This window comes from Kogia breviceps, chromosome 4 (assembly GCF_026419965.1).
Source record: "Kogia breviceps isolate mKogBre1 chromosome 4, mKogBre1 haplotype 1, whole genome shotgun sequence".
Classification (NCBI taxonomy): Eukaryota; Metazoa; Chordata; class Mammalia; order Artiodactyla; family Physeteridae; genus Kogia; species Kogia breviceps.
In genome coordinates this window covers 176,105,395-176,177,483 of record NC_081313.1, presented here as the reverse complement: position 1 = coordinate 176,177,483, position 72,089 = coordinate 176,105,395, and the positions used below count along the sequence as shown (strand labels likewise).

The window sequence follows — 72,089 nt, the reverse complement described above, 5'->3', positions numbered from 1 at the left end:
ATGGAAGGAGTTTGGGGAAACAAATCATGTGGGGAGGTCAGAGCTCTGGGGGAGGGTGGAACTTGGGGTATGGACTTTGAACCCTGGGGATCCTTTAGTGTGCTGTTGTAGGGGAGACCCTTGAGGGTCAGAGTTTGGATCTTGGCGGTGGTGCGGGGATGCAGCACTTGTGGGGGCATGTTCAGAACATCGGGGTGTCGGAGAACTTTGGATAATCAGCCCCGGGAAACCAAAGAGTGGGTGGATTTGGGGTGCTGAGAACCAGGGATATCTTTGGAGTGGGCTTGGGAAGGAGATCCCCACCTGAGTGTGGTGGGAGACTAGGATTGTGGGAGATGAGTTTGACAGAGTTAGCACATGGTGGTGTGTGTGTGTGTGTGTGTGTGTGTGTGTGTGTGTGTGTGTAGGGGGGTTGATCGTGCGGGACGGAGGGTCAGGGAGTCGGAACTGGGGTGTCTCAGGGGATGGCTCCTGGGAGGTGAGTCAAGGCAGGGCAGAACCAGGGAGGTCTTGGGAGGTAGCCCAGCAGGGCGGGTGGGTCTGTGGGGTCAGAGCCAGGCGCATCTGGGTGGGTCCAGCAGCGGACTGGGCCCGGCCCTGGGGGAAGGCAGGACGGAGCCGGCTGGGTAGCGGAAACTTTAGTGCCCATAACCCGCCCCAGCCCCGCAGCGCCCACACCCACCCCTGCCCGGGTCAGCAGCATTTGCGGTACACGACGTGGGGCCCCTGCTCCTCGTACTGCTTCCGCAGGACCCAGCAGAACTTGAAGGCGCGCAGCGAGGCGAGGATGGAGCCTCCGATCCACACGGAGAAATTCCTGGTGGGCTGGGCCGCCACCACCACGTGGGCCTCTGGCGGCAGACCGCGCAGCAGCTCGGCGCGGAAGCGACCCTCAAACCCGGGGAAGAGCGAAGAGCCCCCGCACAGCAGCACGTTCTGGGCCACATCGGTCCGCCACTCCAGCGGCACCTTGTGAAGACTCTGTTTCGCCATAGTGGGGACGCCCACGGGCGACAGCCCTGGGATCTCGGGGGGACTGAACAGCAGCTCAGGGCACCGGAAGAGCTCTTTGCCCAGCGTGACCACCCGCCCGTCAGGCAGCTTCAAGGTCTGGCCGCATTCCGCCTCGGGCCGGGCCTGGGCCTTCAGGAAGTCGGAGGCCACATAGCAGTAGCGGCGCTTGATGTTCTCCACCGCGTCCAGGTCCTGCTGCCCCAGGGCCAAGCCGGAGCCGAGCAGCATCTCCGCCAGGAAGGCGGTCAGGTGGGTGCCCGCCAGGTCCAGGCGCTCCGTGGCGTGAGGCAGGTTGTAGCCCTGGAAGACGGGCACCGTGTAGGTGACCCCATGGCCCGTGTCCACCACCAGCCCGCTGACCCGCCCGTGCGCGTAGGCGGACAGCACTGACTGGGAGGCCACGTACATGGCGGGGGAGCTCAGCGACTCGAAACCCACCTCCACCAGCTTCTCGCGGTTGGTGGTGGGGCTGAAGGGCGGATCGGAGAACAGCAGCGGGTGGTCCTGGGGGTTCACGCGGAGGTCGTGTTCCAGCATGTGGCGCCAGATCAGCTCGGCTGCGTCCCAGTCCACCACGATGCCGTTGCGCACGGGCTGCACCAGCAGCAGCTCGGGGCGAGTGCGGGCGGCTTCGCCGATGAACGTCTCCAGCACCGGCGGCCCCGTGGTGGTCGGCTTCTTGGGCTGGCAGCCGACGACGGTGGCCACGGTGTAGGTGGGCCGGGCCTGCCCCGCGAAGCCCACCTTACAGGTGCCTGTGCCCATGTCGATGACCACCGCCCGGGTCTTCGGGGGCAACCTGTCGCCCACCATGCTGGGGGGGTCCTGCGGCATGGTATTGTTCGCCAGGATTGAGCAGGGGTTCAGGCTAGGCTTGGGGGCCTCTGGGGGAGGTCTGGGGCCCCGGCGGGGTGCCCCGATTTGGATCCATGGCTGTAAGTGGTCGCGTGGGTTGCTTGGCAAGGCAGACCGCTTTCCTCTGGGGTGAGGGGGGTGTGGAGAGAAAAGGCTGAGGCCAGGCCTGCGGCGAGCACAGGCGGAGAGAGGGAGAGGGGGCGGGGCCGCTGGTCTATGACATCATTTTGCCCCTCACAATGCAGGAGGGGGGTGGTGGGGTGTAAGGGTGGGCCCTTCCTTGCTCCAGAAAGCTCCCAGCGTATTTAATCTGGGTTCCGCTCCGCCGCCCTCCCACCCCCAGTGCCAAATCTGGAGAAGGAGCTGGATAGAAGGCTCCCAAAGAGGGACCTCTGACCCAGTTCCCTGATCCAGAACCCAGGAAGACCCAGGATTCCTTCTCTTGGTGCCTTGTCTCAAAGTTATCTATAGTGTGGTATCTGAGAGCTGGTCACAGGCCTCCTTAGAATATTAAAATATTAATCCTTCAAATATTAATTAGAAAGTGGTTGGCTTTAGAGTGGCTTTCTGGTTTCCCGGAGGAAACAGAAGCCAGCCCAGGGTGGGGGGCAAGGAGAAGCACAGACACCCCTATACTAGATTCTTGGACACTTCTGCTCTTCCAGCTTCCCGGAACAGCCTTCCCATTCCATTCCTGCAGGGGCAGGAATTTGCTCTTCACATATCAGCAGGACACCACTGCCTCCTGCGTCTTCCTTGATTTCTCCTCCCTCTCTCTACTACCTGGTGTCGGTAGGAGGTGTCTGCCTTCACTCCAGGGACTTTATCTGCTTCCTCTTGGGGGAAGGGGGGTGTCCATGGGATACAAAAGGGGGATTTCAGGGTAATTAAAAGGGGGATGCATTTGAGAGGGAGACACTGTTTTGACAAAGGACAGCAGGCTCCGCAACGGATCAGGAGTTGCTTCCAAAACTGTTTTTGTGGTGATAGGTATGACCTGTTAGTTAAAACAAATAAACAAATAAAAATCTGTGTGTGTGTGTGTTTGTGTGGAGTGCTAGAAATTACCAAGACTAGTGCAGAATGAGTCACAGGGATATCCAAGTGAGAGAGGCTTTACTTCCTAGTTGTGTTGAGATTTACTATCCTGACCAAAGAGTGATGTTGAGTTTTTATTAAAGTAATGATTTTTTTGTGTGCTCTAATACATGTTTTTGGAAATGTTCATTTACTCAGCTATTTATTGAGGGTCCAGGCATTGCCCCCGCTTCCAGGTTTTTTGAGATGTAATTGACATATAACACTGTGTAAGTTTAAGGTGTACAGTGTGATGATTTGATACACTTATATATTGCAAAATGATTACCACTGTAGCATTAGTTAACACCTCCATTACCTCACATAATAACCATTTCTTTTTTTTTGGTGGTGAAAAAATTGAAGATCTACTCTCTTAGCAACTTTTAAGTATATAATATAGTATTGTTAACTGTAATCACCATGTTGTATATTAGATCTGCAGAAATTATTCATCTTCTAACTTGAAGTTTGTACCTTTTGACCAACATCTTCCCATTCCTCTCACTCTCCAACCCCTGGTTACCACCATTATACTCTCTGTTTCTATGGCTTCAGCTTTTCTAGATTCCACATATAAGTGAGATCATACAGTATTTGTCTGTCTCTGCCTTATTTCACTGAGCGTAATGCCCTCAAAGTCCATCTACGTTGTCACAAGTGGCGTTATTTCCTTCTTTTTTTACAGCTGAATAATATTCATCTATCAATCTCTCTGTATATCTACATATCACATCTTCTTTATCCATTCATCTGTTGATGGACACCTAGGTTTGTTTCCATACCTTGGCTATTGTGAATAGTGCTGCAATGAATATGGGTGTGCAGATATATCTTCTAAATCCTGTTTCTCTTTATTGAGGTATAGTTGATTTGTAATATATTAGTTTCAGGTGTACAACATAGTGATTCAAAATTTTTATAGATTATACTCCATTTATAGTTATTATAAAATATTGGCTATATTCCCTATGCTGCACAAAATATCCTTGTAGCTTATCTATTTTATACATAGCAGTTTGTACCTCTTAATCCTCTGCCCCTATCTTGTTCCTCTGCACTTTCCTTTCCCCACTGGTAACCACTAGTTTGTTCTCTATGTCTGTGAGTCTGTTTCTTTTTTGTTATATTTACTAGTTTTATTTTTAAGATTCCACATATAAGTGATATCATACAGTATGTGTCTTTGTCTGACTAATTTCACTAAGCATAATACCCTCCAGGTCCATCTACGTTGTATATATATATATATATATATGTGCATGCCATGTCTTCTTTACCCATTCGTCTGTTGATGGAAGCTTAGGTGGCTTCCAAACTTTGGCAATTGTAAATAATGCTGCTATGAACATTGGGGTGCATGTATCTTTTCAAATTATTGTTTTTGTTTTCTTTGGATATATACTCAGGAGTGGGATTACTGGATGGTATGGTAGTTCTACTTTTAATTTTTTGAGGAATCTCCATACTGTCTTCCATCATGGCTAGACAAATTTACATTCCCACCAACAGAACAAGGATTCTTTTTCCTCCACATCCTCAACGCTTGTTGTCTCTTTTAAAAAAATCAATTAATTTTTGGCTGCATTGGGTCTTCGTTGATGCATGCGGGCTTTCTCTAGTTGCGGCTAATGGGGGCTATTCTTCATTGCGGTGTGTGGGCTTCTCATTGCGGTGGCTTCTCTTGTTGAGGAGCATGGACTCCAGGCGCATGGACTTCAGTAGTTGTGGCACGTGGGCTCAGTAGTTGTGGCGCACGGGCTTAGTTGCTCTGTGGCATGTGGGATCTTCCCGGACCAGGGCTCGAACCCGTGTCCCCTGCATCGGCAGGAGGATTCTTAAACACTGAGCCACCAGAGAAGTCCCTGTTACCTCTTTTTGAGGCTAGTCGTTCTAACAGGTATGAGGTGATGTCTCGTGGCTTTGATTTGCATTTCTCTGACAATTAGTAATGTTGAGCACATTTTCATATACCTGTTGGCCACTCGTATATCTTTTTTGGAAAAATGTCTATTCAATTCCTCTGCTTCCATTTTTAAATTGGATTGTTTGGGGTTTTTTTGCGGTACGCGGGCCTCTCACTGTTGTGGCCTCTCCCGTTGCGGAGCACAGGCTCCGGACGCGCAGGCGCAGCGGCCATGGCTCACGGGCCCAGCCACTCCGCGGCACGTGGGATCTTCCCGGACCGGGGCACGAACCCGCGTCCCCTGCATCGGCAGGCGGACTCTCAACCACTGCGCCACCAGGGAAGCCCGGATTGTTTGGTTTTTGTTTTTAAGTTGTATGAGTTCTTTATTTTGGATCCAGCCATTTTTTGGACTGTTCACAACAACCACAGATATACTAAAGGGCAGCCCCTTATTTGTCGTTTTCAAACTTGGTTTTCAGTTTCACGTTTTAAATCTAAAAAGGCAGAAAAACACAGCCTGAGAAGGTGAAGTCACCCCTAATTTCATCACTTAAAACTTATATAAAGGGCTTCCCTGGTGGCGCAGTGGTTGAGAGTCCGCCTGCCGATGCAGGGGACGCGGGTTCGTGCCCCGGTCCGGGAGGATCCCACATGCCGCGGAGCGGCTGGGCCCGTGAGCCATGGCCGCTGCGCCTGCGCGTCCGGAGCCTGTGCTCCACAACGGGAGAGGCCACGACAGTGAGAGGCCCGCGTACCGCAAAAAAAAAAAAAAAAAAAAAAAAAAAAAAAAAAAAAACTTATATAAAGAAAAAAGTTAAGGATTCTGCCTCTGATCTTCCGATACCTCTGCTCAGAGGTGCCCCACAGCCTTTGTTTTCAAGTGTTTTTAAACTAAAGGATAAAAATAGGCATTTTGGCTGGAAGAGTTTTCCCCGCTCATGTTTATAAAAAGAGCCATAGTACTATGTAATCAAGTTTGTTTTCTTTATCCTTCAGAGGGTTTATTGAAATCACACTTTAAAAAATATTTTAAAGAAAAGTTTAACCCAGCAATCCCCCTACTGGGCATATACCCTGAGAAAACCATAATTCAAAAAGAGTCATGTACCACAGTGTTCATTGCAGCTCTATTTACAATAGCCAGGACATGGAAGCAACCTAAGTGTCCATCGACAGATGAATGGATAAAGAAGATGTGGTACATATATACAGTGGAATATTACTCATCCATATAAAGAAAGGAAATTGAGTTGTTTGTAGTATGGTGGATGGGCCTAGAGTCTGTCATACAGAGTGAAGTAAGAAAGAGAAAAACAAATACCGTATGCTAACACATATATATGGAATCTAAAAAAAAAAAAAGGTTCTGAATAACCTAGGGGCAGGACAGGAATAAAGATGCAGACGTAGAGAATGGACTTGAGGACACAGGGAGGGGGAAGGGTAAGCTGGGACGAAGTGAGAGAGAGGCATGGACATATATACACTACGAAATGTAAAACAGACAGCTAGTGGGAAGCAGCTGCATAGCACAGGGAGATCAGCTTGGTGCTTTGTGACCACCTAGAGGGGTGGGATAGGGAGGGTGGGAGGGAGACTCAAGAGGGAGGGGATATGGGGATATATGTAAACATAGAGCTGATTCACTTTGTTATAAAGCAGAAACTAACACACCATTGTAAAGCAGTTATACTCCAATAAAGATGTTTAAAAAAGAAAAGTTTAATAGTGGTAAAATAAACATAACATAATATTTACCACCTTAGGGACTTCCCTGGTGGCGCAGTGGTTAAGAATTCGCCTGCCAATGCAGGGGACACGGGTTCGAGCCCTGCTCTGGGAAGATCCCACATGCCGCGGAGCAACTCAGCCCGTGCGCCATTAACTACTGAGTCTGCGCTCTAGACCCCGCGAGCCACAACTACTGAAGCCCGCTCGCCTAGAGCCCAGGCTCCGCAACAAGAGAAGCCACCGCAATGAGAAGCCCGCGCACCGCAACGAAGAGTAGCCCCTGCTCGCTGCAACTAGAGAAAGCCCCCACGCAGCAATGAAGACCCAATGCATCCAGTAAATAAATAAAATTTTAAAAAATTTACCACTTTAGCCATTTTCTAGTGTACAGTTCAGTAGTGTTAAGTGTGGCGAGCATTGCCCTCTGAGGAAGGCGCCATTAAGACCCTCATAAGCCTCAGGGCCCGACTGTACTCTCCTTGGTATGCATCCTGGACTTTACGGTATGAACGTAAAAAGGGAGATGGCCTTTGGCCAAATCGCTCCAGGGACCTGCTCAGTTACTGGGAGTCCCTGGTTGTTCCCTAAAGCTAGGAAAAGCAACCCTGGAGGGGAAATTGGTGCCTTTGAGGGAGAAGCCGAGAAGCCAATCAACCAGCTGATGCCGATAAGGTGTGACTAAGCCGAGAAGCCAATCAACCAGCTGATGCCGATAAGGTGTGACTAAGCCGAGAAGCCAATCAACCAGCTGATGCCGATAAGATGGTGACTAAGCAAATTCCCTGCTTTAGGGGTATATATACGGCTACGCTTTGTTGTTAAACATGCCTTGCAACCATCAGTTGTTTGTGCCCTTCTGATCCCACACCTTGGTGCGTTCAGTTCCCTACCCCCTCTCGTCGATTGTTGCTGCACTTTGAGGACCCGCGCGGCTGGCGGCAGTTAAGTACATTCACATCCTTATGCATCTCCTAAACTCTTTTCTATCTTGCAAAAGTGACACTCTAAACCCATTAAACAACCACTTGCACTTCCGCCTCCGTGTAGCCCCTGGCACCCACCCTTCTACTTTTTGTCTGTATGAATGTGACTCCTCTAGGGACCTTATAAGCGTGGAATCATACAGTATTTGTCTTTTTGTGTCTGATTTATTTCACTGAGCATGTTTTCAAGGTTCATCTATGTTGTAGTGTGTTGTCAGAATTTCCTTCCCTTTAAAGGCTGATGAATATTTTATTATATGTATATACTTCGTTTTGTTTTTCCATTCATCCATCAATGGACACTTGGGTTGCTTCCACCTCTGGGATATCATGCATAATGCTGCTATGAACGTGGCTTATGAGTCTGTGATGCCAAATCTCGGCTCCCTGTGCACCGATGCCGAATAAAAATACTGAGACAGAGATTTGGAAGATAAGAAATAGAGAGGCTTTTTATTTTCTTTGCCAGGCAAAGGGAAGACACAGTAGGCTAGCGCCTCAAGAACTGTGTCCCCCTGTCCTGGGGAAGTACGGGGGATTTTTTTTTTTTTTTTTTTTTTTTCAGTACGCGGGCCTCTCACAGCTGTGGACTCTCGCGATGCGGAGCACAGGCTCCGAACGCGCAGGCGCAGCGGCCATGGCTCACGGGCCCAGCCGCTCCGCGGCACGTGGGATCCTCCCGGACCGGGGCACGAACCCGCGTCCCCTGCATCGGCAGGCGGACTCGCAACCACTGCGCCACCAGGGAAGCCCAACAGGGGATCTTAGAGGTGGAACTCACAGTCCAGGGTAAGTGATAAAGGATAAAAGTGGTGAAGGTCTTGCGTTCTTCTTATTCTTGCAATATTTTAAAACAGTCACTGCTGGTGTCAGGTGGCCTGGTAATGGTGTTCAGCAGCCTGGTAGTTGGGTCCGTTCATCTCTGGGTTATCAGTCTGTGACCTCCTTTCTGAAATGCAAACAGCTACGAGGGGTGATTTGCACCAGAGATTATAGGGAGAGTAAAGAGTAAATACCAGGTGCAGGATATAAATTACCTAAATTACACAGGATTATGGGTGACAGGTTAGCTTCGTGAAGGATAAATCTAACTATAGACACTACAGATTAGTAACAGTTAAAATAAAGCTAGGAGCGATTAACTCTTTCAGGCCAGTTTATGTTTCCTCTCTAGCCTCTTCACTGTTCCCTTAATTTTCCTTGTTCTCAGGAGAGGGAAAACTTCATTTCTATTTTTTTGCTGCAGTTTTAGAGAGACCATCATACTGTTTTCCATAGTGGCTGTTACCGAACTAAACTTGGGTCCACTCGCCCGCAGCCATGACCCAACTGACGTTGTATTGAAGACTTCAGTCACCTACCCTCTCTGATTTTCTAAAAAATAATTCTTCCAGGATAGAATTCTCCTAAACTAATGTTGCCTTGTTTGGCAGTAATGCCTCCTACTGAATTCCGATTGCCTCAGATTGGGTCACTGGGAAGAGTCACTGAGATGGACAGTTGGGTGTAGAAAGTTTATTAGGATGGAATGGGCAGTTCCCCGGCTGTGGATATGTCCTAAGAAGCACACAGCTGTCAGACGTCAGAAGTCAATATTCCCAGCAGCTGGGGAATGGAAACAATAGCCCTAGCAGGAATCTGGATTGAGGCTCACAGCATCCCCTGTACTACCCCTTTCCCTTTCCCTTTTCCTTCTCCTGTCACAGTTCATCATCTCACAACCCAAGGATTTCCCTGGGCGATATTTTAAACTTTCGTGGGATATGTAAACCTAGCTTCTACATTTCCTTTTGAGCAGATGAAGGAAAATGGTATTGGTGAAAATCCAAACTTTTCTCCTCAGAATTAAAAACCCACGCACCTGTGGGCTCCTGTAGAGCTCCAGAACTGTTCCAATCTCGGCTGGAGATGCCAACGCAGTTCCTGTAACGATGGCCACAGATTTTCTCTGTCTCTGGCAGTTGTAGTTAGGGAGAGTCTGATTTCCTCTCCAAGGTCCTCTGGTCACTGGGAAAGGCAGTGTAGAGGCTGAAACCCAAGGACAGATTGAGGAGCAGATGGGGGTCCTTATTGATTTCCTCAATGGCAAAGAGAAATGCCGGGACGTATTGGTAGTTCTTCCAAAGCCACCTAAACGGAGGGCGCAGCATTTGGGAGAATAGCCCGGCCATGTCATTTAGGGGCCACTGTCTCTGATGTACTACTCAACTCCCCAAAATTATTGCCATAAAATGTTTTATTCCATAGTTTGGCTAAATGATAGAGAAAGAGACAAAGAGGGAAGGACACTTGAGATGAAACAGCTAGAAAGGATACATACTGGGCAGGCAGAAGTCCTCACACAAAGGAGAGAAAACAAAGCTGAAATTCCATCACAAAGGTCAGCAGCCCTGCTGTCACCTTTCTCCATGGCAAGGGTACCTGTTGACGTGACCAGAGTTAGCCACAAACATAACTGCTAAGGATAGAGACGCCCCCATGGAAACAAATTGCATGTTGCCTAACCCTCTTCTGAGGACGTGGGCATGGTGGTCAATTTAATGCCTTGGAAGCATAGTCTCCCTTGCAAAGTATGCACAGAGCATTAATGCAGTTTCTGCATGTTACCTGGAGAAGTTAGTAATTAGGATAAAAGAAAAGGGCATTAAGTCCCTCTGAAAGATGATCTCCTTTTCTTTGTTGACTTTCCAGATCTTGGACCAGAATGCCTCATGGCCCATAGGATATAATTACTGGTGTTTACTGGGATATGTTCTGTTCAAGGTAGTAGATCTCAAAGACCCATGGCGTCTCCAGGAGGCTTATGTCACAAAGCTCATGTCCTGTTGGCACAGGACACCCAGACTGAGCCCCTGGCTCCTGATGCTGACTTCAGGCCAAGAGGGTCAACATTTCCGGATGCTTCTGTGCCCTAATCTATGCGTCCTGGCAGGAGGAGGGCGTGGCGTCCCAACAGTCTCACTCATTCTCAGCCGTCCAGGTACTAATCAGGGTGATCAGACTAACGGAATAGACAGGAAAAGTTGTTAAGTTCTCTATTCTCTCAGGAAGGTACTGAGGGAAAAAGGAAAAAGAGTAGACAGACCCTCATTATCCACTCGTCTGCATTTCTGCCATCTCTGTGCACACTTTACATAATTATCAAGGAGATTAAACACCAGCCCCCCCCTCAAACACACACACACACACACACACACACACACACACACACATACACACACACACACATGAACTTGCACGTTAGGTGTCACTTGCTGTTTTGGTCTGAGTGCAAAAGATACCCGCATCTGTCTGGTTCCTGTTCCAAGGAATAAAGGGGGAAAAATACATCCATCACCAGGTCCCCATCTCTATAGACACTTGGCTTCATGTTTCTAAAACATGTCCAATTAGGCATCTCATATGGAATGTGTAAAGCCTGCAGGAGCAGAAAAGACTAATCAGAGACGACAGGGGCTTCCCTGTGGTGCAAGTGGTTGAGAATCCACCTGCCAATGCAGAGGACACGGGTTCCAGCCCTGGTCTGGGAAGATCCCACATGCCACGGAGCAACTAAGCCTGTGTACCACAACTACTGAGACTGCGCTCTACAGCCCGCGAGCCGTAACTACTGAGCCCGCGCGCCTAGAGCTCGTGTTCTGCAACAAGAGAAGCCGCCGCAATGAGAAGCCTGCACGCCTCAGCGATGAGTAACCTGGCTCACCGCAACTAAAGAAAGCCCACGCGCAGCAACAAAGACCCAGTGCAGCCAAAAATGAATAAATAAATAAATTTATGTATATATGAAAAAGAGAGAGAACAACATGGCAGGGTCTGTCCCACAGGGATTAAAAATACCCTGTGTCTAAGTTGAACTGAGGAGAATTTGGAGCTGGAGCACATCTACAGGTTCTGCCCTCTGAAGAGAAAAGTGATCTCTGTGTAGAGCTCAGCAGACTCCCACCGGCCAGTGTAAGCCTTCAGCCTGGAGCCTGTGCCAGGGCACAGCTAGAGCCGAAAAAGGCATGTATAAGGGAGTCGTGGTATCGGGACCTCACCCTTAGCATTCTTGTGATGAGAGCAGCCTGGCTTCCCCTTCTTTTCCCTGCTTTACTTCAGCCCCATCGTGGAGCTCTGGGGATGCCCTGCCTTGGGACTCTGCACCCGTCCCTCTCCATCCTGCTGAAAAACAATGAGGAAAAACATGTCTAGAACTCTCCTCTCCTGGAATCCATGATTTCATCATAGTCCAGGTAGGCTTTGGGGACCACTGTATCCTGGGACAAGAGGGCTCTGCAATCCTGTGCCCAGGGGGGCTTGTGGGTAGTTATGACAGAAGACTGCTCGGAGGGCTCAGGCAGAGTTCGAAAGAGCTGGTGTTGAAATCAACAAAAAAGCCTAGAGACATATCCCATGTGATGCTTTAGCAAAAGGAAAACACCAGCATCAGTTGTTGATGACCACCTGTACCATCAACAGAGGGCACTTCATCACCCTGACCTAACATTGCTTCCAATTCTGCAATAGCATCCTGGAAGCAAAGGGGCTCATGATTTACAGAATAGTAGTCTACAATCCAGAGAGCATTAGGTCATTTCCTCCCCACAATTAAACCACTTATCCCTTAGCCTGATGTTCTGTGCTCTGCCTATTTATAATTCTGGCACCAAACACTCGGCATTAAATGGTTTAATGTGTCATAACTGAAAAGAACTGTGTTCTTCACCCAACATGTTCCTTCTGCTGTCATATCTTTTTTCTACCATGTTTCACCGAAAATGTTCTCAAAAATTTTTTTTCTAAGAACACACTTTCCATCTTCCATTCTCTCATGAACATCTTAGATCAGGCTTGTATTACCCCCTAACCACTGGAGTCCAAAATGCTCTTTTCAAGGTTATCAAGCTTCTCTTGTATTCAGTAGCCTTTGCTGTGTAAGAAACCACTACATGATTTAGTGATTAAAACAGTTATTAACTCAAGTTTCTAGAGTTCAGCAGTGTGATCTGGGCTCAGCTCTGTGGTTCTTCTGTAGGTCTTTTCTCACCCACTCTTGAGTCTGCCACCAGTGGGTGGGTGACCTGGGGCTGCCGGGTCTAGGATGGCATCACTCACAAGTCTGGTGACTCATAGGCTAGCAGCATGGGTGTCTTGGTTTTCTTCCCCGGGTCCTCTACAGCAGGATAGCACAGGCTTGTTCATGTGGCAGTAACATTCGAGAAGACAGGAGAGGAACATGCAAGTTCTCTTGAGAACTGGGCTCAGGAATTGTACAATGTGCCACATTTTGTTGGCCAAGCCAAGACCATCCCAGATTCAAGGGGTTTGGAAGAAGATTCCACCTCTTGATGGAAAGTAGCTCTTTGTAAGGTACCTCAACTCTATGTGTCCAGATCCTCTTACTTGATCACTTAGCATGATTTGACCCCATCAGCCACTGAACCCTCTTCCTCCTTTAATACAGCTTTATTGATGTAGAACTGAAATGTAATAAATTGCATCTCTTTAACGTGTATGCTCTCATATGTTTCATCTGCAAACAGTGACAGATTTACTTCTCCTTTCCAGTTTTGGGTGCCTGTAGTTTCTTTTACTTGTCTGCTTGCTGTGGCTAGGACTTAGAATACTATGTGAAATAGAAGTGGGGAGATGGGCATCCTTGTCTTGTTCCTGATTTTAAGGAAGAGCTTTGAGCTTTTCACCATTGACTATGATGTGAGCTGTGGGTTTGGCATAAATGGTTTTTATTACTTGGAGATATGTTCCCTCTATACGAACTTTGATATTTTATTATTTTTTTATTTAAAAAATTTAAATTGAAGTATAGTTGATTTATAATATTATATTAGTTTTAGGCATACAGCATAGCGATTCAGTATTTTTGCAGGTTATACTCAATTATAAGTTATTAAAAGATAATGGCCATAATTCTCTATGCTATACAATAAATCCTTGTTTCTTATCTATTTTATACATAATAGTTTGGATCTCTTAATCCCAAACTCCTAATTTGCCCTCCCCTTTTCCGTCTCCCCTAGTTTGTTTTCTATATCTGTGAGTCTGTTTTGCATACATACTCATTTGTATTATTTTTTATATTCCACCTCTAAGTGATATCATACAGTATTTGCCTTTCTCTACCTGACGTTTAACTAAGCATAATATTCTATAGGTCCATCCACGTTGCTGCAAATGGCAAATTTCATTGTTTTATATGGCCGAGCAATATTCCATTGTATATATATACCACATCTCCTTTATACATTCTTCTGTAAGTAAGCATTTGGGTTGCTTCCATATCTTGACTGTTGTAAACAGTGTTGCTATGAACACTGGGGTGCATATATCTTTTTGAATTAGTGTTTCATTTTTTTCTGTATATACCCAGGAGTAGAATTGCTGGAACATGTGGTGGTTCTATTTTTAGTTTTCAGTTTTTTTGGAACCTCCATACTGTTTTTCATTGTGGCTGCACCAATTTACATTCCCACTGACAGTGTTCAAAGGTTCTCTTTTCACCACATCCTCTCCAACATTTGTTATTTGTAGATTTTTTGATGATAGATATTTTGACAGGTGTGAGATGATAGCTCATTGTTTTGATTTGCATTTCTCTAATAATTAGTTATATTAAGCATCTTTTCATGTATCTGTTGGCCATCTGTATGTCTCCTTTGGGAAAACGTCTATTCAGGTCTTCTGCTCATTAAAAAAATTTTATTTTTGATATTGAGTTGTAAGAGCTGTTTACATATGTTGGATATTAACCCCTTGTTGGTCATATCATTTGCAAATATTTTCTCCCATCCCGTGGGTTGTCTTTTCATTTTGTTAATGGTTTCCTTTCCTGTGCAAAAGCTTTTAAGTTTAATTAGGTCCCATTTGTTTATTTTTGCTTTTATTTATTTTGCCTTAGGATACTAATCAAAAAAAAATATTGCCATGATTTAGGTCAAGTGTTCTGTCTTTGTTTTCTTCTGGGAGTTTTATGGTTTCAGGTCTTATATTTAGGTCTTTAAAAAATTTTGAGTTTATTTTTGTATATGGTGTGCAGGAGTGTTCTAATCTCATTGTTTTATGTGTAGCTGTCCAGTTTTCCACTAGTTGAAGAGACTGTCTTTTCTCCATTATACATTCTTGCATCCTTTGTCATACATTAATTAACCATAGGTGTATGGGTTTATTTCTGGGCTCTATATTGTGTTCCATTGATCTCTGTGTCTGTTTTTGTGCCAGTGCCATGCTGTCTTGATTGCTGTAGCTTTGTAGTATAGTCTGGAGTTGGGGAAGGTGATACTTGCAGCTTTGTTCTTTTCTCCCAAGATTGCTTTGGCAGTTCAGAGTTTTCTGTGGTTCCATATAAATTTTAGGGTTATTCTAGTTCTCTGAAAAATGTCATGGATATTTTGATCGGGATTGCATTAAATCTGTAGATTGCTTTGGGTCATATGGCCACTTTAACAATATTAATTCTTCCAATCCTAGCGTATGGTATATCTTTCCATTTCTTTATATCATCTTGAATTACCTTCACCAATGTTTTATCATTTCCACAGTATAGGTCTTTCACCTCCTATGTTAAGTTTATTCCTAGGTATTTTATTCTTTTGATACAATTTAAATGGGATTAAATTTTTTTCTTTTTCTCATAGTTCATTATTAGTGTATAGAAATGCCACAAATATCTGTATATTATTCTTGTATCCTGCAACTTTGTTGAATTCATTTGTTACTTCTAATAGTTTTTTTCTGTGTGGAGAGTTTAGGGTTCTCTAAAGTATCATGCCATCTGCAAATGGGCACAGTTTTCCCTCTTCCTTTCCATTTGGATGCCTTTTATTTCTTTTTGTTGTTGGACTGCTATGGTTAGGATTTCCAATACTATGATAAATAGAATTGGTGAAGGTGGGCATCCTTGTCTTTTCCTGAATTTAGAGGAAAGGCTTTCACTTTTTCACTGCTGAGTATGATGTTGGCTGTACGTTTTTCATAAAAGCCTTTATTATGTTGAGATATGTTCCTTCTATACCAACACTGATGAGAATTTTGAATCATGAATGGACATTGAATTTCATCACTTGCTTTTCCTGCATCTATTGGGATACCATGTGATTTTTATCCTTTGTTTTGTTAATGTGGTGTATCATATTGATTGATTTGCAGATATAGAACCATCCTTGCATCCCTGGAGTAAATCCTTCTTTCTTTTTTTTCTTTCTTAAGGACTTCTTTAACAGTAGTTTAAAATTTTAAAAAAATCATTTACTTATTTTTGGTCGCCTTGGGTCTTCGTTGCTGCATGCGGGCTTTCTCTAGTTGCAGCGAGGGGGGTTATTCTTCGTTAAGGTGCGCGGGCTTCTCACTGGGGTGGCTTCTCTTGTTGTGGAGCATGGGCTCTAGGCGCATGGGCTTTAGTAGTTGTGGCTCACAGGCTCTAGAGCGCAGGCTCAGTAGTTGTGGCACATGGGCTTAGTTGCTCAGCAGCATGTGGCACCTTCCCAGACCAGGACTCAAACCCGTGTCCCCTGCATTGGCAGGTGGTTTCTTAACAACTGTGTCAAGAGGGAAGTACAGTAAATCCTTCTTGATCATGGTGTATGATCCTTTTTATATAATGGTGAATTCGGTTTGCTAACATTTTGTTGAGGATTTTTGCATATATATTCATCAGAGTTATTAGTCTGTAATTTTCTTTTTTGTAGTGTCTTTCTGGTTTTGGTATCAGGCTAATGGTGGCCTCATAGAATGAATTTGTGAATGTTCCTCTCATCTTTAATTTTTTGGAATAGTTTAAGAATGATAGCCATTAGCTCTTCTTTATATATTTGGCAGAATTCCCCTGTAAAGCCATTCAGTCCCGGACTTTGTTTGGAGTATTTTGATTACTAATTCAATTTTAGTACTCGTAATTGGTCTGTTCACATTATCTATTTCTTACTGATTCAGTTTTGAATGATTATATATTTATAGAAATTTATTTTTTTCTTCTAGGTTGTTCTTTGTTGGCATATAACTGTTTGTAGTATTCTCTTATGACTTTTTGTATCTCTATGATATCAGTTGTTATTTCTCCTCTTTCATTTCTTTTTTCCCCCGACATTTTCAGCTTTTTAATAGTGGTAGTCTTACTGTTACAAGAAGAATACAAAATATGGCCTTGGGATTGCTTTAGGCTATAGCATCACCACCCGTTTCTAATTTTCTAGTCCTGTGGTTTTGCTGTGATACCCAAAGCATTTTCAGCTTTTCTATGTAATCACTCTTCTGATTTGTGAGGGATTTCTCCATGCACATTCTACAAAGTGCTGATTTTATGGGGATGATAGGATACACGCTGTGGCTTTTAATGTTGGACAGATTTTGTATTATACACTTTGCTCTAAATTAAGCCTCTATCCAACTGAAAAGAATGAGGTTAGAAGCACTGGCGCAATTACCATGGGATGTGTGTGTGTGTGTGTGTGTGTGTGTGTATTGGAGAGAGGGGTGAAGAGATTGAGAGAGAAAGATAGAGTAAGAGAGAGAGAGAGAGAGAGATGAGAGAGAGAGGAATATGAGCAACAGGCTGCCTCAGGCACATGTAATCAAAAGGACTGTAGGGGTAGGGATTCAAGAAGAGGTCCAAAAGGTGCGCATGCGCACTGACCCCGGCGGGCCCTAGCAACCAGAGCAGTGACAAAAAAAAAAAAAAAAAAAGGACTGTAGATAAAAACAAACCCAAGAGGCTGGATTAGAGCTTTCTTTAGTGGACAAGAGGACAAGGCTTAATTGAAAATCTTAACTGGAGGATTAAGTCTCTCTGCTCATCAAGTTCAAACTGCTAGGGTGAAGGAAAGGTCTATGTCAAGCCCTAGCCAAACTAAATCCAACGCAAGCTTTATGGAATGGAGGCATATATGCCCAATTCCTTTTTCTCTTGCAAATACCCTTCACATGGAGGAAAACCTAAGAGCCACCCATCACAGGCACACACAAAAGGCAGGAGAGAGCACTGAGGGAGGGTGTTGGGTTTCAGTTGGAGAAGTTGGAAAGCAGGCAAAAGACTGTAGGACAGGGACTTCCCTTGTGGTGCAGTGGTTAAGAATACGCCTGCCAGTGCAGGGGACATGGGTTCGAGCCCTGGACTGGGAAGATCCCACATGCCACAGAGCAACTAAGTCCATGCACCACAATTACTGAGCCTGCGCTCTAGAGCCCCCGAGCCACAATTACTGAGCCCGCGCGCCTAGAGCCCGTGCTCCGCAACAAGAGAAGCCACCACAAGGAGAAGCCCACGCACTGCAACGAAGAGTAGCCCCCGCTCGCCGCAACTAGAGAAAGCCCTTCCGCAGCAACGAAGACCCAACTCAGCCAAAAAAAAAAAAAAGACAGTAGGACCGTCTCAAACACTGAGAGCATAAGCTACAGCTCTGCAGATGAACAGAGCCACACACACCCCACGGTGTGCGACACCAGGCACCACATTCTCTACGGCTCCAATGTTCCCAAGCCTTCCGGTGACCTCAGCCTTAGTACAAACCAGAACAAGCTCTCCCCTCAGGACACACCTGACTTCTCTAGCAGCCCCTGATACTCATTCTCCCATAACTGACATACCAAGAGGCAAGGAGACCCACCAGTATTGCACAGTTCCCCACTTCCCCTTCCAGGGTGTCATACCCTCCAATTCCCTTCAGAAGCCCTTCCTGGCCAGGGCTCATCATCCTGCCCCACAGACCTGCTCTCATTTATCATATCTCCTCCCAGGGAGTGACACCTTCCAAGCTAGGGACCTGAGAGGCATGTTAGAGGCCACCTTGGTCTAATACAGCCCATATCCAGGTGGTCACATGGTCCTTTTAAGTCTACCCCCTACAACTCTGGAATACCTTCCACTTAGCTCTCTTCCCAACTGTTACAGACCAGGTCCTTCAGGTCTTATGCTTAGGTCACAGTGGGAAGAGCCTTGGACCCTCCTCCAGGCCATGACTACCTTCTAACTTCCAAGGCTTTGTTTGATCAGGGCTCCAGCAGATGAAATGTGGTGAAAAAGAGCTGTGGACGTTGTCTTGTCAGCCAATAAGCCCTAAAGACCCACAATCAACTGGATCAGTGTTTTTTATTGTCTTAACGTGTGCAACTAACTCAACCATGGTGGACAGATATGGCCAAGAGAACAAAGAAATATCAGGTTATTGAAAATGTTCGAAGTTCCATATACAACAGGCAAACCATTGATAGAAAAAGCACAGACTTCATAAATATTCAACTGCTCTGGCATCACCTCATCCCAACAAACACAAGACTTAGCCTTGCTAGGAGCTTCCCATGAACTAGTGCCAGTAATACATGATGAAATGATATTTTAAATGTGCCAGTTTCTAGAAATATAATATCGACCAACTTCGAGCAAAACTGTAAAGCAAGCTTCCTGGACCAGGTCAAAGCTTCCAAATGAGAATGGTAATTTCCAAAAAGATGTTTTCCTGGGCCAGATCTGAGGAAGAAAACATGCAACTTGACAGGCCAGGAAATGACTTAAACATCCTCTGAAGGCAAACGGGAGCAAGTCGATTCAGCTCTGAGGTATAAAAGCCAGCCCCAAGAATGTGATTTTTGTGTGTGTGTGGCACGCGGGCCTCTCACTGTCGTGGTCTCCCCCGTTGCGGAGCACAGGCTCCGGACGCGCAGGCGCAGCGGCCATGGCTCACGGGCCCAGCCGCTCCGCGGCACGTGGGATCCTCCCGGACCGGGGCACGAACCCGCGTCCCCTGCATCCGCAGGCGGGCTCTCAACCACTGCGCCACCAGGGAAGCCCACCAGGTGGAGTCTTGGTGGATGCTGATTTTTTTAACTGTGGTAAAATACACTTCACGCAGAACTCATCATTGGAATCATTTTTAAGTGTAGAGTTCAGTAGTGTTAAGTATATTCGCAGTGCTGTGCAGCCAATCTCTAGAACTCGCAAAACTGAAATTCTATGCCCAGTGAACAACAGCTCTCCATTTCCATCTACCCCCAGATGTTGGCAACCACATTTCTACTTTCTGTCTCTAAATACTTGACTATTCTGTGTAGGTCGTAGAAATGAAGTTATCCGGTATTTGTCATTTTGTGACTAGCCTATTTCATTTAGTATAATGTTCTTAAGGTTCATCCATGTTGTGGCATGTGTCTGAATTTCCTTCTTTGAAAGCCTGAATAATATTCCACTGTGTGGATATACCACATTTGGTTTATCCATTCATTAGGACTTTGGTTTTTACACAGAGCAGGCAATGTGCTAGGTGCTGGGGGTTCGTCAGGATAAAGGTAAACTAGATTGCCCCATTCCCTGACCTCATGGAGATCACCATCTGGAGGCAACAGGGACAAATAATAGATGCTCACATAGAAGGTAAACAGGGCTGTGATGGAACAAGCAAGAGGTATTGGGGAACCAAAACTGGTCCCTGACCTAGCCTGGGAGAGTTCTTGGAGGAGGAGGAGGCATCTAAGTGGAGGCCTGAAAGATGATCAGGAAATTACCTAGATAAGGAGAGAGGGGGAGAAACATCCAGACAGAAGAGGCTGCATGCGCAGAGACCCCAGGCTGAGAATGTATTACCGGGTGGAGAAAGTGAGCATGATTAAAGGAGACTCGAACACAGGAAATGAAGTGTGCAGTGACCACAGAACGAGAGTGTCAAGAGGACTGCATCCCCCAAAAGTCAAGCATTTGCAAGGGTGACCCTGAACAGGGCTTGCGACGGACAGAGCATGGCTATGGGGAGGTACTAGAATTACTCAGCTTCCCTCCTCTCTGTCCCCAACCTGGGAATGGAGTTTGGCAACTCATACTTTCTTATCACCATTGCCCCATCGGGTGGACAGGGAGACATCCTGGTTCTTTATGACTCCCATTTTAGCAAAGAGGAAAACAGAAGTACAGAGAAGGGAAGGGACCCGGTCACACCACAGTGGGTTTGTGGCCAGTGTGGATATTAATATTCCCTTTCCTTTGGCCATTGCAGGGGCCAGTTTATGATTTCTCCCCCTTGTAAACTGCACAACTTACATGCTTCATTGTGTTCACTCATTCAGCATTTACCAAGCATCTACTATAAACCAGGCCTCATGACTAGCACCAGGGACAGATAGGCTACATGTACAAGCTATCTAATGGAAGCTCCTGTGGGGCAAAGACTTTGGTCCAGCAGTATATTCCCTGAATGTAAATGGAACCTGGTACATTGTAAGCTCTCAGTAAGTATTCTTTGGCTGCAGAGACAGATTGAAGGGAGGGTGAAAGGGCAGATGACAGGGTAGATGGATATTTGGGGGCAAAAGTGTGTGAACATAAATGTGATGAGAGTCTCTTGTTGGGGGCATGCTGGGGATGTGGGTAAGGAAGAGTGATTTATAATCCAAAGGTCTTTGTAGTGGAGGTGACAGTTGAGGCTGACCCTAGAAGATGCACAGATGCTCACCTGGTACAGAGGGAATGGCATCCGGAAAGGAGCCCCACACGGACAAAGGCATAGATATCTGCGACTGTTCCTCCACCTCCCCTTAATGTGTGGCTTTTTTGTTTCCAGGTGAACATGGTCCAGAAGAACCTCCCACAAGTACACATCTTTGCATCCATTCCTTGTTTTAGCATCCGTGGATCTTGGGTCAAGCTTTTCTTCTCACTGACAAAGGGAGCTTGCCCCTAACTCAGGCCGGTCTCCTGAGTGGAGCCAAGGTGTCAGGAGAGGAAGAATGCTGAGTCTTCAGTCTCTTTCTGGACCTGCAGCAATGGTATTGGCTTACCAAACTTTATTTTTTACACTTTTCTGGGTTGGAGTGTTACCCACCTGGGTTCTTGGATTCTTCAGAAAGTGGTAAGAGGCCAGATGAGAAATTCAGGCAAGGCTTTATTGGCACCTGTGCTGCAGCACGAAGGAGCATAAACAAGTAACGTTCCCTCGCTCATTCCCTGAGGTGCGGTGAGCTGGTCCTTAAACAGGGTGAGGGTAGGGGCTGCTCCAGGGATCAGGCCTGAAGGATGGCTTGGGTGGCCTGCTCACCCCTTTGGTGACGCCCTGTTCAGGGATCATGTGCAATATTCTGCTTTTGCTCTGGAGACCTCAAAAGTGGCAGTTGGGCTTTTTGGTCTTTCTGTATCTTGTTGTCCATAATTTGCCCCAACTGCCCATGCACCCAGTTATTTTTAGTTCCTTATAGTTTCTTTGTATTTATTCTGTTGCGCCGGAGCCACTTGTCCAGGTGCAAGCACGGCAGCAAAGGGCCCCACGTCAGAGCCCGTCTCAAGATGCACAGGGACCCCCACGGTGCAGGGTCACCCAGCCTCCTCATGGGCAGAGAACACATGGCTGTCACAGACAGATCACCCCAGTGGGCAGTGGCGGGGTCTGAGGAGCAGGGAGAAGGGCAGCGGGAGAACTGGAGCTCACGACCTCTTGCTGGTGGATGCTGCCGGCAGCTCCGGAGCCAGAACTGCACATTGGCTGGGCTCTCCGCCACTTTGCTTTTTCAGCCACGCTGGGTTCCCTAAGCCAGACCTCGGGTCCTTCCGTCCAGCCTCGGCTCTTCCCGCCAATCTTCGGCCTTTCCCACCCACTCGCCTCGGCTCCCTCCGCCTCTCCCCGCCGCTTCTCGGCTCAGTTTGTTGATTCGGCTCCCTCCGCCTGGCTTCGGCTGTCTCCGATCTCACAGCTGTCGCTGGGCTCTTTGTGTTCTTCCCCGACCCGCGCCGGGCTCCGTTGGGCTCAATCTGCCCGGCCAAGTTCTTGTGTCTGTGGGTAGAGGTTGTTCAAATTCACCTCCTTGTTATTGTGGTATCGGAATGCCACTTTCCCCACATCCTGCTCTTACATTAAACTTAAAAAAAGAAAGTGCCTAATCGGATACCTGAAAAAAGGAATCCCTGTGTTTTACTTCGTATTTTTCTTTTGACGTATGGATTTGGGAATTATCTCTGATGTTAGGAGTATTCATTTCCTGTGAACTTTTTGTTCCTAGCATTTGCCCATTTCTCCAATGCATTCTTGGTCTTTTCCTTTAGTTGGTAGGAGTTCCTTAATATTAATAAGTTAGCCTTTGATGTTGCCAGTATTTTAGTGTGTGTGTGTGTGTGCGTGTGTGTGTGTGCGTGCGTGCGTGTGTATGTGTGCTTTGTCTTTGCCTCCAGTTGCCGCGCAGATTTATATAAACGAAATCAAATGTACTGATTTTTGTTTCTTCTTATTATATGTTATACTTTAAAAAGACCATCTCTCCTCTGAGAGTGTATACAAAATATGTATCCTTTGGTTGCTTCAAGGACTTTTATAGCTTCAATTTTTATATTTAAATCTGTGATAATCCCTGTTCCACAGACCAACTAGTGATTCCAAGGTGTTTTCGTTTTTTTAACAATCTATTTTTTCTTTACTGACTTAGCGCACACACACACACACACACACACCCGTTTTACTACGAAAAAATTTTAAGTGTTGAGATTATTTGAAATAGTTTTACAGTGAATATGCACGTTATGGATGGTATTGTGTCCCTTCCCTCCATCTCTCCGACCCGCTCCACCACCCACACATTTATATATTGAAGCCTAATTCCCTAATACCTCATAATGTGGCTGTATTTGGAGCTCAGGCCTTTAAAGAAGTAATTAAGGTGAAAAGAGGCCATTCGAGTCGGCCCTAATCTAATCTCACTGGTGTCCATATAAGGTGATTAGGACATATAGACCTAGAGACACCAGGGGCATGCATGCACAGAGGGTACCCTGTGATAAGGCAGCTAGAGGGTGGTCATCTGTAAGCTAAGGAGAGAGAACTCAGGAGAAAACAACCTTGCTGGTACCTTGATCTTGAACTTCTGGCTTCTAGAACTGTGAGAAAATTAATTTCTGCTGTTTAAGCCACCCAGACTGTGGTACTTTGTTATGGCAGCCCTAATGTCCATCACCTAGATTCCATCAGTAACATTTTGCTGTATTTGCTTTCCCAGTTCCATCCCTCTATCATCCATCAGGTCATATTTTTTTAATGAATTAAAAAAAAATTTTTTTTGGCCCCACCTTGTGGCATGGGGGATCTTAGTTCCCGGACCAGGGATCAAACCCGCATCCCCTGCAGGGGAAGCTCAGAGTCTTAACCACTGGACAGCCAGGGAAGTCCCCAGGTCATCTTTTTTTTTTAAATTTTTTTTTTATGATTTTGAACTAGGTTGCAGACAGCAGTAGATTTCACTCCTAAACGTTCAGCACACATATTAATTAGACTTCAAAATCTGACTGGGGCTGGAAGATCTTCCAACGCGGCTCATGAAATGGCCAGCAATTTGGTACTGACAAGCTGGTTCCTCTCCATGTGGACCTCTCCACGGGGCTGCTCATGGCATGGCAGTATCCTCATGGCATGGCAAATGGCTTCCCTTAGAGAGGGAGCAATCTAAGAGACCAAGGAGGAAGCTTCAGTGTGTTTTATGATGTAGCCTCAGATGTCACAGCTGTTTTTACAGCATTGTATAGATCCCGTGGGTCACATCTAAATGTGGGAGGAGGGCTTCCCTGGTGGCGCAGTGGTTGAGAATCCGCCTGCCGATGCAGGAGACACGGGTTCGTGCCCTGGTCCGGGAAGATCCCACATGCCGCGGAGCAACTAAGCCCGTGAGCCATGGCCGCTAGGCCTGCGCGTCCGGAGCCTGTGCTCCGCAACGGGAGAGGCCACAACAGTGAGAGGCCCGCGTACCGCAAAAAAAAAATAAATAAATAAATGTGGGAGGAGACTGCACAGGGCGTGAAAAACAGGTGTTTAGGATCATTGGTGACCATTTTGGAGGCTAGCCAACACACCCTTTTCTCCAGGCCACATCTCCACATAAAGCCAGAATTTCTTTTATTCTGCTTAAGCTTGCCCCTGAGTAACTGGTTTGATTGTAGCTGTTCAGGGCCTCTGGAATTCATGGCTGGGGTTGGGACAACTTAGAAGGTCTCCTTTCCCCCTTTATTTTACTCCTCTCCCCTCTCCATCCTTCTCTGCCTTACTCCAGCTCCAGCCTTCCTTTCCCACAAGTCCTCTTTGAGCAGTAGAAGATGTTCTGAGGGCCGGCTGGGAATGCAGCAGATCAGAAGGGTCTGCTGGGGCAGGAAAGGTTGGGGGAAGGTTTGTTTCCTTAGCTTCTGTCACCTCCTGTGTAATGGGAGCTTGGAGCATCAGTTGGCTTGTGTGTTCCTTATTCTGAGACTGGGGTCCTCAACATTTCCTAGGGCAGGGGACACTTGCGTTGACTGGGCTCTACCCACTACAGTTGGTGACAGAAATATCTGCATTGCAAGAGGAGGCTGAAGAGTTGCCAGCGGGGGCCCAAAATATGCCTTGTGTTTGGGATAAAGGAGGGGTTACGGAAAGGGCAGGCATCTCTCCTGTTGGGAGGAACTTGAGAGACTTGCATCCTGGGGTATCGTCCTCATTTGTCTCGAGAATGTTGCTTACTGATGCTTCTATCAACTCTTATTTTGAGATAATGAGAAGAGAGGTACGTTTCTGGGGATCTATTTGACATTCCTTTTTTTTTTTTTTTTTTTTTAGCTGCACCACGTGGCATGCAAGATCTTAGTTCCCCAACCAGGTATCGAACCTGTGTCCCCTGCAGTGGAAGAGCGGAGTCTTCACCACTGGACCACCAGGGAAGTCCCGACACTCATGTTGGAGAACCTGGTGAGTTGCCTGTTGAGACTCTGGTCATTACTGTTCTTGGGGGACACAGGGGATACTCTTTGCTGGGGATACTTTGATATCCAGTGTTGGGGAACCAAGGGAGGCAAGCTGCGGTTTGTGTTGGGTGAGAATGTTGTGGCATTTTTTGGGTGTCCTTTCTCCTTGAATGTGGAGGGAGTTGTAAATTGCTCTTTGGGGTTTCCTTCATCTCTAACCCTGAAGACACACGGGGGGGGGGGGGATCGCTTGCTGAACGTTCCACCATGGAACCGTTATGATGTTGGAGTAACTGGGTGGTATGAGGCGAGGGTTCTTGTTTCTCTGGTGCTGGGAGGTTCACTGCTCTCTGCTGCACTCATTTTTCAAGCGTTGGTGTGACAGGGAGGGGTTCACTGGATGGAGATCCCATTGTCTCTAACTTTCGAAGAGAATTGGAGTGACAATTGCATGGGATTCCATTTATCTCTAGTCAGGGGACTGGGGGGTCTTTTACCTTGAATGGAGGGGGTGACTAGAAGAGTCACTTCCTGGGCCTCCCCTTGTCTATATTGTTTGTGTAGTTGGGGTCGGTCTTTGAGCTGGGTTTGAGAAGCGGCTGAGGGACTCACTTATGGGGCTGCTGTCATGTTTAGTATTGGAGTGGGGAGGGGTGCGTGCTCGAGTTCCCATCATGTCTCATTTGGGGATGATGCAGGTCTTGTGTTTGCTTGGACTCCATCATTTGTGTTTGGATGACAGTTGTGTCTGAGGTCCTGATGCCTCGTGAGGCAGGCTGAACACCTGGTCACCACACCTCTCTCAGGATAGAGCTGCTACACCTGTTCATCAGCAAAATTGGGAAAAGAATATCAAGTGACATCTCATTGGATTACCTGGATTCCGAATGTTTTCTTCTTTGCCCTCACTGTATAATAGAAAACCCGCATCTTCTGGGTGACAGGACTAATTACCCATGCCAAAAGCCATGGTGACGTCTTTGTGTGCTGGCCTCATAGCAGCCATGAAGTTCAATGGGGCTCTTACTTTCTCTCCCAGTGGAAGTGTTCGCCTTCGGGGAGCCAGGACCTTTAGGTTATTTTTTGCACTTTCCTCCCAAGAACCCCATATCCATCTCGAAGAACACTTGTGGAGGAGACTATTTTAGACCACAGATGGGAGTACATCAGCACTCTGACAGCACCCAGGATGCTAGAGTAGTTGATGGAATTCCTGGGTAGGGACATGAAGTTTCCACCCAGGTGACTGTTAAGAGTAGATTCTAAGAAGCAAAAGGGGTGAGCAGTTCTGGTTTTCTTCCCCCGCAGAGAACCCACTTACTCTACCTTGCTGCCCCTTAGAAGGTCAGTATGAACTGTATCAATGGGCTTTCTTGCCTTATGGCTTCTGGTGGGGATTAGTCAATGGGGAGCCTGGGCATGAAACAGGAGGATGAAAGAGACTGAAGTCTGGCACTGGCTATTTCTTGCAGAACCTGGGTCTGGACACCACCTCTGTCATCCTCTCAGCTCCTGGAATACAATTCTCTCCTCTCTTATCTCTGGATTTTAATAATCATTCCCTCCCCTTCCCCCTTCAGGCTTAGGGGTGTTAAGAGCACTGCCTTTACCAGCTACTGGATACCAACCGCCTTTTGTGGTCTATTGATACATCCTTCCGACACTACTCTGTAAGTAGCCCTTCTATGAAAACTCTACTTGAATTGCCCTAGTCAGAACGTCTCAGCTGTTTCCTGTTGGGGCTCTAAGAGGCCAACTCATTGAAAGTATAAGGGAAAGTTCTAACAATAACCCATAAAACCCAACAAGCGCAGGATCCACCAAGTCTTTTCCGCCACTCCATCTTCTCCCACTCCCTCACCATCCCCAGCTTGTTCTACTCCATTCACACTGGCCTCCGTGGTGTGGGCCTCGGCATATGCCAAGACCGCTCTTGCCGCACGAATTCATGTGACTCACTGTTCCAACTCATTAAGGTCTCTACTCGAGTGTACCTTAACTAAGAGACTTTTCCTTCTGATTCTACATAAAATAGCAGGATCCCAATTCCCTTTAACTATCTTACACTGCTTTAGTTTTCTACATCACACTTATAACAACATGTTTTCTTGACTTTTCTGTAGGGAAAACCATTAGGATGTATTTTAATGGCAAAACTTGAGTTTCATTCATTGCTATAGACACCAGTGTCTCAAACAGTGCTTGGCATATAGAATACATTCAATAAATAGGCTAGTGGTTAAGAGCACAGACTGTCTGGATTCAAATATGGGCTCCACCATTTATTAGCCAGTGAACTTAGGCAAGTAATGTAAGTGTACCATGACAGTTTTCTCATCTGCAAAATGGGATATTAATAGTACAGCTTTCTTAAGCTTGTACTGAGTACTAATATCCATAAGGCACTTAGAAGAGTGCGTGGTCTTTGGGAAGAGCTATATAAATGTTCAACCATTATTGTATTGAAATACTTTGCTATGAAAAAATACGGCCCCTACATAAAGAAGAACAATTCACAAAACAATACCTAACCATTTATGTACCTATTTACATCAAAATACGTAAAGAAAAAATGACAATTACCAAGAAGAATTTGTCAATCCATAACAACGGTGGAAGACTTTAATTCACATCTATCACTAAATAAGCTTGACAGAAAAAAAAAAAACCCAACCTGAATGTACATACTATATCTGAACATCATAAAGTCCACTTACTTGATAAAAATGTCATTAAATTAGAAAAAGGTATGTAGCAAATATAGTCTAATTTCTACTAGGATAAACTAAATCACTCAGGAGATAATCAGAAATACCTTTATGAATATGCAACGTGTTAATATTTTTAGAGTAAATGATAATAAACATATTAAATATAAAACTATGGAACATAATTTAAGGTTTATCTTAGGGTATACCTATAGATATGTTTATACTTAAGCAAAGACTGAAAATTAAAGAGCTAGTTGCCCCATCCTAAGGATGAGACACTGATAAAGGTAATCCCATGCTCATATTTACACTTTTCATTCCCAGTTTAAAGTATTCTGTGGCCACTCAGAGAAGAGCTGAGGCAATCTCACGTTGAGTGTCTTCTAGGGTTCCCCGCCTGCGTGACTTCTCAGAAGTCAACAGACAGGACTCACCGAAAGATTTCCCAAAATTAATCCACAGGTTTTGCATCCAGGAATTTCATAGTTTTCCTAACGTAAGAGTTATCATTAAAGGCATTCCCTCATTCTTTATACTCACAAGTTTCTCTGCAACAACTTTTCAGTTTAAGGAATGTGGGAAAATGGAAGGTTTTCCGATACTGATGCCATTCACTGGGACACTCTCTCCAGAATAAATCATCATATCTCTTAAAAACTGAGAGAACATTGAAGGCTTTCCCATAGTACTTGCACTCGGAATCTCTTCATCTTCTGTTCAATAATGTAAACTCTTGTGCTATAGGGTTTTCCACATTCCTTATATGAGTGAGTGTTCCTCTGTAGTGATTCCTCATGTGTGTTCTAAGGGATGAGTGTCCCTGAAGACTTACATTGATGATATTCATAGGATTTTCACCTTAGTGTGAATTGTCACATGACTCCCTAGATATCACCACTGTATTCCTCAGATTTATCCCCAATACTTAATCTTTTGTGTACATTAGGGTGAATTTGAGCTGAAAGCTTATCACAAAGAGTGGACTCATGAGGTTTCTTTCACGGGTGAATTAACACGAGAGTTATTAAATATTACTTCATACAGCACAGACTGAAAGAATGAGGGTCCCCTGAAGGCCTTACATCAGTGATTTCATGGAAAACTTCTCAGATGGTTCCCAACAATCTCTGTTTCCTGGTATTCATAATGAGTATAGTCTCTTCCCACATTGTATCAGGACTGGTCTGTGTGACCATTAAAATATGGAAGAAGTGATGATATGTCCTTCTGAGACTAGGTCATAAAAGACAATGTGGTTTCTGCATTAGCTCTTCTTTAAATCAAACGCTTTGGGAGGAACCTGCTTCTACGTCATAAAGATAAATAGCCCTGTGGAGAGTCCTACATGGTGAGAAAATGAAGGTTCCCTGCTAACAACCAGCACTAACTTGCCAGGCCTGTGACTGAGCTATTCCAGAAGTGGACTCCTCAGCCAGCAGTAAAGTAGATGACAGTAGCTCCTGCTGACATCTTGACTACAACCTCATGAGAGATCCTGAGCTAGAACTACACAGTTAAGCTGGTTCTGAATTCCTGACCTATAGATAATGAATGTTTGTTGTTTAAAGCTACTATGTTTTGAAGGGAAGTTTGTTATGCAGCAACAGATAACTCATACATCTAGTGTTGAGTTATCACAAGTTGTCTGAGAGATAAGAAATCAGTGAATGCTTTCCCAGTTATTGTACTCATATCCACCTATTATGGATTCTCTTGTGCACAGAAAGGTAAGAGTTAGTGGTGAAAGATTTCCCACAATGATTACATTCATAGGGTTTTTCTCCAGTGTGAGTTCTTACATGTTTCTTAACAGCTGAGAGATTATTAAAGGCTTTCCCACAGTTACTGCATTCATAGGGTTTCTCACCAGTATGAATTCTCTTGTGCACAGTAAGGGAAAAGCTACTACTAAAGGATTTTCCACACTGATTACACTCATAGGGTTTTTCTCCAGTATGAGTTCTCATATGCTGTGTGAGATATGAGCTCTTCCTAAAGGTTTTCCCACAATCACTGCACTCATAAGGTTTCTCTCCTGTATGAATACTGTTGTGCCCAGTAAGGGAGGACCTCGTGCTGAAGGCCTTGCCACACTGATTACATTCATGGTGATTCTCCCTCGTATGAATCCTCTTGTGGCTTTTGAGGTTACAACTAGTGCGGAAGACATGAAAACACTGGTTACATTCGTAGGGTTTTTCTCCAGTATGGATTCTCACATGCAGTCTGAGGGAGGAAGGATCATTGAAGGCTTTCCCACAGTCATTGCATCCATAGGGCTTCTCCCCATTATGTATTCTCTTATGAATAGTGAGGTAGGATCTACTGCTGAAGGATTTGCCACACTGATTACAGTCATAGGGTTTTTCTCCAGTATGAATTCTTTTGTGCTGAGTAAGGTTAGATTTTGTGCTGAAGACTTTAAAACACTGATTACATTCATTGAGTTTCACTCCCAGATGACTTCTCTCCTGTTAAGAGATGAATGAAAACTATAATTTATAATAGTTTTTAATATTCAATGCTGTTATACAAATTCTCTCTCCCAGGAATTCTGTTACATTATTATAATTGATGTTTTGGTTACCTATTTTATTTTATTTTATTTTTTTAATTAATTAATTTTTTTTTTTTTTTGCAGTACGCTGGCCTCTCACTGTTGTGGCCTCTCCCGTTGCGGAACGCAGGCTCCGGACGTGCAGGCTCTGCAGCCACGGCTCACGGGCCTAGCCGCTCCGCGGCATGTGGGATCTTCCCGGACCGGGGCACGAACCCGTGTCCCCTGCATCGGCAGGCGGACTCTCAACCAGTGCGCCACCAGGGAAACCCTGGTTACCTATTTTAAATGCTTGTCAAACTGGGCTTCTGCCCAGTTTGAGCTCTTAGAAGTTAAAAAACGAGAGACAGATACATTGCCACAAGTCCTTATCATATTCAGAGCATTTTCTGATAAATTTAAGACCACTTTATATTTCAACAATATTTTAATCACATTTAAGGAAATATTTACTTGTGGAAACTCTCAGTAAAGAAACAAGTCTGGAGTTAATTTGTAGTTTTCTCCAAATTCACAACTGATTTACAGTATCTCTCCTGAGACACCATTATCTCATATGTAAATGACATTTCCCTTTAATGACTCCCCTGTTTATTCTGTGGCTTTTCTAACTAAGGGAATTCTCCTACTGTGAAAAAACAGCAATCAACCATGTTAGTCTTACCACTTTTACACCATTAGAATGTTCTTTTCTAAAAACATGCTTCTTAGGAGTTAACCATTTTGCTTTAAGTACTGTCTCCAAATCTGAAACAAATTGAAAAGAAATTTAAGTTGACGGAGAAAAGAAATACAAAAGTACACACGAGTATAGACAGACTGAGGGACTAGGGTTTTTGAGCAAGTGTGCAATGAAAGGGATATGAGTATTCAAACTACAGGTATTAAAAAAGGATTCTAAAAGGATTAGGACTGATCAGAGATTTACAAAGGGAGGAATTATCAGGAAGGTAAAGTAGGAAGGAGTCGGACAAAGAGCTCATATGAGACTTAAATTTAAAAAGGAAAAGAGAAATCTTTATTTTTTCCCCCTCTGAGTCCAAAGTAAAGTATGATATGTTGAACAGAAAGTTAAAGAGGAAAGAAAGAAGGTGCATGAGGAAGCTCATAACAAATGTTCATGGCCATCTCTGTCAGAAAAAAGGACATTTTACAAAGTTCCCTGATTGGCATTTCCGAATGTAATACTCCCATGCCCTGAATCATGGGCGAGAGCTATTCCTCGAAAAGACTACTTCTCATATCTTCCTAGTGCTCACCTGGACAGGTGCCTGGAAGAATTCCTCTTTCCTCTGTCATCACCTTGTCTTCTTGCTCCAATTGAGAGATCAGACTGGGTTTATCAATATGATACCCTATTTGTGGAAAAAAGCCATGTTATAGGGGGGCTGTGCAAGTGACAAGTAACTGCATGAAACTGAAGCCAAGAATTCTGAAGATGGGCAAGTGTGGCTTTGGGAGCAATGAAATAATTACATCTAAATTCTAATGAATATAGTAACTCTCAGGAAACAAAAATACAAGCAACTCATTCAATATCCAGGTGACAGGGCACACATAGGCCCAAAGTCCATGCCCAAGTTTTTAAAACAATTTATTTATTTTGGAGCAGAGAAAGGTTTATTTCAAGGCCATGCAAGGAGACGAGGTGGCTCATGCCCTAAAAAGCCTTGAGCTCCCCGAAAGATTTTGGCAAAGCATTTTTAAAAGCCAGGTGGCAGGGGGCAGGGGGGTTGCAAGGTACATGATCAGATCGTGCACAATTCTGATTGGCTGATGATGAGGGAACAGGGTGGTGTCACAAGGGTTAACTTTATCAGTCCTTAGGCTCCAGGAGGCCTGGGGCTATGTGCTCATGGTCATCAAGTAGTTAACATCTTCCATTTGGTGGTGGTGGTGTGGGGGGGGGGAATCATGCCCAAGTTTAAATACACACTTCAAAAGCTATAAAGCTTTTAAATATGGAGAATATAAAGTCAGGGTAAGGAAATATTCAGTTCATAGGGAAAGAATTAAACAGAAAGCTCTATGAGCATGGGGACCATGTCTGTCTCCATCACTGTACTCGTACACCCCAGTAACAGACCCAGAAACAGACACATGCTTGACATCTTGTGAGAAATGATGACAATGAAAATCATGGAATATGGAACTTTGGAAGTCCCCCTCTCTATAAAAACAGTGAATAAACTGGCAAGAACTGTCAGAACAACTTTATCACAACTCTGAAAAATTATCAAAAGTCTACAGCAACCAGGAAAATGCTTAATCAAAGACAAAAAACAGCTGACATTTTAACTGACCCTTGCCTCATCCTCTATTCCTTGCTTTGGCTGTGACATTGAAGACAACTCCTAGTACTAGAAGGAGTAGGATGGACCTTATTCTCAACAAGCTGTGGTTGTCTGTTTTGACCTTTCTGGTGGCTCCCTGAAGGACTGGCTCAAAGGGCTCGCCTTATCTAACCTCAAACTCTCCGAAGGCTGAGCTGGTTACCCAGTGGGCATGTGCTGAAGACATTAGAAGGCAGTATATTAGCCACTACTGCCTGAGGCAAGTGGAAACAGCAAAGGAAAGCAAAAGGCGAACCAAGAAGCCTGGAGGAAAAGTATAGAATAAAATGTTCTGGGGAATTTTTGAAAAGCTCCCTCATATTCCTTTGAATCTAGAAAGCCATGTGCATACCCAGGCTTGGGCACATGCTCAGAAAAGACATGAGAGGGCACTAAGTCCTCACCTTTGGCAGACCTTCAGGCTCTGCACAAGCAGGAAGTGAAAACTAAGGCAGAGTTATAAACTGCTTGATTTTGAAGGTATGCCCCTGTATAGAGCAACTAGGAGTTTTTTATTTTTTGTTCCAAGTGTGCAAGGAAATCTGATAAATCACTAGCTAACCATTAAGCTAACAGAACAGAGTCTTCAGTGGCCACATACAACAAATACTGACATTACAAAAATGAGTTCAGAAATATCACTAAACTAAACTAAAACAAGCAACAACAACAAACTCTAGGGATGGGGAAAAATGTGATTCCAGAATTACTATGTTGTAATATTCCAAATGTCTAGTTTTCAACAACAAGAAATTATAAGGCAGGCCAATACACAAAAGTATGGCCCATTACAGGAAAAAAACCCCAAAATTTAGTAGAAACTATCCTTTAGGAAGTCCAAACATTGGACTTGCTAGACCGAGAATTTAAATCAACTGTTTTAAATATGCTTAAGGATCTAAAGGAAACCATAAGAACAAATTCTGACCAAGGAGAAAACATCTTAAAGAGACAGAAATTATAAAAAGAAACCAAACAGAAATTATGGAATTGAAAAGTACAATAACTATAATGAAAAATTCAGAAGAGTGGTTCAACAACAGATTTGAGCAAGAAGAAAGAATCAGTAGCCATGAAGATAGGACAACTTAATTACTCAGTTTGAAAAACAGAAGGAAAAAAAAATAAAATATGACCAGCACCTAAAAGACCCATGGGATACTATTAAACCTACCAACATACACATATAGGAGTCCCTTAAATGAAGAAGGGGCAGAAAGACTATTTAAAGAAATAATGGCTAAAAACTTCCCCAAATTTGATGAAAGGCATAAATGTACACAACCAAGAAGCTTAACAAACCCCAAACAGGATAAATTCAAAGAGTCAGAATCCATCCTGAAACACATAATCACACTCTGGAAAGACAAAGACAGAGTATCCTGAAAGCAGCAAGAGAGAGGAGATTCATCATGTGCACAGGATCATCAATGAGAGTAATAGATAATTTTGAATCAGAAACCACAGAGGCAACAGGCATTGGGATAATATACTCAAGCTGCTTTAAGAAAAAAAAAAGTGAACCAAAAATTCTGTCCTTCAAAAATAAAGAAATAAAGACATTCCTATAGGGCTTCCCTGGTGCCGCAGTGGTTGAGAGTCCGCCTGCTGATGCACGGGACGTGGGTTTGTGCCCTGGTCTGGGAGGATCCCGCATGCCACGGAGCGGCTGGGCCCATGAGCCATGGCCGCTGAGCCTGCGCGTCTGGAGCCTGTGCTCTGCAACGGGAGAGGTCACAACAGTGAGAGGCCCATGTACCGCAAAAAAAAAAAAAAAAAAAAAAAAAAGACATTCCTATAAAAATCTGAGTGTTTGTCACTAACATATCTATCCTACAAGAAATGCTAATAGGAGACTTCCAAGCTGAAATGAATGGGCAATGAATACTGACTCAAATCCACACAAAGATATAAAGAACACCAATAAAGAAAAATAAATAGGTAAATATAAAAGTCAAAAACAATTGTTTATTTTTGGTTTGTAATTCATGTATGTTTGGGTATGACTCCTCTTTTTTCCTAATATGATTTAAGAGAGAAATGTCTGAACTAAAAATTATAAATCCATGTTAATGAAACAATGTATAAAGTTATAATTTGTAAAAAAAACAAACAGAAAACAGCATAAGGAGGGACACAGCTATACAGGAGCTAATTTTTTGTATACTGTTCAAATAAGTTGATATGAAATAAAAATAGATTGTTTAAAACTAAAATAATTGCAATCCCTCAGGCAACCACTAAGAAAATAACTAAAAAATATAAACAGAAATGAGAAGAGAATCAAAATGGTCCACTAGAAAATATCTAACACAAAAGTAAACAATAATGGAGGAATTGAGGAATAAAAATGATATAAAGCATGTAGAAAAGAAACAGCAAAATGACACTACTAAGTCCTTTATAAGTAATCCCATTAAATGTAAACAGACTTATCTGTCCAATTAAAAGGCAGATTTTGGCAGAATGGATAGAAAATAATCAATTATACGCTATCTATAAGAGACTCACTTTATATCTAAAGACACTAACAGGTTGAAAGTCAACAAGTGGAAAAAGATATTCCATACAAACCACAGCTAAAAAAAGAGAGAATGTGACTATACTAATATCAGGCAAAATAGACTCTAGGACAAAACTTCTTACAAGACACAACAAAAGATATATAATGATTAAAAGATCAATTAATCAAGAAAATATAATAATTACATATACGTACCTAACATCAAAGGTTTAAAATATACAAATTCAAAACTGACAGAATTGAAGGGAGAAATAGAGTTCTACAATAATAGCTGCAGACTTCAATGCCCACTTTTAATAATGGGTAGAACAACTAGTTAAAAGACCAACAAGGAAACAGAGGACTTAAACAATCCTATAAACTTACTAGACCTAACAGACATAAAGCACTTCACCCAACAACGGAATACACATTCATCTCAAGTGCATGTAAAACATGCTCTAGAATAGAGCACATGTTAGTCCACAAAACGAGTCCAAATAAATTTAAAAACAATAAAATCATACAAAGTATCTACTCTGGCCACAACAGAAACAAATTAAAAATAAGCAAGAGGATATGTACTGAAAAATTTAATATTGTTAAGATGACAATAATAACCAAAATCATCTACAGATTCAATGAAATCGCTATCAAATTTCTAACAGCTTTTCTTACATAAATGGAAAGGTGATCCTAAAATTCATATGGAATTGCAAGGCATCCTGAATAAACAAAGCAGTCTTGAGAAAGAACCAAATAGGAGGACTCACACTTACTGACATCAAAGCAATGGTAATGTGGTACTGGCACAATGCTAAACACAGATTAATGGAAAATAACTGAGAGTACATAAACTTGCATTTTATGGTCAAATAATTTTTGACAATTGTACCAAAACACTTCAATGGGGGAAAGAATAGTCTTTGCTACAAAGATGCTGGGACAACTGGATTAATACATGCAAAAGAATGAAGCTGACAATTTTTCCTGAGCCATATAAACCTTAACTCAAAATAGATAAAAGATTTCATTGAAAAGGTAAAACTATAACATTTTTGGAGGAAAACATAGAAGTAAATTTTCAGAGGACGGCTTAAAGATGGCGGAAGAGTAAGACGCGGAGATCGCCTTCCTCCTCACAGAGACATCAGAAATACATCTACACGTGGAACTTCTCCTATAGAACACCCACCGAACGCTGGCAGAAGACCTCAGACCTCCAAAAAGGCAAGAAACTCCCCACATATCTGGGTAGGGCAAAAGAAAAAAGAATAAACAGGGACAAAAGAATAGGGACGGGACCTACGCCAGTGGGAGGGAGCCGTGAAGGAGGAAAGACTCCCACACACTAGAGGCCCCTTCGCGGGCGGAGACTGCGGGCGCCGGAGGGGGAAGCTCCGGAGCCGTGGAGGACAGCTCAGCCACAGGGGTGCGGAGGGCAAAGCAGAGAGATTCCCGCAGAGGATCGGTGCCGACCGGCACTCACCAGCCCGAGAGGCTTGTCTGCTCGCCCGCCAGGGCGGGCGGGGCCGGGAGCTGAGGCTCAGGCTTCAGTCGGATCCCAGGGAAAGGTCTGGAGTTGGCAGACTGAAGACAGCTTGAAGGGGGCTAGTGCGCCACGGCTGGCCGGGAGGGAGTTCGGGAGAAGTCTGGAGCTGCCGAAGAGGCAAGAGACCTTTTCCTCCCTCTTTGCTGCCTGGGCGCGAGGAGAGGGGATTAAGTGCGCCGCTTAAAGGAGCCCTAGAAGCGGGCGCGGAGCTGCCGAAGAGACAAGACTTTTTCTTGCCTCTTTGCTTCCTCGGGTATGAGGTGAGGGGATTAAGAGCACCGCGTAGAGGAGCTCCAGAAACGGGCGCGAGCCGCGGCTGTCGGCACGGACAGTAGAGACGGGTGTCGGACGCTAAGGTTGCTGCTGCCACCACCAAGAGGCCTGTGTGTGAGCACAGGTCACTCTCCACACCGGCCCTCCCGGGAGCCCGTGCAGTCCGCCACTGCCGGGGTCCCGGGATCCAGGGACAGCTTCCCCGGGAGAACGCACGGCGCGCCTTGGGCCTGTGCAGCCTCACGTCGGCCTCTGCGGCCGCGGACTCGCCCCGCCCCCGTGCCACTCCCTCCCCCCAGCCTGAGTGAGCTGGAGCCCCCGAATCAACTGCTCCTTTAACATCGTCCTGTCTGAGCGAAGGGCAGTCGCCCTCGGACAACCTACACGCAGAGGCGGGACCAAGTCCAAAGCTGAACCCCAGGAGCTGTGCGAACAGAGAGGAGAGGGGGAGGTCTCTCCCAGCAGCCTCAGAAGCGGCGGATTAAAGCTCCACAATCAACTTGAAGTGCCCTGCATCTGTTGAAAACCTGAATAGACAACGAATCATCCCAAGTTGAGGAGGTGGACTTTGGGAGCAAGATATACTATTATTTTCCCCTTTTTTTTCTTTTTGTGAGTGTGTATGTGTGTGCTGCTGTGTGAGATTTTGTCTGTATAGCTTTGCTTGCACCATTTGTCCTAGGGTTAGACCGACCCATTTTTCTGTTTTTTTTTTTTTTAAAGGAAATTTTTCTTCTTAATAATTATTTTTTATTTTAATAACTATACTTTATACTACTCTGTCTTCTCCCTTTATTTCTTCCTTTCTTCCTTTCTTCCCTCCTTCCCTCCTTTCTTCCTTCCTTCCCCCCTTCTTTCCCCCCTTCCTCTCTTCCTTCCTCCCTTTCTTCCTCTGCACCTTCCTTCCTTCCTTTCTTGCTTCCTTCCTTCATTTCTTCCTTCCTTCCTTCCTTCCTTCCCTCCCTCCCTCCTTCCTTCCTTTTCTTTCCTCTCTATTTATTCTACCTTTTATTTTGAGCCGTGTGGATTAAAGGTTCTTGGCGCCCCAGCCAGGCACCAGGGCGGTGTCCCTGAGGTGGGAGAACCAACCTCTAGACACTAGTCCACAAGAGACCTCCGAGCTCCACGTAATATCAGACGGCGAAAATCTCCCAGAGATCTCAACACCAAGACCCAGCTTCACTCAAGGACCAGCAAAGAACAGTGCTGGACACCCTATCCCCAACAAAGAGCAAGACAGGTCTACAGCCCCATCCATTAGCAGAGAGGCTGCCTAAAATCATAATAAGGTTACCAACATCCCCAAACACACCACCAGACGAGGACCTGCCCACCAGAAAGACAAGATCCAGGCTCATCCACCAGAACAGAGGCACTAGTCCCCCCAACCAGGGAATCTACTCAACCCACTGAACCAACCTTAGCCACTGGGGACAGCCACCAAAAACAACAGGAACTACGAACCTGCAGCGTGCAAAAAGGAGACCTCAAACACAGTAAGATAAGCGAAATGAGAAGACAGAAAAACACACAACAGATGAAGGAGCAAGATAAAAACACACCAGACCTAACAGATGAAGAGGTAATAGCCAATCTACCTGAAAGAGAATTTAGAATAATGATGGTGAAGATGATGCAAAATCTTGGAAATAGAATAGACAATTTGCAAGAAACAGTTAACAGGGACCTAGAAGAAATAAAGAGGAAGCAAGAAACGATGAGCAACACAATAAATGAAATTAAAAATACTCTAGATGGGATCAATAGCAGAATAACTGAGGCAGAAGGACGGATAAGTGACCTGGAAGATAAAATAGTGGAAATAACTACTGCAGAGCAGAAGAAAGAAAAAAGAATGAAAAGAACTGAGGACAGTCTCAGAGACCTCTGGGACAACATTAAACGCACCAACATTCGAATTATAGGGGTCCCAGAAGAAGAAGAGAAAAAGAAAGGGACTGAGAAAATATTTGAAGAGATTATAGTTGAAAACTTCCCTAATATAGGAAAGGAAATAGTCAGTCAAGTCCAGGAAGCACAGAGAGTTCCATATAGGATAAACCCAAAGAGAAACATGCCAAGACACATAATAATCAAACTGTCAAAAATTAAATACAAAGAAAACATATTAAAAGCAGCAAGGGAAAAACAACAAATAACACACAAGGGAATCCCCATAAGATTAACATCTGATCTTTCAGCAGAAACTCTACAAGCCAGAAGGGAGTGGCAGGACATATTTAAAGTGATGAAGGAAAAAAACCTACAACCAAGATTACTCTACCCAGCAAGGATCTCATTCAGATTTGATGGAGAAATTAAAACCTTTACAGACAAGCAAAAACTGAGAGAGTTCAGCACCACCAAACCAGCTCTACAACAAATCCTAAAGGAACTTCTCTAGGCAAGAAACACAAGAGAAGGAAAAGACCTACAAGAACAACCCGAAACAATTAAGTAAATGGTAATAGGAACATACATATCGATAATTACCTTAAATGTAAATGGATTAAATGCTCCCACCAAAAGACACAGACTGGCTGAATGGATACAAAAACAAGACCCATATATATGCTGTCTACAAGAGACCCACTTCAGACCTAGGGACACATACAGACTGAAAGTAAGGGGATGGAAAAAGATATTCCATGCAAATGGAAATCAGAAGAAAGCTGGAGTAGCAATTCTCATATGAGACAAAATAGACTTTAAAATAAAGACTATTACAAGAGACAAAGAAGGACACTACATAATGATCAAGGGATCGATCCATGAAGAAGATATAACAATTGTAAATATTTATGCACCCAACATAGGAGCACCTCAATACATAAGGCAAATACTAACAGCCTTAAAAGGGGAAATCGACAGTAACACAATTATAATGGGGGACTTTAACACCCCACTTTCACCAATGGACAGATCATCCAAAATGAAAATAAATAAGGAAACACAAGCTTTAAATGATACATTACACAAGATGGATTTAATTGATATTTATAGGACATTCCATCCAAAAACAACAGAATACACATTTTTCTCAAGTGCTCATGGAACATTCTCCAGGATTGATCATATATTGGGTCACAAATCTAGCCTTGGCAAATTTAAGAAAATTGAAATCGTATCAAGTATCTTTTCCGACCACAACGCTATGAGACTAGATATCAATTATAGGAAAAGATCTGTAAAAAATACAAACACATGGAGGCTAAACAATACACTACTTAATAACGAAGTGATCACTGAAGAAATCAAAGAGGAAATCAAAAAATACTTAGAAACAAATGACAATGGAGACACAACGACCCAAAACCTATGGGATACAGCAAAAGCAGTTCTAAGAGGCAAGTTTATAGCAATACAATCATACCTTAAGAAACAGGAAACATCTCGAATAAACAACCTAACTTTGCACTTAAAGCAATTAGAGAAAGAAGAACAAAAAACCCCCAAATTTAGCAGAAGGAAAGAAATCATAAAGATCAGATCAGAAATAAATGAAAAAGAAGTGAAGGAAACAATAGCAAAGATCAATAAAACTAAAAGCTGGTTCTTTGAGAAGATAAATAAAATTGATAAACCATTAGCCAGACTCATCAAGAATAAAAGGGAGAAGACTCAAATCAATAGAATTAGAAATGAAAAAGGAGATATAACAACTGACACTGCAGAAATACAAAAGATTATTAGAAATTACTACAAGCAACTGTATGCCAAAAAAATGGACAACCTGGAAGAAATGGACAAATTTTTAGAAATGCACAACCTGCCGAGACTGAACCAGGAAGAAATAGAAAATATGAACAGACCAATCACAAGCACTGAAATTGAAACTGTGATTAAAAATCTTCCAGCAAACAAAAGCCCAGGACCAGATGGCTTCACAGGCGAATTCTATCAAACATTTAGAGAAAAGCTAACACCTATCCTTCTCAAACTCTTCCAACAGATAGCAGAGGGAGGAACACTCCCAAACTCATTCTATGAGGCCAACATTACCCTGATACCAAAACCAGACAAAGACGTCACAAAGAAAGAAAACTACAGGCCAATATCACTGATGAACATAGATGCAAAAATCCTCAACAAAATATTAGCAAACAGAATCCAACAGCACATTAAAAGGATCATACACCATGATCAAGTGGGGTTTATCCCAGGAATGCAAGGATTCTTCAATATACGCAAATCAATCAATGTGATACACCATATCAACAAACTGAAGGAGAAAAACCATATGATCATCTCAATAGATGCAGAGAAAGCTTTTGACAAAATTCAACACTCATTTATGATAAAAACCTTGCAGAAAGTAGGCATACAGGGAACTTTCCTCAATATAATAAAGGCCATATATGACAAACCCACAGCTAACATCGTTCTCAATGGTGAAAAACTGAAACCATTTCCACTAAGATCAGGAACAAGACAAGGTTGCCCACTCTCACCACTCTTATTCAACATAGTTTTGGAAGTTCTAGCCACAGCAATCAGAGAAGAAAAAGAAATAAAAGGAATCCAAATAGGAAAAGAAGAAGTAAAGCTGTCACTGTTTGCAGATGACATGATACTATACATAGAGAATCCTAAGGATGCTACCAGAAAACTACTAGAGCTAATCAATGAATTTGGTAAAGTTGCAGGATACAAAATTAATGCACAGAAATCTCTGGCATTCTTATACACTAATGATGAAAAATCTGAGAGTGAAATTAAGAAAACACTCCCATTTACCATTGCAACAAAAAGAATAAAATATCTAGGAATAAACCTACCTAAGGAGACAAAAGACTTGTATGCAGAAAACTATAAGACACTGATGAAAGAAATTAAAGATGATACAAATAGGTGGAGAAATATACCATGTTCTTGGATTGGAAGAATCAACATAGTGAAAATGACTATACTACCCAAAGCAATCTACCGATTCAATGCAATACCTATCAAATTACCACTGGCGTTTTTTACAGAACTAGAACAAAAAATTTCACAATCTGTATGGAAACACAAAAGACCCCGAATAGCCAAAGCAATCTTGAGAACGAGAAATGGAGCTGGAGGAATTAGGCTCCCTGACTTCAGACTCTACTACAAGGCTACAGTAATCAAGACAATATGGTACTGGCACAAAAACAGAAATATAGATCAATGGAACAGGATAGAGAGCCCAGAGATAAACCCACACACATATGGTCACCTTATCTTTGATAAAGGAGGGAAGGATATACAGTGGAGAAAAGACAGCCTCTTCAATAAGTGGTGCTGGGAAAACTGGACAGCTACATGTAAAAGTATGAAATTAGAACAATCCCTAACACCACACACAAAAATAAACTCAAAATGGGTTAAAGACCTAAATGTAAGGCCAGACACTATCAAACTCTTAGAGGAAATCATAGGCAGAACACTATACGACATAAATCACAGCAAGATCCTTTTTGACCCATCTCCTAGAGAAATGGAAATAAAAACACAAATAAACAAATGGGACCTAATGAAACTTAAAAGCTTTTGCACAGCAAAGGATACCATAAACAAGACCAAAAGACAACCCTCAGAATGGGAGAAAATATTTGCAAATGAAGCAACTGACAAAGGATTAATTTCCAAAATTTATAAGCAACTCATGCAGCTCAATAACAAAAAAACAAACAACCCAATCCAAAAATGGGCAGAAGAACTAAATAGACATTTCTCCAAAGAAGATATACAGATTGCTAACAAACACATGAAAGAATGCTCAACCTCATTAATCATTAGGGAAATGCAAATCAAAACTACAATGAGATATCATCTCACACCGGTCAGATTGGCCATCATCAAAAACTCTAGAAACAATAAATGCTGGAGAGGGTGTGGAGAAAAGGGAACCCTCTTGCACTGCTGGTGGGAATGTAAATTGATACAGCCGCTATGGAGAACAGTATGGAGGTTCCTTAAAAAACTACAAATAGAACTACCATACGACCCAGCAATCCCACTACTGGGAATATACCCTGAGAAAACCATAATTCAGAAAGACTCATGTACCAAAATGTTCATTGCAGCTCTATTTACAATAGCCAGGACATGGAAGCAACCTAAGTGTCCATCAACAGATGAATGGATAAAGAAGATGTGGCACATATATACAATGGAATATTACTCAGCCATAAAAAGAAATGAAACTGAGTTATTTATAATGAGGTGGATGGACCTGGAGTCTGTCATACAGAGTGAAGTAAGTCAGAAGGAGAAAAACAAATACCGTATGCTAACACATATATATGGACTCTAAGGGAAAAAAATGTCATGAAGAGATTAGTGGTAGGACGGGAATAAAACACAGACTTACTCGAGCATGGACTTGAGGATATGGGGAGGGGGAGGGGTGGGCTGTGACGAAGTGGGGGAGTGGCAGGGACATATATACACTATCAAATGTAAATTGGATAGCTGGTGGGAAGCTGCTGCATAGCACAGGGAGATCACCTCTGTGCTTTGTGACCGCCTGGGGGGGTGGGATAGGGAGGGTGGGAGAGAGGGTGATGCAAGAGGGAAGAGATGTGGGAGCATGTGTGTATGTATAACTGATTTAGTTTGTTGTAGAGGGAAAACTAACACACTATTGTAAAACAATTATACTCCAATAAAGATGTTAAAAAAAAAAAAAAAAAAAGAAGTAAATTTTCAGGACCTTGGTGGCAATAACTAGGTATGATACCAAATGCACAAGAAAAAAAAGGAAAAAGTACATAAATTGGACTTCATCAAAATTAAAACTTGTGTATCAAAGGATACTATCAAGAAAATGAAAAGATACCATACAATGGAAGAAATCATTTGCAAATAGGATCTAGTATTCAGAATATAATAAATCTCTAAAACCCAAAAACAAAAAAGATAACCCAATTAAAAAATTGGCAAAGAACTGAATAGACATTTCTCCAAAAATGATCTACAAACAGCCAACAATTACATGAAAAAAATGTTCAGTGTCATTAGTAATTAGGGAAATGCAAATCAAAACAACAGTGAGATATCACTTCATACTCAAGAGGATGGCTATATTCAAAAAAGCAAAATGTTGGGGAAGATATGGAGAAACTGGAATGCTCATATATTGGTGCAGCTGCTGTAAAAAACAGGTTGGCAGTTCCTCAAAAAGCTAAACATAGTAATCTATAACCCAGAATTCCACTCCTAGATACATACTGGAGAGAACTGAAAATAGGTGTTTGAACAAAGACTTGTACACAAATATTCAAAGCAGCATTATTTACAATAGCCAGTAAGTGGAAACCACCCAAATGTTTATCAACCAAATGAACAGATAAACAAAATGTGGTATATCCATAAAATAGCATATTATTCAGTCATAAAAAGGAATAAAGAAACTATACATGCTACAATATAGCTAAACCTTTAAACATTAAGTTGCCTGAAAGAAATGAGACATAAGGATCAGACATTTTATGATTCCATTGATATGAACTGCTCTGAATAGGCAAATCCATAGAGATAGAAAGCAAATTAGTGGTTGCCAGTAGATGGGAGTGGGGAAGGTAACAGGTACTGGCCACTTAATGGGTACAGGTTTTAGGGGTAATGCACAACACTGTGAATTTAGGAAAAGCCACTGAACTGCGTACTTTAAAATGATTAAAATGGTGAATTTTATGTTATGTGAATGATACCTCAATTTTTAAAAAGTCTTGTTACCTGAGTCATTAAATAAATGCAGGAATGATGTCAGGCTTACCAAGTGAAGCCAGGTTCCTGCAGTTCTCCAGCATCACATCTCTGTACAGTGTTCGCTGACAAGGGTCCAGCAGTGCCCACTCTTCCTGGGTGAACTCCACAGTCACATCCTCAAAAGTCACGAAGTCCTAAACCACCACAAACATCATGGCTTAGCCAAGGACCAACCCCACCAATGTGGATAGGAAAAGAGCCAAGGATGAGAGAGGAGTAGGAACAGGGAATCCAAAGCAGCAGCTGTATGGGCAGGGTTCTGATCTCTGCTCTCAACTGCTCCTAGGGTCAGCCCTGAACTCTCTTCTCCTGCCTATTCATGCCCATCCCCCTAACACACAGGTGATTTTCTCTTCCAGTGAGACTGTGACATCCTGCAATCGAATTCCCCTCAATCTCAAAGGATGAGCATAGGCCTAGGACATTGCAGAAATCAGAGAAGTACTTGGTAAATGGATAAGTGATGTCCTAACGGCCATCACCAATTGCCTGAGTTTAGGACACAGTCATGTCTTTCCTTTGCTTCCCCTTAAAACTCTCAGCAAAGGGGGAGGAGAGTAGGGAGGGAACGATTGGGAGTTTGGGATTAGCAGAGGCAAACTATTATATATAGGGTGGATAAACAGCAAGGTCCTACTGTATAGTACAGGGAACTATATTCAATATCCTGTGATAAACCATAATGGGAAAAAATATGAAAAAGAATATATATACACATATATATTCTGTCACTTTGCTATATAGAAGAAATTAACATGACATTGAAAATCAACTATACTTCAATAAAATTTTAAAAAACAAAAAACAAAACAAAAAAACTCTCAGCAGAACACGGTGTAGACAGTGACCCTGGAGGAGGCTCCACACTGCAGTAAATGCTGACATATGCTGACACTGTTTGGGTTGCCCCAAACCCTCCATCAGATGCCCAAAGACCTGATTTGGCTCTGATGCTGCAGGTCACTGAAGGATAACAAGTCCAACTTCTGGTCAAAGGAATAATGATTTGGAAACAGGAATATCTGACTCACCTGTAACCAGTTTGTCAGGAAGCCATTAGCCAACCCTTCCTCCTCTGTGCATCCTTTCTGGTGAGAGGCTGGGTATGGGGAAGACTGAGCTGGAGAAGAAGAAACGTCCCAAGAATCCAGGCTTGCCTCCTGTTCTCACACTCACAAATCTGGAGGCTCCCCCACCTACTTGTGATTGACTGTATCCCCAACAGACACAAATGACTATTCCCACACACAGCACATACCGACACCCAAACACCCACAGCCAGCTTCCACAGGAAAACGGAACAGAGCACTGTCTCACCCAGGGCCAGAAAATAGGGCCAAGCTCCCTACCAAGCTGGAGGAAAAGACTACTATTTCCATTTTGCAGATTAAGAAACTGAAGTCCCAAAGGACACCACTGTTATTATTTTTTAAGTTTATAGAAAGCATTAGAAATATAATTCAAAAGCTCCCACACATTCGCCACACAGGTAACATCTCCGGAGACACTCAAACCAGCTAAGTCCCAAATCCCAAGAACCACAGAGTCAGGCACCAATGACCTCCAGGTTCCTGGGGTAACACACCCATCTCAACTTCTCAGTCCCTTCCCTCTACCTGCTCTGTGGTGCAGGGGCCTTTAACACCTGGGCTGTGAGGGCTGACCCCCAAACTCACCACAAGTGGGGGACAGAACCATGGTCGCCATCCTGTGATTCGGACAGTAAGTTTTCCCGAGCAATAGGAAGCAGAAGAACGAGGACGCTCCTCCTCTTATCCCCACAGTGCACTCAGGACAGGGCTCTGGAATAAACGGGAAAATATGAAGTCTTCACAGCCTCTCTTCCTCTCCAGGCTACTGAGGACAAATCTTTCTTAGCCTGTTCACCATTTCCTCCTTCAAAATGCGTCTGCCTCTGCCCACAAAGGTGTCTACTGCTCCATCCACCTTAAAACCTCAGCTTCACTGAGTCTCAGGGCACATTCTTCCCATCCACATGGTTGTCACAAACACATTCCAGCTACAATCCCTCATTCACTGGAGACTCTGGCCCCTGACTCCCAATATTCTTTCAACCTCCCACCCTACCGCACTCGAATGACATCAGAGCCCAGGAGGGTGGCCCTCACAGTACTGTGAGTCTGTCCTCACCCCACCTTGGCCACGCACTTCCCCAGGCACCACCCTAGACTTCGTCATCACTGGACATGATCCTACACCTACAACAATAGTTTAGAAATGTCTCTCTCTGAAGCCAATCTCCCAAACTTTGACCTTGCTCATTCATGTTTTTCTTTCACTACATGTGTTCTTCTCCCACGCAGAGGGCTCAGTCCACACACTCTCCTACCCTCCTGCTAAAGCCACCTCCTCTCCTCATTTTTTACTTTCCCAGCTTGGGTCTCACCATCCTTCATTTCAACAAATTTCCTCACCTCTACCTCCTACCTTCACTCTGGCCCAGCAGAACTCCAACCAGGCATGATTCCAATCATCTGCCTGCTCCATGGCAACATCAGGGCAGACCAACCTGCACAAGAGTGGTCATGTTGCCACCTCTAGAAAAACACGGTCAGCAACGTGAAAAGAGCCCTCAACACTGCAGGGCAATTCTGTAAGTCAATGTAACTTCCTACTCGTGAACCCTTCTCTTATCTCTTTAAATCTCACACAGCCTCACCTTTTCCCTCTATGGTTATCAGCTTCCCGAATAGCCTGAATGATCCAAGCTTCCTGGTATTCACAGCCACACTGAATCAGGGCTGATCTGTGTGACCAACAGAAAATTGTGGAGATGACTTCTGAGGGTAGATCCCTACAAGGCACTGTGGCTACTGCTTAGTCTTCTGAACTGCTTGCTCTAAGGGAAGGCAACTGCCATGTTTCAAAGACACTCAAGCCGCCCTGTGGAGACACCTACTTGGAAAGGAACTGTCCCCTCCAACAGCCAGCACTGATGTGCCAGAATGTGAGGGAACCTCCTTGGAAGTGAACCCTTTGGCACCAGTCAAGCTTTCAGATGACTGCAGTCCCAGCTGATAACCTCCTGCAGCTTCATGAAAGTCCCAAGCCAGAACCTTCCAGCTAAGCTGCTCCTGAATTCCAGAACGACAAAAACTGTGAGAGATGGCAAATGATTACTGTTTTAGTCACTAAGGTTAGGGATGCTCTGTCATGCAGCAATTCATAACAAATACACCCTCACTTTCAGCAGATGGTCCTGCACCTTACTTCTCAAAGTCATCTTCATGAGAAGGAATCTACCTTCGTATCTTGCCACCAAAACTATATTCTGCACCATGGTTTCTTCCCTCTCTTGTTATAAACCAGGACCTGCCTTCTCTATAACACTGGGCTCTGTAGTTCTGTTCTGTGTTCCACTCCATCTGCCTTTTTAGGAGCTGGACACCATCGATTCTCTCTCCTTTATCCTTCCCTTCAAGCTCTCCCACTCTACCAGACTCTCTCACACCATTTAAACTCAATGAAGTGTTTTTGGTAGTGAGACAAATTTATCCTAAGGGCATAGTTTTCTTTCTAGTTACCACCCAGTCTGTCTCCCTCATCATTTTTTTTCTTTTTACTCTCTGTCTCATTTCCTCATGTCCCACCCACTCTGAGACACAGTTTAATTTGGTTTCCACCACTACCAATTCAATCAGTAGAATCACCATTGATCTTATTCACAGACACTGATACCATTTCTTATCTGTCAGATCAACAAAGACACAGGGGACCACATCTTTCATCGGCAAGGCTGTAGAAAAAAGCACTCTCATACACTGTTGGGGTAGAACTCCTGTGGAAGGAAATTTGTTATCCTCAAGCAAAATGCAAAAACATTTACCATTTCCCTGTCAATCACACTACAAAGAATCTATTTGAAAGATACACAAATACTAAAAGACATGAGTGAGGTTATTCACTGTAGCATTATTTATAATATCAAAGGATTGGAAACAACACAAATTGCTATATATGGGAAATTGGTTCAGTAATCTACGGAATATCCACATAATGAAGAAGCATGAAGCCAAGAAAAAGAAAGACACGATCTCTAGGTATTGATGGAGAGTTTTATCTCCAATAAGATTAAATCAAAAACAAATACAACAACAACAAAATCAAGGTACAAAGCAATAGAAATGGAATGTTTCCTTTCTATAAGGGAATGCCTCCTCTCCCTGGAGTTACAGAATACAACGTAACTCCATAAAACTAGCTTCTCAAGGTCTCTATCTGTGTCCTTCCTGCATCCAAAAGATAAAAGCAATAAAGTGAGTGTGTGCAGGGAGGGGAACACTGGACACTATGGTTGAGTGTCCAGGTGAAAAATTGTTGCAGAGAGTCTTTGACTCCTGGGCCTGTGGGGTAGACAGATTAATGCCTCTGCCCCAAAGATGTCCATGCTCTACTCCTCAGAATCTGTGAATAGGTGACCTGACATGGCAAAAGGGATTTTGCAGATGTAAGTAAGGTTAGGATCTGCAGATGGAAAAAATTATTCTGGAATATACATGTTGACCCAATGAAATCACAAGGGTTCTTCTTTATAAGAGGGAGGCAAGAAGGTCAGGGTCAGAGGAGATGTAAGGATGGAAGCAGAGGTCAGAGAAAAAGAGAGAGAGATTTAAAGATGTTCTCACTGGCCTTAAAGATGGAGGAAGGAGCCACAAGCCAAGGAATACAGGTGGTCTCTACAAGGTGGAAAAGGAATACAGCCCTGCCAACCCATTTAGGATTTCTGACCTCCAGAGCAAGAAGATAAATGTGTGTTACTGTAAGCCACTAAGTTTTTTTTTTTTTTTTTTTTTTTTTTGTGTGTGTGGTACATGGGCCTGTCACTGTTGTGGCCTCTCCCATTGAGGAGCTCAGGCTCCGGACGCGCAGGCTCAGCGGCCATGGCTCACGGGCCCAGCTGCTCCGCGGTATGTGGGATCTTCCTGGACCGGGGCACGAACCCGTGTTCCTGCATCGGCAGGAGGATTCTCAACCACTGTGCCACCAGGGAAGCCCAGCCACTAAGTTTATGGTAGTTTGTTACAGCAGCCAAAGGAAACTTGAACAGCCTCTCATAGCAAATCTTCCCTGAGGTCTTAGTGTGAGTCCAGCAGACCCAGATAATTGCTGAAGAACTTCTCCACTCTCTGCAGGTGGAAGAAGTCTACATTCTTCCCACCAGGAACCCAATTTGCCTTTAAGAATAGTTACAGTCATGAGCTGAGGAGTAACAGGAGGGGTGGGATCTAGACACCCCCAAAGCCCCAAGAGGAAAGCAGGCTGGGAAGGTGCCCAGGATGCTCTCAGGTCCTGAGTACCCTCTCCAGGTCTTTTGGCAGCTGAAGTCTACTATTAGGGGAGGAGGGGTCTCTGTTCAGTTTACAGATTCAGTGACTCCTGCACCTGCAGTCAGTGTTTAGAGAGGATCAGAGGATGGGCCACTCTATACCAGTGTTGCTCAACAGAACTTTCAGGTATGATGGAAATGTTCTATACTTCTGCTCTGTCCAACATGGCAGTTCATATTTTCTATTTCTCTGATGAAACAGAAAATCTAAACACACTGCTCACTAGCAAAGAGACTGAATCAGTATTCAAAAACCTCCCAACAAACAAAAGTCCAGGACCAAGCAGCTTCACAGATAAATTTTACCAAACATTCCAAGAAGAACTAATACCAATCCTTCTCAAACTCTTGCCAAAAACAGAAGAGGGGGGAGTTCTTCCAAACACAGTTTACAAGGAAAGTATTACCCTGATACTGAAAACCAGAAAAGGATGCCACAAAAAAAGAAAATTACAGGTCAACATCCCTGATGAATACAGATGCAAAAACCCTCAACAAAATATTAACAAACCAAATTCAACAATAAATTAAATCATACACCACGGTGTAATCATATACCATGACCAAGTGGGATTTATTCCAGGGATACAAGGATGGTTCAAATCAGTCAATGTGATATACCACATAAAGAAAATAAAGAAAAAATATGATCATCTCAATAGATGCAGAAAAAGTATTTGACAAAATTCAACATCCATTTATGATAAAAACTCTCCACAAAGCAGGTATAGAGGAAACACACCTGAACATAATAAAGGCCATATATGATAAGCCCACAGCTAACAATGTACTCAATGGTGAAAAGCTGAAAGTTTTTCCTCTAAGATCAGGAACAAGACAAGGATGCCCACACTCTTGCCACTTTTATTCAACATAGTATTGGAAGTCTTCACTAGAGCAATTAGGCAAGAAAAAGAAATGAAAGCCATCTAAATTGGAAAGGAAAAAGTAAACCTTTTTCACTATTTGCAGATGGCATGATTTTACATATGGAAAACCCTAAAGATTTCATTAAAAAACTGTTAGAACTAGTAAACAAATCCAGTAAAGCTGGAGGGTACAAAATCAATACACAAAAATCTGTTGTTTCTTTGCGCTAATAATGATCTATCAGAAAAATAAATTAAGAAAACAATCCACTCACAATTGCATCAAAAAGAATAAAATACCTAGGAATTTAACCAAGGGTGTGAAAGACCTATATATTGAAAACTACAAGACATGAATGAAAGAAACTGAAGAAGACACAAATAAACGGAAAGATATTCTGTGCTCATGGATTGAGAATTAATGTTGTTAAAATGTCCATACTACTGAAAGCAGTATGTAATCCCTATCAAAATTCCAATGGTACTTCTCACAGAAATAGAACAATCCTAAATTTTATATGGAACCACAAAAACAATCCTGAGGAAGAACAAAGTTAGAGGCATCACATGCCCTGATTTATACTTATAACAAAGCTACAGTAATTAAAACAGTATGGTATTAGCACATAGCTCAATGGAACAGAATAGAGAACCCAGAAATAAACCTACTCATATATGGCCAATTAATTTATGACAAAAGAGCCAAGAATACACAATGAGGAAAGGGCAGTCTCTTCAAAGAATGCTGTTGGGAAAACTGAAGAGCCAAATGCAAATGAGTGAAACTGGACCACTATCTCACACCATACACAAAAATTAACTCAAAATGGATTAAAGAATTGAACATAAAACCTGAAACCATAAAAGTCCTAGAGGAAAACATAAGTGGTAAGCTCCTTGACATAGATCTTGGTGATGATTTTTTTGAAACTGACACCAAAAGCAATAAAAGCAGGGCTTCCCTGGTAGCGCAGTGGTTGAGAGTCCGCCTGCTGATGCAGGGGACACGGGTTCATGCCCTGGTCTGGGAGGATCCCACATGCCACAGAGCAGCTGGGCCCATGAGCCATGGCCTCTGAGCCTGCGCGTCTGGAGCCTGTGCTCCGCAACAGGAGAGGCCACAATACCCCCCCAAAAAAAAAAAAAAAAAAAAAAGCAATAAAAGCAAAAATAAGCAAGTGAGACTACATAAAACTAAAAAACTTCTGCACAGCAAAGGAAACCATCAACAAAATGAAAAGGAAACCTACTGAATGGGAGAAAACAATTGCAAATCACATATCTGATAAGGGGTTAATGACCAAAATATACAAAGAACTCATATAATTCAATAACAAAACAACAATCAGATTTTAAAAATGGGCAAAAGACATTTCTCCACAGATGACCAACAGGTACATGAAAAGATGCTCAACATCATTAATCATCAGTGAAATGCAAATCAAAACTGCAATGAGATATCACCTCACTCCTGTCAGAATGACTACTATGAAAAAGATAAGAAATAAGTGTTGGTGAGGATGTGGAGAAAAGAGAACCATTGTGCACTATGAGACATATAAACCAGTGCAAACACTCAGGAAAACAGTATGGAGGTTCCTCAAAATTTTTAAATAGACCTACTATATGATCCAGCAATTCTACTTCTGGGTATTTATCAGAAGAAAACAAAAACACTATTCAAAAAGATCTCTCTCTCTCTCTCTCTCTCTCTCTCTCTCTCTCCATGTTCACTGCAGCATTATTTACAATAGCAAGATATGGGGAAACAACCTAAGGATCCATCAATGAATGAATAAAGAAATTGTGGTATATATACAATGGAATATTATTTAGCCATAAAAAAGAATGAAATCTTGTCATCTGCCACACATGGATGGACCCCAAGAGCATTATACTAAATGAAATTAATCAGACAGAGAAAGATAAATGTGATATGATCTCTCTTATACAAACAATCTAAAGAACAACACCACCAAAAACAAGCTCATAGAGATAAAGAATAGACTGGTGGCTGCAAGAGGTGGGGGATGGGGGTAGGACATATGGGTGCACTGGTTTTTTTTCTTTTTTTAAATTTTAAATTGAATAAAAATTTTTTTTAAAAAAAGAAAGAAATGTTCTATACTGCTCTGTCCAACATGGTAGCTACTAGTCACATGTGGCTCCTTGAAACGTGGCTTGTAGGATTGAGAAAATGAATTTTTAATAGCATTTTTCATTGGTTTAACTGAAATTGCTACATGTGGCTAATGGCTACATGTGGCCATTAGTAGACAGTCCAGCCCTAGACATACTCAGGTCTGCCCTTCTTCTAGCATGTGGAGAAGGGGCCCTGTGGAGGCAAAGTGGGGTGAAAAGGGGCCTGAGTGAGGGGAATGCCTTCAAGATTGCATAGCCAGCAGCTGGGAGCACAGAAAGAGTTCTGTGCCACCTAACAAATGCATAAATGAATGGAAACACCAGGACATTCTCTCAGTTCTAAAGTCCAAGCTCTCTTCTTTCCAACTCCACAACCATCTTCCAGGCTTAGGGAATAATCATCTCATTCCCTAAACTTCCCTAATACCTTGCCTCTTAAGTCTTCATTCATAACCCTGAAGTCCATTTTAATCTACGTGCACAGTCCAATCATTCTTCCACTCACAACTCTTCGGTGTCTTCCCCCTGGTCTTAGAACAGAGTCCACAATGATGTCTGACCTGACCCTGCCCGCTCACCATTTCAGTCTGGCTCATGCCCCTTATCCCTTGACCGGCTTGCCTCAGCCATCCTGTCTTCTCGCGTCATGAAGCACACCAGGATCTCTTCTTTGGAGGCTGTCCACATGCAGCTCCCTCCGCCTGGACTGCTCTGTTGAGCCCTATGACTAGCTAAATCCAGCCCCAACTTTAGCTCTTTTTAAAATATCAGTTCTTCTCAGGAGGGCTTCCCTGTTAACCTCAGGTTGAGTTCTCTTGTGCCAGGCTCTCCCATCACTCTTGTCATTAATTGTTTAAAATCCAAACTCCCTATTAGAATATAAATCTCACAGAGGCAGGACAAAGTCTGTTTGGTTCTCCAGGGTCCCTATACACCTGGCCCTAGGCCTGACTCATGGAGAGGATGAGCCATCCTGGTTTGCCTAGAGTTCTAATCTTAATTTGAACCCAAAATATCCTGTGTCCTGGCAAACCTCTCAGTCCTGAATAAAAGAGCATGGTTGGTCACCATAAATTATGCACCTGAAGAATATCTATTGCAGGATAAGCAAGCATTCCCCTTAAGAATGTTATAGGAAAGACAGAATGAAAAAGGCGCACGCACACACACAAATTAATAAAACCCAATAGTATAAAATTACTCAAAATGGTTCTCTGCAATATGAATCATCAGACTGTTATTTCATAAAAGTTTAGAGAAACAAAAGTTAATTCTTATAGAAGCCAAGTTGTAGAGTACAATCTTTGGAAACTATTGCCCTACCCTTCAATCTGCAAGTTGTTGCTTAGTACTCTTCCAAGTGATTTTAAATATCACGAAGAAAAAACAAACAAAAAATAAAACAAGAAACAAAACCAAACAGAAAACACTTGCAAACAGAAAATACATCTGGTTGCTGGTCAATTCAATTTTAAATTTCTGTTGCCAATATAAAGAAGTTTAAATTATATTTCCCCCATGTACCCCTATACTTTGAATCTTTGTGGAAGATTTATAGGGTTTTAGAAGTCAAACTGAACTGGACCTGAGGAATGTTGTTGAGTAATCCTGATATACACATTAAAAATTTATATATTTATACTTACATATAAAATCCTAAAATTTTTAGTATTATGGAATGCAAGTAAATCTATATTTCTGCTACTTATTTATAGTTATTTACATGCTTGTTTAATGTGTATTTGTACATAACTGTATTTACTTATTTACACTCACAACACCACACACCTTACTATCTTTCCCTTGAATATAATTCATCAAAGATAAATCATTTTTTTTAAGTGCCCGCACTCTTAGAGACTCCTTGTGTTCACACCTGAGCACAGGGAAGGCCTATTAGCAGTTCTGCACAGCTGAGGCTGCTGGTACCTGTTGTTACAAATTTCACATGGTACTCACCTGGTCACACAGAAATCCACGGGTCAGTGAGGACAGGTGAAATTTTAGGCTGGTTTCAACTCAAACTTGAACTCCAGAGACAATTTGTCTGTAGGAAAAAAAGAAGAAGGGTACAAAGATTTCTTTTGAGGCCTTTTATAGGGCATAATACAGCTGCTGGATGGAAAGGCCACACCACTCACTTTTCTTTTTTGTATTTACTGTACTGATTTAACGTGTAATTGTTGGCTATGACTGGATTTTCCTGATTCCTATCCAGCCATCTGCTCTCCAAGTGGTAGAAAGCGGCTTCATGCGGTGTGCATTCATTCGCCTTACTGAACTCATCTGGCTGGATAGTGATTTTTTGTGACTCCAGACGCTTTTAATACGGCTTGTCATTCAGGGGCTCTAAAAGTGACTCAGCTAACCTTTAAGTTCATTCAGGGCTTTGAAGATTGTAAGACCCCATAGCAGGGTTTCCAAACCTCTGCACTCCTGATAATGCTTTGTCACGGGTGCTATTCAGTGCGTTGTAGGATGTCCAGCAGCACCCGTGGCCTCCACAGACTAGATGACAGTGGCAGCCCCTCCCATTTGTAACAACCAAAACAATGCCTCCACATGTGACTAAAAGTCCCATAGGGGGCAAAGTCACACCGGGGAAAGGTAATGGGAAGAGCGGGAACTCTGAGGAAGGGACGGCGGCGCCCAGAGCTAGGAGGAAACGGAGGCTATGGGCCAACCAGCGGGATGAGCCTGAGGCCCCAGGGGTTGAAACGCGGCTCACGGGAAAGAGGGAGGAACGCCGGAGCCTGGAACGGGCGTGCCCCAGACCCATGCCCCTCCCTAGACTCCTACAGGAGCCCCGGGACTGCCCGCCGCTCACAGAGTCCTGACTCTCGCACTAAGGCCGAACGTACCACGTGAACCCAGTCCCCCGCGGAGAAAACTTTACACACAGCTCAGTGAGCCACCCCTCGACTCCTTCCTCGGCACCGCCCGGCGCTTCCGCTTCCGGTCTCAGGCTGTAGCCAAGGGCTTCAGTTTCCGGTGCTTAGCAGCCGCGGACAGCGGGGCATTGCGGGGCTCTGGGTTAAGGCGGCTGGCGGGGCGGCGGCCTCGCACCCAAGCCTCAGACGAGATGTTCTCGTTTGCTTAGTGAATGCAAGTCTGGTCGGTGGGCTGGGTCAGCGCCAGCGACTGAGACCCACTCTAGGGGCGGGGCTGTGGGATGGTACCAGCTTGTGGGCGGAACCAAACCCAGAGGGCAGGGTTGTGGGCGGACACCCGTTTCTTGACGGGCTGAGGGCGGGGCTGTGGCTGGGTACCGGATCTGGGGGGCGGTGCTAGAGTCTCAGCCTGAAGGTGGGCAGAGACTAGGCCCAGGGGCGGGAATAAGGCGGGGGTGGGGCTTGGGTAGGCGGGCAGGAGAGTGGGAGAAAATCAGCTCCGGGGACGTGGATGAAGGCGGGGCTTTGCGTGCACTCCCCCAGACTGTACAAGTAGATGGATGCTAAACAAACAACTTTTCTTCAAGCCTTTCCCCATGTTCGCGGAGCCTCACACAGCCCAATTAAACGATATGCTCATATTTAGGATTTTTTTTTCTTGTTTTTACTGATGTTCTTAAATTTAAAAAAAAATTGGATCATATATTCACCTTTCTCTAAGTTACTGTCACAAGCCGGTAGATAGGGATCTAACGATATATATATATATATATATATATATATATTTTTTTTTTTTAAAGGAAGATGTTTGGGTGTAGGAGTTTATTAATTTATTTATTTATTTTTGCTGTGTTGGGTCTTCGTTTCTGTGCGAGGGCTTTCTCTAGTCGTGGAAAGCGGGGGCCACTCTTTATCGCGGTGCGCGGGCCTCTCGCTATCGCGTCCTCTTTTGTTGCGGAGCACAGGCTCCAGACGCGCAGGCTCAGTAGTTGTGGCTCACGGGCCTAGTTGCTCCGCGGCATGTGGGATCCTCCCAGACCAGGGCTGGAACCCGTGACCCCTGCATTAGCAGGCAGATTCTCAACCACTGCGCCACCAGGGAAGCCCTAACGCTATTTTTTTTAATGTTTTTTTTTTTTGTGGGGGAGGGGGCTAGGTCATAGATACACATATAGGAAATTTTCAAACAGTGGTAGTCAGTAAAATATTCTCACTCCCATACCGTCTCCCGGTCCTTTCTTCCAAAGATAAACATCATTTTCTCCTCTGTCCTTCCAGATACAGTGTGTATATATATATGTATGTGTGTATGTACGGACAGGCCCAAGAAGGATGCCCCCCAGCAGGAAATGAAGCTGGTAAATTGTCTCATTCATTTGGATCTACTGAAAACATTTAAATTTATGCTGGAGAGGATGAACCAGTGATGAATTGATAGAAATAAAACAAAGAAACAAGGGAATTTTACCATTTAAAAAATCCAAAGAAAAAAGTGAGAAAGAGAATGTATTTATAAAATCTGGATCAAAAATAAAATAAAATCTGGATCAGACTCACATGTCATAAAATGGTAAATATCTATGTAATAAAACAATAGACACTGACTTTTGATTTATCCTAATTTATTATATAATTATATTGGGGGAGGGAAATTATGTTTTAAAATAGCAAGAGAACTACATGCTAATTTTTTCAGAGAAGAAGGTAATTAGATAAAAATCAAAAGCTGAAACATGAAAAAGCTGTATAAGTAGCTAATTTAGAAATACAGAATTACAACCAGAAAAACAAATAAGTTGTTTGTGGGAGTCAGGATAAAGACTGGGGAATGTAGCTTTTCATAGGACTTAAAATTATTTGAGATATATGTGTATAGACACACATACACATACACAGAAACCTGAATTTTTATTCCAAGGGTATCATCAAACTCTAGGAAGAATTTATTTTTTAAAAAAGGTTCACTTTGCAAAAATAGATTTTAAGAACCGCAGACTTCAAGCATTAAAAAAAAAAAAAGCTATAATCACCTTGGTGGAAAAAGGAATAGGCATTACATTCCACAATACATGACAAGCATTTTATGTATATTACTCCTGAGTATTTTCACGGAAACCCATAAGGAAATGCTATTATCTATCTCCATTTTACAGACGAAGAAATCGATGGAAGCGTATTGCTAAAATGTTCATACTTCATTGAAATTTTCAACAGATATCATTTTATTTCAAAATCATTTATTGAACTTTATTTTCATTAAAAAAATCTCATTCTAGAAAATAATCAAATAGTAAGTAGAAAAGTTTAATAAAACTACAGTTTACTTTTGATATAGTTAAATATATCAATCACTTTATTATTTTTTTGGCTTTCTGCCTCACATCTAGGAAGGTACTTCCTATCCTAGAGGTTTACTAGAAAACTTTACTAAATATTTAAGAATCAGGGAAACCCATGTAATGCAAGCTTCCTGAACATACACACAAAAATCCATTATAACAAAATATTTGATGCAAAAATATTAAATTATTAATGAACTAATATCAATACAAATCATAACTAGGCAAGATTTATCTAGAGTAACAAATATTTACACTTTAGAAGTTTAGAAAGGTAATCTATGACACTAGTTAATGTATGTAAGAAGAATTTTTCCAGTCTCACTAAGTGCCAGGAAATCATTTGAGAAAATGCATTGCAGCATTATTAAAAATAACAAAGAGATGGAAACAACCTAAATGCACATTAATGGATGAAAGAATAAGGAAAATGGGGCATATACATACAATGGAATATTATTTAGCCTTAAGAAGGAAGGAAGGACTTCCCTGGAGGCCAATGGTTAAGACTCCATGCTTCCAGTGCAGGGGGTGTGGGTTTGATCCCTGGTTGGGGAACTAAGATCCCACGTGCTGCACAGCGCAGCCATAAATAAATAAATAAACCGGAAGGAAATCCTGTTATATGCTACAACATGCATGAACCTTGAGGATGTAATGCTAAGTGAAGTAAGTCAATACAGAAAAACAACTATTGCATGATTCCACTTAAATGAGGTATCTAAAGTAGTCAAACATAAAAACGAATTAGAAAGGTGATTTCCAAGAGATGAGGTAAGGGGAGCTGGGGAGTTATTTGGTGGGTGTACAGTTTCAGTCATGCACAATGGGGGGTGGGCAGTTTTCTGAGGATCTGTTGCACAACAGTGTGCATGTGGTTGAAAATACTGTAATGTACACTTGTAAATTGTTGGCAGGGTGAATTTTATGTTGTGGTTTTTTGTCTGCCACAATAAAATAAATTTGAGAAAATATAATACCCATCCTAGTATGTAACTCAAAGAATGGAAAGATCTTACTCAATATGGAAAATATTAAAAGGGCACTAAACACTTAAAGAAAAGACAGGTGTGTTTTCTGGTTCTGGATAAGATAGTATACACTCACATTTCTTTGATAATCTGTGCTAATACAATTAAAAAATAAGTAAACAGGCAATTGTATGAAAACTGAAAGATGTGAAGAGGAAGGCAGACTGACAAAGGACCTCAGCACTTGAGGAATAACACAACTATGAGGTCTTTCGGTTTTATTTGAATCTCCTATTTATCTCCTACTGATCACCAGAGAAACTTGCAACCTGGAACTGACAACAGGCACAAAGAAACAAACAAAAAGAACCCTAAGAAAAACATGTTCTCTCTGACCAAAAGGTCAGGACATGGGAATCTCAGGAGAACGGAAATATTTTTTACAACACTTTTCCTACCCCACCCAAACACCATGGATGACCTCCTCCATGATGTCAGTGGGGACTGAGTAGGAAGTATAGATGCCTGTTACCCATCCAAGGGCATCAGGTAGCACACGTGGGCACTTTCCTGCCAGCCCATCTGGTCTCCACTGACTCTCTAATCCAGTAGCACCAAGTGACCCAGGAAGTCACTCTCCAGTCCCACTGGGCAACATTAACAAGAGCAAGCTAGATACCTGGTCTCCTGCCTACCCCAGCCCCACCAGGCAACAGCAGGCAGGCCAGGTGGGTGCTTTCCTATTCAATGTACATCAGTGGGAGTCTGTCCTATTGTCTCCCCCGACAGGTGGTGTAGGAGATAGTCTACTGGATCAGTATCAGGAAAAATGGAGAAGGAAGTCTGCACATTTGCCCCCATGTGGTGGCAGCTCACAACCTAAGGAGGCACTGCCTTTCTCTTTTCTCACTGGACATGGAGTAGGAATCTGAACTTCCACTCCCACCCAGGGTGGCATGGGGCATCCCTCATTCACCCAATTAGAGAGGAAGGGAGGATATTGGAGAGGAAGGAGCTGGAGAAAGAGACTCTTCAGTGCTGCCCAAGAAGTGCTTAGCAGACACCTCATGATGCAAACATGAACGGATAGAATATGCCAAAGTGTAAAACCTGAACTGAAGTGTCAGAGCCAGGCTGTATTTTCAGTGTCCTCCAAGCAGAGCACAAATGAGGCAGCACAGAGTACCACTCCATGGACTCTGAAAACTAAATTATCATGGGAATGATGGCACACAAAATGATATCAGGACCTGAGTGATAAACTTAACTGAGATGAATATTTGCTAAAATGGAAGACTAAATAGGACTCTGGGTCTCCCAATATAATATACAAAATGTCCAGAAAAGAATAGAAAAATCACAGATCATGTCAGGGACCAGGAAAATCACAGCTAGGACACAGACAGTCATAAGATACCAACCTTGAAATGACTGATTTTTATTTGTCAATCATTCCTCAATAAAGCTGGAAAAAAGGGGAAAGAGAAACATATCAACACATAAGATGGTTTGATTGATGATACAGAGATGATAGCTATGTGATAAAGCAAGTACAGCAACACATGAGTGGTAAAATTCATGTGGCAAGTATGTCTTGTTCACTGTAAAGTTTGTTCAGTTTTTCTGTATGTTTGAAAATGTTCACAAAATCAAAATCTAAAACAAAATCTGATATAACCCAAAGGAGAAAGAGATGAATATAAAATAATAACTGGGGATTTCAATACTCTCCTCAGCAATTGACAGTACTATTAGACAAAAACTCAGCTAAGATAAGGAAAACTGAACAATGCCTTCAAACACCAATAGTCAATTGATTTATAGAACACTAAATTGACATTTATTGGACACTCCATTCAACAACATTATTCCCATGCACCCATAGAAGATCCTCAAAAATAGAACATATTCTGGGTCATAAAACTCCCAGGCTTAAAAATGGAAATCATACAGAGTATATTCTCTGACCTTGATGGAAACAACCTTAAATCAGTAATATAAAGATAACAGGAAAATTTCAAAATAATTAGGAAGTAATCAACACATTTTTAAAAAACCTAACGTTCAAATGAAAATCTCAAAAAAAAAAACCCTTGAAAAACAGATTGAAAGTAAAGAACATGAAAATATAGCATAACAAAATTTGTGGGATGCAAATAAAATAGTGTTGAGAGGAAAATTTATAGCACTAAATGCTTACATTAGAAAAGAAGAAATGTAAAAGAGAGTAGGAACATAAAATCAGAGCAATCAAAAGGAAGGCAATAATAAACATAATAACAAATCAGTGCATTTTAAAAATAACGCCATGGAAAAAGTGATACAAAACATGATTAAGCAAAGAGAGGAAATAAAATCCCTGATTAAATAGATATGTACCATATTTATTAATGGTTATAATATCGTAAAAACCTCATTTTCCCCAAAGTACTTGAATCAAAGTAATAAAGTTAAAGCCATACTATAATTTTAGAAAGTAGAGATGTTGATTCTCAAATTCACAGAAAAGGGAATTTTTCAAGGGAAAATAAGAACTCTTCTGGGAGGGAAAAAAGGACCATAGGGAAAGATATGAAAAAATGAATATACCAAATACTCTCTAAAGTTTGTTATTGTGGGAAAGAAAACAATGTTCAATAGAAAAAAAAAGTGCTTGGGGCTTTCCTGGTGGCACAGTGGTTAAGAATCCACCTGCCAGTGCAGGGGACACGGGTTTGATCCCTGGTTGGGGAAGATCCCACGTGCCACGGGGCAACTAAGCTCATGCCACAACTACTGTGCCTGTGCCCTAGAGCCTGTGAGCCACAACTATTGAAGCCCACGCGCTAACAGCCTGCCCTCTGCACCAAGAGAAGCCACCTCAATGAGAAGCCCATGCACCACAACAGAGTAGCCCCTGCTCACCTCAACTAGAGAAAACCCGTATTCAACAACAAAGACCCAATGCAACCAAAAATAAATAAATAAAATAAACTAATAAAATAAATCTAGAAAAAAAGAAGAAAAGGTGCTCAAGAAACAAGCTCATGTATATATAAAAGTTTACTATTTAATGAAGTTACCATTTCAAGTAAGTTGGAAAAAGATGATTTAAAATGACTTAAGGAGAATACATTACAATTTGTAAAAACTGGGCAAGTACTACATTCAGAAAAAAATTAAGCCAAAATAAAACTTTTAAACTCTAAAAGATTTAAAACGAAACATGAGAAAATCAGATATAATGTAGAAATTTTACCCAAGTATAAGTTTTTACCCTCACTGCAAACCGATGAACCAAAACAGAGAAGATATAATAAGAAGTAATCTGAAAAGTTCTTAGTTATAAAAAGAGCTTTCTGGGATAGAGGAGTGGCAGAAGTAATAAGGATGTGCTTTCTGTATACTTAATGATGGAATAAATGGCTAGATTCAATAGCAAAAGTTTTGAGAATATCCACTTATCTGATATAGAACACTTATCTATGAGTCTGCATGGCTGAGAGTAGTTGTACATCGATACTCTTAAAAAGAGATGGGAGAATTCCTTGATGAATAGAGGTAAAGCAGAATTGATGGTTTCTAATATTTGAATGAATAAACATAAGTTATTATGTTTCCTATTGGTTTATTGTTCAAAACCAAAACTGTGATACAGACTTATGAAATAAAAACTTCAAAAAACAAACTTTCCAAAGCATGTGGAACACAGCAAAAGCAGTTGTTAAATGGAAGTTTATAATGATAGATGACTATCTCAAGAAACAACACACAGCCCAGCAATCCCACTACTGGGCATATACCCTGAGAAAACCATAATTCAAAAAGAGTCAGGTACCAAAATTTTCATTGCAGCTCTATTTACAATAGCCAGGATATGGAAGCAACCTAAGTGTCCATCATCAGATGAATGGATAAAGAAGATGTGGCACATATATACAATGGAATATTACTCAGCCATAAAAAGAAACGAAATTGAGTTATTTGTAGTGAGGTGGATGGACTTAGAGTCTGTCATACAAAGTGAAGTAAGTCAGAAAGAGAAAAACAAATACTGTATGCTAACACATATATATAGAATCTAAGAGGGAAAAAAGGTCATGAAGAACCTAGGGGCAAGACGGGAATAAAGACACAGACCTTCTAGAGAATGGACTTGAGGATATGGGGAGGGGGAAGGGTAAGCTGTGACAAAGTGAGAGAGTGGCACTGACATATATACACTACCAAACATAAAATAGATAGCTAGTGGGAAGCAGCCGCATAGCACAGGGAGATCAGGTCGGTGCTTTGTGACCACCTAGAGGGGTGGGATAGGGAGGGTGAGAGGGAGGGAGATGCAAGAGGGAAGAAATATGGGAACATATGTATATGTATAACTGATTCACTTTGTTATAAAGCAGAAACTAACACACCATTGTAAAGCAATTATACTCCAATAAAGATGTTAAAAACAAAACAAAACAAAACAAAAAAGACTCTTCTACAACGAAGCCTGTAAAAATTTCTGCTCAGAGTTGTGTAGGAAGGGAGGAGAAGCAACCAGGTCAATATCCATGCCCCTAGAAGGGGACATAGAAGAGAAGGGGGATATATCACATGCTAGGATACCCTTTCTGGGAAGTGAGGGGTTCCAACCACATGTTGGGCACCCCAGCCCTGGGGTCTGACACAAGAAAGACAAGTTCTCATCTCATACCTGTTAGACTGGCTATTATCAATGAGACAAGGGATAATGCTGGAAAGAATGTGTAGAAAAGGGAATCCTGAGCAACTGTTGATAGGAATGTATTGTCACCATGCACCACAGCATAGAAGTTCCTCCGAAATTTTAAATAGAACTGTCACATGATACAGCAATCCCACTTCTGGGTATAAGTCCAAAGGAGATGACATAACTATCTCAAAGTGATAACATTTTTGCCATGTTCTTTGCCACATCATCCACAACAGCAAAAAATGGAAACAACCTAGTGTCCATTAATGAATGAATGGATAAATAAATGAATAAACTAATAGTACATACTATAGAATATTATTCAGCCATGAGAAAGAAGGAAATCCTGCCACTTGCTACAATATGGATAAAACTTGAGGACATCATGCTAATTGAAATAAGTCAGATGGAGAAAGACAACTAATGTATGATCTACATTATATGTGGAATGTTTAAAATATTGAACTCTTAGAAACAGAGAGTAGAATGATGGTTGCCTGTAGCTGAGGGGTGATAGAAATGGGGAGATGCTGGTAGAGTTACAAGATGAATAAGTTCCTGATGTAATACACATTATGGTGACAATAGGTAACACTATGGTCTTGTGTATAATAAGATTCAGTCATGCAGTGAATATGATTTACAAAGAATCCAAGACACCCACCAGTCTCATTAAAGAAACACCAAAAGAAGCAATATTTCAGGTTCTAAGCAAGGAGAGAAGTGAAGGCCATAGAGCTACAAAAAATGAGGTGGTGAGAAAGGTAGAAGTTGCAGGTGTACATGTATAGTTTTACCACATTTTCCAACCTACACTCCAAATGGATGGCCGAGGTACTGAGATTAATTTGTTTTGCTGAGTAACCTCCACATGGCACTCTTGATGTCATTGTTTCTAAGACTATAGATGAAGGAGTTCAGTATGGGGGTGACCACAGTGTACACCACTGAGACCACTGCATCCTTCCTGGGAGATTGTGAGATGGCTGAGCTGGAGTACACCCCAAATCAGGTTCCATAAAATAAGCAAACAAGTGAAAGGTGAGAACTACAAGTGGAGAAGTCTTTATACTTACCTTCTGATGAGGGGACTCTGAGAATAGAGGAAATAATTTTAAAGTAAGATAAAATATCCCCGAGAAGGGAAGAAAACCAGAGGTGGCAACAAGAAAATACAGGACTATGTTATTGGTGAAAGTCTCAAAACAGGTTAGCTTGAGGAGTTGAGAAGGGTCACAGAAGAAATTAAAAATTTCCACATCCTTGAAGCAGATAAGTTGTAACGCAATCAAATTGTGCACTTGGGAGTCCAAAAGGCTAACAAAAATATACACCGAAATGAAGATGCAACAGAGGCGTGGGTTCATGATGATCTGGTAGTGCGGTGGGTGACAGATGGCTTCAAACCGGTCATAAGCCATAGCAGTCAGAAGCATACTATCCATACGTCCAAAATGGATAAAAATAGGCATCTGTGTCAGGCAGCCTGCAAAGGAGATGACTGTGCTGTGAGTATGGATGTTGACAATTATCTTAGGGATGGTGGTGGAGATGAAGCCAATGTCAACCAAGGACAGGATGGAGAGGAAGAAGTACATGGGGGTGTGGAGGTGGGAATCAGAAGTAACAGCGAGGGTGATGAGTAGGTTCCCCAACATGATGACCAGGTACATGGACAGAAACAGTCCAACAAGGAAAGGCTGCAGTTCTGGATCATCTGGTAGTCCCAGGAGGAAGAATTCTGAGATACATGTTAGATTTTGTGGTTCTATGTAGCTTAGACAACTTTTGAAAAAGAAAAGAGGTTTGGAAGAAAGGAAACAAGTAAATGGCATGTAACATTGTGTCCATATTTTCGATTAAAGTGACTCATAAGCAAAGTATTCACATTTGGGGTCATATACCTTGTTACCTCTAGCAATATTTCTCAGCACGACAAATTCTATCTGCTTAGAACTGTTTCCTCATTGGTTTTTATGTTATTCACCTCTTGCTATACACAGCTACTTTATAAAACCCAACTTAAGGGTAAAAAGGGAGGATAATACATCCACGATCTCAGTAAGATACAGCCTACTTCTTTAGAAAAAATATAAAACTTTAAGAAAAAAATATTTAGAATTTAAATATATTATGGCCTAGTTATATAAACAATATTTTATTCAAATACAATTCTAAACATTTCTTTCATTTAGAATATTTACACACAATCTATGAAACGCAGGACTGTGTCATCTACATTCTAAATTTAAGACGAATGTTAATAATCAGAAAACATTTTTATGTGATCTTCAGAGTTGTATCATTCTTTGGTTTTTCTGTCTTCCCTCTTTCATGAAATAAGTGATTACTCAAATATCAGGGTTGTGTTTTTTCTTTGTTTTTTTTAACATCTTTATTGGAGTATAATTGCTTTACAATGGTGTGTTAGTTTCTGCTTTATAACAAAGTGAATCAGTTATACATATACATATGTCCCCATATCTCTTCCCTCTTGCGTCTCCCTCCCTCCCACCATCCCTATCCCACCCCTCTAGGTGGTCACAAAGCACCGAGCTGATCTCCCTGTGCTATGCGGCTGCTTCCCACTAGCTATCTATTTTATGTTTGGTAGTGTATATATGTCCATGCCACTCTCTCACTTTGTCACAGCTTACCCTTACCCCTCTCCGTATCCTCAAGTCCATTATCTAGTAGGTCTGCATCTTTATTCCCACCTTGCCCCTAGGTTGTTCTTCATGACCATTCTTTTTTTTTTAGATTCTATATATATATGTGTTAGCATACGGTATTTGTTTTTCTCTTTCTCACTAACTTCATTCTGTATGACAGACTCTAGGTCCATCCACCTCACTACAAATAACTCAATTTTTTTTTCTTTTTATGGCCGAGTAATATTCCATTGTATATATGTGCCACATCTTCTCTATCCATTCATCTGTCGATGGACACTTAGGTTGCTTCCATGTCCTGACTATTGTAAATTGAGCTGCAATGAACATTTTGGTACATGACTCTTTTCTTTTTTTTTTTTTTTTTTTTTTTTGCAGTATGCGGGCCTCCCACTGTTGTGGCCTCTCACATTGTGGAGCACAGGCTCCAGACGCGCAGGCTCAGTGGCCATGGCTCACAGGCCTAGCTGCTCCGTGGCATGTGGGATCTTCCCAGACCGGTGCATGAACCTGTGTCCCCTGCATCGACAGGCAGACTGTCAACCACTATGCCACCAGGGAAGCCCTACATGACTCTTTTTGAATTATGGTTTTCTCGGGGTATATGTCCAGTAGTGGGATTGTTGGGTTGTATGGTAGTTCTATTTGTAGTTTTTTAAGGAGCCTCCATACTGGTCTCCATAGTGGCTGTATCAGTTTACATTCCCACCAACAGTGCAAGACGGTTCCCTTTTCTCCACAACCTCTCCAGCATTTATTGTTTGTAGATTTTTTGATGATGGCCATTCTGACCAGTGTGAGATGATATCACATTGTAGTTTTGATTTGTATTTCTCTAATGTTTAATGGTGTTGAGCATTCTTTCATGTGTTTGTTGGCAATCTGTATATCTTCTTTGGAGAAATGTCTATTTAGGTCTTCTGCCCATTTTTGGATTGGGTTGTTTGTTTTTTTTGATATTGAGCTACATGAGCTGTTTGTAAATTTTGGAGATTAATCCTTTGTCAGTTGTTTCATTTGCAAGTATTTTCTCCCATTCTGAGGGTTGTCTTTTCATCTTGTTTATGGTTTCCTTTGCTGTGCAAAAGGTTTTAAGTTTCATTAGGTCCCATTTGTTTATTTTTATTTTTATTTCCATTACTCTAGGAGGTGGGTCAAAAAGGATCTTGCTGCAATTTATGTCAAATAGTGTTCTGCCTATGTTTTCCTCTAAGAGTTTGATAGTGTCTGGCCTTAAATTTATGTCTTTAATCCATTTTGAGTTTATTTTTGTGTATGCTGTTAGGGAGTGTTCTAATTTCATTATTTTACATGCATCTGCCCAGTTTTCCCAGCACCACTTATTGAAGAGGCTGCCTTTTCTCCATTGTATATTCTGGCCTCCTTTTTCATAGATTAGGTGACCATAGGTGCGTGGGTTTATCTCTGGGCTTTCTATCTGTTCCATTACCTATATTTTTGTTTCTGTGCCAGTACCATACTGTCTTGATTACTGTAGCTTTGTAGTATAGTCTGAAGTCAGGGAGCCTGATTCCTCCAGGTCCGTTTTTCTGTCTCAAGATTGCTTTAGCAATTCGGGGTCTTTTGTGTTTCCATAAAAATTGTGAAATATTTTTGTTCTAATTCTGTGAAAAATGCCATTGATAATTTGATAGGGATTGCATTGAATATTTAGATTGCTTTGGGTAGTATAGTCACTTTCACAATATTGATTCTTCCAATCCAAGAACATGGTATATCTCTCCATCTGTTTGTGTCCTCTTTTATTTCTTTCATCAGTATCTTATTGTTTTCTGCATACAGGTCTTTTGCCTCCTTAGTTAGGTTTATTCCTAGGTATTTTATTCTTGTTCTAGTCATGGTAAATGGGATTGTTTCCTTAATTTCTCTTTTTGATCTTTTGTTGTTAGTGTATAGGACTGCAAGAGATTTCTGTGTATTAACTTTGTATCCTGCAACTTTACCAAATTCATTGATTAGCTCTGGTAGTTTTCTGGTAGAATCTTTGGGATCTTCTATGTATAGAATCATGTCATCTGCAAACAGTGACAGTTTTACTTCTTCTATTCCAAGTTGGATTCCTGCTATCTCTTTTTATTCTCTGATTTCCATGGCTAGAACTTCCAAAACCATGTTGAATAATAGTGGTGAGAGTGTGCATCCTTGTCTTGTTCCTGATCTTAGAGGAAATGCTTTCAATTTTTCACCATTGAGAATGATGTTTTCTGTGGGTTTGTCATATATAGCCTTTATTATGTTGAGGTAGCTTCCTCTATGCCCACTTTCTGGAGAGTTTTTTTTTTTTTTTTTTTTTTTTTGCGGTATGCGGGCCTCTCACTGTTGTGGCCTCTCCCGTTGCGGAGCACAGGCTCCGGACGCACAGGCTCAGCGGCCATGGCTCATGGGCTTAGTTGCTCCGTGGCATGTGGGATCTTCCCGGACCAGGGCACGAACCCGTGTCTCCTGCATCGGCAGGCGGATTCTCAACCACTGCGCCACCAGGGAAGCCCTTGGAGAGTTTTTAATCATAAATCGGTGATGAATTTTGTCAAATCTTTTTCTGCATCTATTGAGATAATCATATGGGTTTTATTCTTCAGTTTGTTAATATGGTGTATCACATTGATTGATTTGCATATATTGAAGAATCCTTCCACAGACGCAGGGTACATCAAGTTGACTGTGGAGATTTAATCCACTGCTCCCGAGGCTGCTGGGAGAAATTTCCCTTTCTAAATGAAAGGGAAATTTCTGATGCCCATACACTAAATGAAGACATTTAGTGTATGGGCATCAGAGACTGATAATTTAATTTTGTCTCCTCTATTATCTTGAGTGATATAGGGCAAGCTCTTAGTATCTCTGAACCTCAGTGTTGTCATCAGAGTCAATCCCTACTTGATTCAACTGCTTTGTTGTAAGAATTAAACAGTATAGTGGAAACTACATATTTAATTACATATGTAATGAATGTACACAGGGCAAAATAAATTTCAGATACTATTAACAGGCTAGCTTCATACTATTTGATTAAAATAAATTGTCATCTAAAGTATGAATATCTCTGGATCTGAGGAGATATTTTATTTTGTCCTTATCCAAGTAGATACTGAGTGTTTGGAGGGAAATAGACTGAGTCTCATTCATTTCGAATTCCTCAGAGCCTATACTTCTTTGGCACAGAGTAGGCAAGAAAAACAAACAAAATTCTGTTTCAAAAAATTAAATAGACCCTTAGTTCACATGAATGCAGAGTAGGCAATACTCTTTCCACCCACTGGGTACTTTTCTTTTATTTATTTATTTTTAGTTGCACTGGATCTTCGTTGCTGGGCGCGGGCTTTCTCTAGTTGCAGCAAGCGAGGGTGGCTACTCTTCGTTGCGGTGCACAGCCTTCTCATTGTGGTGGCTTCTCTTGCTGTGCAGCACAGGCTCTAGGCGCGCGGGCTTCAACAGTTGTGGCACATGAGCTCAGAAGTTGTGGCTTGCGGGCTCTAGAGCACAGGCTCAGCAGTTGTGGCGCACAGGCTTAGTTGCTCTGCAGGATGTGGGATCTTCCCAGACCAGGGCTCAAACCCGTGTACCCTGAATTGGCAGGAGGATTTTTTTTTTTTTTTTTTGCAGTATGCGGGCCTCTCACTGCTGTGGCCTCTCCCGTTGCGGAGCACAGGCTCCGGACACGCAGGCCCAGCGGCCATGGCTCACGGGCCCAGCCGCTCCACGGCACGCGGGATCCTCCCGGACCAGGGCACGAACCCGTGCCTCCCGCATCGGCAGGCGGACTCTCAACCACTGCGCCACCAGGGAAGCCCTGGCAGGAGGATTTTTAACCACTGTGCCACCAGGGAAGCCCCAACTGGGTAATTTCCTGACTGTACTTTCATCCTTCCAGCAATATCCCATCAGACTAGAGACAGGATACAGTGGGCCTTGGGTGTTTTTATGGCATGGGCTTTCTATGAACCTATTATTTTCCTTTTATAAGACACACGTCATTCAGTTATCAAAAGCTGTGGAGATTTGGATGAAATCATGTCATTTGCAACAACAAGGATGGACCTTGAGGGTATTATGCTAAGGGAAATAAGCCAGAGACAGAAAAACAAATACTGTACGATCTCATATGTGGAATCTAAAAAAACAAATGAACAAACAAAACAGAAACAGACTTTTAGATACAGAGAGCAAATTGGTGGCTGCCAGAGGGGAGGGTGGTGGGGAAAAGAGCAAAAAAGGTGAAGAGGATTAAGAGGTACAAACTTCCAGGTACAAAATAAGTCAAAGGGATGTAATATACAGCATAAGGAATATAGTCAATAACACTAATAATTTTTGTGGTGACAGATGATTACTAGACTTATCATGGTGATCATTTCATAATGGGTTTGATTGTCAAATCACTATGTCGTACACCTGAAAGTAACCTAATATCGTATGCCAACTAACTTCAATTTTTAAAAAATAAATTTATTTATTTATTTATGGCTGCATTCGGTCTTCGTAGCTGGGCGCCAGCTTTCTCTAGTTGCAGTGAGCAGGGGCTTCTCTTTGTTGCGGAGCACGGGCTCTAGGAGCGCAGGCTTCAGTAGTTGTGGCATGCGGGCTCAGTATCTGTGGCATGCAGGCTTCAGTAGTTGTGGCTCACGGGCTCTAAAGCGCGGGCTCAGTAGTTGTGGCTCATAGGCTTAGTTGCTCTGCAGCATGTGGGATCTTCCCGGACCAGGGCTCAAACCCGTGTCCCCTGCATTGGCAGGCAGATTCTTAACCACTGCGCCACGAGGAAAGTGCCCAATATATATATTTTTAATGTATTAAGGGAAAACAAGACAGAACAAAAATACAAAGATTACTGCAGGCAGACGTTCATCTTCAAATCAGAAGTATAATCAATACATAAAATTAAATCTTGCAATTCATTTCTTAAAGTAAATAATAAAAATGATTCATGAGTGTGTGGCACGTGGTAAATGTTTAACAAACGTTAAGTATATGAAGTTATTACTATTTGGAAGTGTACTTTGAATTAGAAAATGGACCTAAAGACTGTCAGCATTTGTTGCTGTGCAACAGAAAAAAATACTATTCCCACAAATTCCTCTTTTGAGTACAGTTGACCCTTGAACACGGGTTTGAACTGTGCAGGTCCACTTACACACAGACCACAGTACTATGTGATCGGTTGGTTGAATCTGCGAACACAGAATCACTTACATGAAGGGTCAACTGTAGTAATACATGGTGGTTACACCTCTGAATTCTGAGGCCAGG

At 42.5% G+C, this 72,089-nt stretch overlaps 3 protein-coding genes and 1 long non-coding RNA gene across 6 annotated transcripts; 1 reads left to right on the top strand and 3 right to left on the bottom strand.

Moving 5' to 3' along the window:
• Positions 1–693: 693 nt before the first annotated feature.
• ACTL9 (actin like 9) lies at positions 694–1,945 on the bottom strand. The gene is given in 2 exon segments (XM_059063045.2): positions 694–1,902; positions 1,904–1,945. Coding segments are annotated over 2 exon segments (1,251 nt in total).
• Positions 1,946–25,150: 23,205 nt separating this feature from the next.
• Positions 25,151–47,244, top strand: LOC136794105 (uncharacterized). The gene is made up of 3 exons (XR_010840450.1): positions 25,151–25,232; positions 26,809–26,898; positions 47,219–47,244. It is a non-coding gene; the product is annotated as an uncharacterized lncRNA (long non-coding RNA).
• Positions 27,445–56,368, bottom strand: ZNF558 (zinc finger protein 558). 3 transcript variants are annotated; one of them, XM_059060872.2, is made up of 8 exons: positions 56,114–56,368; positions 55,212–55,299; positions 46,571–46,696; positions 45,926–46,014; positions 44,902–45,028; positions 31,756–31,851; positions 31,161–31,243; positions 27,446–30,410 (listed from the first exon to the last, which is right to left on the bottom strand). In XM_059060872.2, the coding sequence occupies exons 3-8, from the start codon at positions 46,599–46,601 to the stop codon at positions 29,628–29,630; spliced, it is 1,209 nt and encodes a 402-aa protein (XP_058916855.1). In that variant the 5' UTR covers positions 46,602–46,696; positions 55,212–55,299; positions 56,114–56,368; the 3' UTR covers positions 27,446–29,627. The 3 variants fall into 3 exon arrangements, with proteins under 3 accessions (XP_066888966.1, XP_058916855.1, XP_066888965.1); XM_067032864.1 differs by lacking the exon at positions 56,114–56,368 and adding an exon at positions 55,394–56,097; XM_067032865.1 differs by lacking the exons at positions 45,926–46,014; positions 46,571–46,696 and having other exon boundaries at positions 27,445–30,410; positions 56,114–56,232.
• An 8,490-nt stretch (positions 56,369–64,858) lies between these two features.
• LOC131754840 (olfactory receptor 7E178-like) lies at positions 64,859–65,823 on the bottom strand. Its single transcript, XM_059060873.2, is given in 2 exon segments — positions 64,859–65,282; positions 65,285–65,823. Coding segments are annotated over 2 exon segments (828 nt in total). The 5' UTR covers position 65,823; the 3' UTR covers positions 64,859–64,992.
• Between the last annotated feature and the right edge of the window lie 6,266 nt (positions 65,824–72,089).

Bases quoted from the DNA above. Each gene is read 5' to 3' on its own strand.
- ZNF558 (XM_059060872.2), bottom strand. From the start codon at position 46,601: ATGGCGACCATGGTTCTGTCCCCCACTTGTG. The intron at 46,015-46,570 runs GTGAGTTTGGGG...CTTCTTCTCCAG, and splicing joins GGTTCTGTCCCCCACTTGTG to CTCAGTCTTCCCCATACCCA. The intron at 45,029-45,925 runs GTGAGTCAGATA...GTGGTGGTTTAG, and splicing joins TCCTGACAAACTGGTTACAG to GACTTCGTGACTTTTGAGGA.